The sequence below is a fragment of the Bos indicus x Bos taurus genome, chromosome 10 (assembly GCF_003369695.1).
Source record: "Bos indicus x Bos taurus breed Angus x Brahman F1 hybrid chromosome 10, Bos_hybrid_MaternalHap_v2.0, whole genome shotgun sequence".
NCBI lineage: Eukaryota > Metazoa > Chordata > Mammalia > Artiodactyla > Bovidae > Bos > Bos indicus x Bos taurus.
Window position 1 is genome coordinate 20,270,913 of NC_040085.1, and position 71,625 is coordinate 20,342,537.

At 41.3% G+C, this 71,625-nt stretch overlaps 3 protein-coding genes, 1 long non-coding RNA gene and 3 other non-coding genes across 8 annotated transcripts; all 7 read right to left on the reverse strand.

The window, feature by feature from the left end:
* Positions 1–5,372: 5,372 nt before the first annotated feature.
* On the reverse strand, positions 5,373–7,053 carry RNASE6 (ribonuclease A family member k6). Of its 2 annotated transcripts, none has more exons than XM_027553411.1 (2): positions 6,757–7,053; positions 5,373–6,166 (listed from the first exon to the last, which is right to left on the reverse strand). In XM_027553411.1, exon 2 carries the CDS (start codon positions 6,159–6,161, stop codon positions 5,697–5,699), a length of 465 nt encoding a protein of 154 aa, XP_027409212.1. In that variant the 5' UTR covers positions 6,162–6,166; positions 6,757–7,053; the 3' UTR covers positions 5,373–5,696. The 2 variants fall into 2 exon arrangements, with proteins under 2 accessions (XP_027409212.1, XP_027409213.1); XM_027553412.1 differs by having other exon boundaries at positions 6,691–7,025.
* A 12,460-nt stretch (positions 7,054–19,513) lies between these two features.
* Positions 19,514–22,119, reverse strand: LOC113899413. The gene is made up of 2 exons (XR_003512910.1): positions 21,947–22,119; positions 19,514–20,318 (listed from the first exon to the last, which is right to left on the reverse strand). It is a non-coding gene; the product is annotated as an uncharacterized LOC113899413 (long non-coding RNA).
* A 4,248-nt stretch (positions 22,120–26,367) lies between these two features.
* Positions 26,368–48,349, reverse strand: LOC113900005 (ribonuclease 4). The gene is made up of 2 exons (XM_027553413.1): positions 47,972–48,349; positions 26,368–27,621 (listed from the first exon to the last, which is right to left on the reverse strand). The coding sequence occupies exon 2, from the start codon at positions 27,602–27,604 to the stop codon at positions 27,161–27,163; it is 444 nt and encodes a 147-aa protein (XP_027409214.1). The 5' UTR covers positions 27,605–27,621; positions 47,972–48,349; the 3' UTR covers positions 26,368–27,160.
* On the reverse strand, positions 31,514–48,349 carry ANG (angiogenin). The gene is made up of 2 exons (XM_027553414.1): positions 47,972–48,349; positions 31,514–32,124 (listed from the first exon to the last, which is right to left on the reverse strand). Exon 2 carries the CDS (start codon positions 32,104–32,106, stop codon positions 31,660–31,662), a length of 447 nt encoding a protein of 148 aa, XP_027409215.1. The 5' UTR covers positions 32,107–32,124; positions 47,972–48,349; the 3' UTR covers positions 31,514–31,659.
* Positions 48,350–48,536: 187 nt separating this feature from the next.
* On the reverse strand, positions 48,537–48,608 carry TRNAP-UGG. Its single transcript has one exon. It is a non-coding gene; the product is annotated as a tRNA-Pro (tRNA).
* Positions 48,609–49,744: 1,136 nt separating this feature from the next.
* On the reverse strand, positions 49,745–49,834 carry TRNAY-GUA. Its single transcript is given in 2 exon segments — positions 49,745–49,780; positions 49,798–49,834. It is a non-coding gene; the product is annotated as a tRNA-Tyr (tRNA).
* A 1,463-nt stretch (positions 49,835–51,297) lies between these two features.
* TRNAT-UGU lies at positions 51,298–51,370 on the reverse strand. The gene has a single exon. It is a non-coding gene; the product is annotated as a tRNA-Thr (tRNA).
* Positions 51,371–71,625: the final 20,255 nt, after the last annotated feature.

Here is a 71,625-nt window from a genome sequence, read left to right on the forward strand (position 1 = left end):
GGGCACATCACGAGGCACGTGGAATCTTCCTTCTCTGACCAGGGATCAAACCCACACCATCTGCACTGGAAGCATGGAGTCTTAACCACTGGACTACCAGGGAAGTCCTATACTTGTCTAACTTTTTCCACTCCTAATTGGAATTTGTTTATGCATTTTAGCATCTTTTATTTATTTATTAGAAGCCCACCAGTGGGAATTCCCTGGGGTTTCGGTGGCTGGGACTCTATGCTTCCACAGGAGGGAAGAGAGGTTTGATCCCTGGTTGGGGAACTAAGATCCTATTGAAAGGTTGTTGTTGAATCACACGAAGACACCAGGACTCTTGGCCCCCAGAGGAGAAGAATTCAATCTGGAGCCAGAGACGAGGCTTGATCGCTCAGAGCTTTTGTGTAATAAAGTTTTATTAAAGTATAAAGGAGATAGACAAAGCTTCTGACATAGGCATCAGAAGTGGGCAGAAAGAGTACCCGCTTGCTAGTGTTAGCAATGAAGTTATACACTCTCCAATGAATCCAAAGAATGTCTGGAGGTTGTAAAGACCTCACCAGACCTACTCCCATAATTTACATTTTAAGGTAACAGAATTATCCAGAAGGTTTAATCCAGAGACTGTCCTCAGGCAGGATACATTATTGTTATATAATCCTAAGGAATGTAGAGAAGGAAAAAAAGGTTTGTCCTTTCTTCCTCCTTGAGAATTCCAGATCCCTCTCTCCTTGGGGACCCCTAGACTCCTTATCAACCTGCCTAGGAAATGACTCTAATTATGTGTGGCATGGCCAAAAAAAGAAAAAGAGAAACCCACTGGTGTCAGGCATTGTACTAGGAATTGTCAGGCAATGTACTAGGAGTTAAGGATCTAAAATTACAAATAACATTGCTTTTTCTTTTTTCCTACACAACGATGTGCTTTCATACCAATCAGATTAGCAAAAATGCTGGACTGTTACACTTTTATGTTTTGCCACAGACAAATAATTGAGCTACAAAGACTCATATACCATAGTTTCTGGTGAGAGAGTGAAATTAAATGACCAATGGTTCAGTTACTACATGTGTGTAACAAGTTATCCCCAAACTTGGTGACATAAAACAATCATTTCTTATGCTCCCAGTGATCCAACAGTTCAGATAGGACATAGTGGGAGCAGCTTGTCTCTGTTCCAATGTCTGAGGCTGCAGATGGAAGACTCAGAGGTTGGGAGCTGGAATCATCTGAAGGTTTATTCACCCATACGTTGGATGGTTCATGTTGGCTGATACCTTAGCTGGACCTGCTGACTGCATTATCTATACAAGGCCTCCACGTGGCACCATCTTCTTCATAGCATGATGATTGGATCCAAGTGTGGGTGTCCCACAACATAGAGAGAAAGTCAAACAGAAGCTGTATCACCTGTTATGACCTGGCTTTGGAAGTCATACAGTGTCATTCTCACCACATTCTGTTCATTAGAAGGGAGTTTCTAAGACTAAGCCATACTCAAGGAAAGAGAACATAGACCTTTCTGATAGAGACTAGTCAATATGACACTCTAAGAGGTGTATAGAGAATGAGATATATTGAGATGGACATCTTAGAAAAACACAAACTGCTCCAATCAGTTTGTGAACAAAGAAGAACAAAGAATATCTCTTATCACCCAGTTATATAAGGATTAGGTTGCAACCCACGGCAATTGCTCTCTGACAGGGCACCCTCTGGGGAACTGAGGATGAAAAACAGGATGAGATACTCTGTGCTCTGAATTAACAGGCCCCTGGATAGTTATCTCAGGAATAATGTCAATGACTCCTGATTCTTGCCCCTTCTCATACATAAAAATCACTAAAATCATTAATTTGAGATGTCTGTTCTTTGTGATTAACAGTAATCTTTTACCAAGATGTATGCTTGACTGTTTCCCTGGTGGCTCAGTGGTAAAAAATCCACCTGCAATCCTCCCTGTAGAAGAAAATGGCAAGCAATTCCAGTATTCTTGCCTGGAAAATTCCATGGAAGAGAAGCCCAGTGGGCTACAGTCCACAGGGTCACAAGAGTCAAACATGACTTAGGGATCAAACCACCACCACCACCGTGCTTGACTTTGTATATTCTCTAGCCAAAAAATTCATGTATAAACTGATTCTTCCCCTACCTCTTTGAAACAGTTCCTCAGAACTAACTGAGAGGCTGTCTCTCAGGCTCTAATCCTCAGTAAAACCATGAATACAACTTAAACTCTCAATTCTTATGCTGTGTGTCTTTCTTTCAGTTGACAAGTTTGAAGAAAATATGGCAATATTTGGCAAAATTAAAAATATATATGACTTGGAAATTCCACATCTAGATATACCTTGGTAAAAACTTTTGCACACAAAGAAATGTACAAAGATATCACTGCAACACTGCTTATTAGAATGGAAATTCGGGAGCATCCCAAAAATCCATCAACAGACGATTGATAAATAAATAATGGTTTATTAATACACAGAAAAAACATCAGTAATAAAAGATCAATAAGATGTATTTTAATACTGATGAATCTTAAAAAAAACACTGCTGAATGAACAAAAACAACTTGTATTACATGATAATATTTATATAAATTATCTTAAAATAGTACATGGAAACTATATTTTGTTTATGAATATATTATACTTGAGGTATAAGTATAAAAAATGGGACTGGAAACACCCTAAATTTATGATTTCATTTGAGAAGAGTTAAGAGGAATGAAATGGAGAGAGGAATAAAATGGACTCCAATGTTTTTATATATATTTTTTTAAATGGTAAGCAAATAAAAAGCAATATCTATTTGTGTGCTATATATTAGTATTTATCGACACTGTTTAATTTTTGAAAAGTAATTAATCACATTAAAAATGAAAGGAGGGCATGAGAGAGGGCAAGATATGATAAAATCTATCAAGAAGAGTGAGGAGCTCCAGAAGAATTCCCCTCCTCAACAGCATGTGCTCTCCCTTCCCATGAGGTTCTTGGGCCTTTCTTCTGACACCCACACACAGGCTTCCTCTGTGGGCTTGCCTCATGTGTAAGCATCACCTTTTCTGTTTCTATTAGCCCTATGTAGATAGTGTGCAAGGGATAGGATACCCATTCCAGTATTCTTGGGCTTCCCTGGTGGCTCAGTCAGTAAAGAAGCTGCCTGCAACGCAGGAGGCCTGGGTTTGATCCTTGGGTTGGGAAGATCCCCTGGAGGAGGGCATGGCAACCCACTTCAGTATTTTTGCCTGGAGAATCCCCATGGACAGAGGAACCTGGCAGGCTGCAGTCCATGGGGTCACAAAGAGTTGGATGTGACCAAGCACAGCACAGCACAGATAGTGTGGCATTTTCAAAACAACAACAAAAAACCCCCCAAAGCATTACAAATTAAAAAGAGTATTGAATTTATCAGTGAAACGGTTTTCAATTGTATTCTTCTCCACTGCGCCCCCAATGGAACTAGTTAAAATAGCTTTCTAAGTCAATAAGTAAAGCAGAAAGAGGGGCATACTGTTTTTATTGGCTCCACCTCCTGTAGTCAATATGAAATTTTAAAAGTACAATGTCATCTGACCTGATACTCAAATTCTGCTTCCATACCATGTGGGTAAGAGAGATACATGAATTGTCTACTTAGCTCATTTTCCCTGGGAACTGTGGCATCTCTAAGCCAGCACTAATGGTCCTGGAACCAGGCTTGGCCCTGGGATACCACTAGAGACATGGGCTCTAAAACCCCTCAGGGTTTCCTGTCTTTTGAGGCTCATATTTTTGTGGGGCTCCCATATGTTCATGTGTAACTAAAATTGTTTTCTTCTGCTAATCTGTCTTTTTATTACAGAGGGGTCTAGGCCAAGAACCTAGAAGGGTTTGTGGAAAACTATTTTTTCTCCCTTCCTCCTAAGACCTAAATTCTTAATCCCAGTCCTTCAGTTTCTAAATCAAATACCTATTCCAGGACACAGCTTCCCCTCAAACAAGGGTGTGGGCAAGTCAGACTCCCAGTGACAGACTAAATGCGCCCTCCCAGTAGGACCTCTGTCACAGTACTTCCTCGTCACAGTACTACTGACTCTGCCACCCACGCACCCTCTATCCCGGGGCATCCTGTACTGAAGGCTGTTAGAGCCTCCCTGGACTCTCTGCCTTCTAGCTGCCAGGAGCAGCACAGCACCGGCTGTGACTACCAGGAACGCCTCCAGACACCGCTTCCTCCTGCTCCATGACAGCCACGCCCTTCATGATGGGTGATTAGGAAATAAGACACACAAGTTGAAAACGAGGTACAGTGTCATTAGGGTGAACCATACGCACTTTCTCTTACCAAGCGTTGGAAGCGGAGGTACAAAGGGAAAGAAATCCTATGACACACGATATCATAGCAGGAACTGAGGCAAAAGATTGGGCACCCACCAGAGTGAGCAATGTGTCAGGAGCCAGAGTCTAAAGGGTATCGATGAGTCTGACCCCTCAAAGGGACAGCTGAATGAATGTCACAACTCCCTTAGGCTGATTAAACCTCTTGTTACAGTAAACAAAGATGTATATGATCAAAAAAAAAAAAAAAAAATCTGTTCCAAAACCCCAATGGGTAGAACAAAAATGTTTTTAGTTTCCCAGTGCTTCCCCTGCTCCGCACCCCGACTCCCTCCGTGATCAATACTTTCTCTTTGTTCATTCTAGTAGAGAATGGGAGACTTGACTCTAAGGTTACTGTGGATTATTATCACTATTATTTTTTTTATTATTATTTTTGGTTGAGCTGGGTCTTTATTGTTGCTCACTGGCTTTTTCTAGCTGCGGTGAGTGGTGGCTACTCCTTGTTGCGATTAGCGGGTTTCCGGTTGCAGGGGCTTCTCTGGTTTAGTGGCACAGGCTCTAGGCACAGGGGCTTCGGTAGTTGTGGTGCATGGGGTGAGTTGCTCTTCAGCGTGTGGAATCTTCTCGAACCAGAGATTGAACCTGTATCCTCTCTACCACCAGGGAAGTCCCCTTCAACTATTTATATTTAAAACATTATCTGATTAAATATAGAAATAAATAGTTAAGATCTAGGATGCCTCAGTTACCAGTGTTAGAACCTGTGTGTGAAATGCCATTAGCACTCTGTATCAGTGCCACCTCCAACAAACACAGACAAGTATTTCAGGGGAAATATGTAAAGCTATGAGCAGAGCTTGAAGGGATGGAGAATTTTCTTTCTCTTTAATCCCAGAAACACAAGGAAGAGGGACATGGCCGAGGCCCCAGTTGCTAAATAATCTCAAAGTTTGCCTAGGGCCAAAGTAGTTCTTGGAATGTTGGCAAATGCAGGCCTAGATAGCTCCAGGCTGGCAATGACTCGAAAGGGATCTCAAACATACTTATACACACACTCATTATAATGCAACCAAAAATGGTTTTATTGCTCTGAACACAATACAGCAAACGTTGGCCAAATTCCTAAGGTTAAAAATATGGAGGTCTGGACCCTCCTTTACCCTTTTATCTACTACCTTCCTTCAAAACACAGAGCTCCAAGGCAGAAAAGCATCTGACTTTTTTGTTGTTGTTCCAACTCTGATCTGGTATCCTCATTTTTTCCACTCTAATTTTTCCAATACTCTCCTTTTTCCTTCTATGGGAACCAGGAAAATCAATAAAAGACAAGAAAATCAGAGGAGATCATAAGAGAATTTGTGCTGAGCGAGAAGCAAAGTGATTTAAACAACCTTATCTAAGTGTACAGGAACCAAATGATAAGGGGGGTCGGTCTTCTGAGGGGGGTCACAGGCAACAATGAAGAACTTGTATTGGGCGTCGTCGTGGTAGCGGCAGTCAGGATACCTTCCCGCGATGAAATTGCACTGAGTCAGGTTGACGGGCTTTGGACTCTGGTGACAGTTGTGCCGGCCATTCTTACAGATGATGTTGGGCATATCACAGACGGCAGTCACATCCTGGAAGACGTTGTGCAAAAAGGTGTTTTCAGGTTTACAGTGCTGAGTGTAGTTATTGACACCACTCATTGCCTTGTTGCACTGGAGAAGCCTTGGCTGTATGTGCTGAATTTCAAACCAGCGAGCCTTGGTGAGACCTTTTGGCACAGCACAAAGTGGACGCACTGACCACCACATTCCCAGCAGCAATAAGAGGAGGGAAGAACGTCCCAGAAGATGTGGCCCCATCTTTTCTGTGCAAGGAGAGAGAAAATAGATCGTAGCAGTAGAAGCAATAAGAGAGAAATTATTGCTCATAACCATTCATATTTTCACTCTGCCTTTTAAGATTTCATAGCTCTTTTTTTTTTTTTAACCATCTCCTTTCTCACTTGAGTCTCACAATTTTGAAGAAACTAAAGCCCAGTGAGGAGGAATTTGAGGTAAGACAACCTTTACTCTGATTGGTATATCTTGTTCTTCTCTTCGACCTGCATTCCTTTGATGCTTGATGCTGCCCACGTCAGAAACCTTGTCTCTTCCCAGGACTTCCCTGGTGGTCCAGTAGCTAAGACTCTGAGCTCCCAATGCAGGGGGCCCAGCTTCAATTCTTGGTCTGGCAACTAGATCCCACATGCCACAGCTAAAGATCCAGCATGCCACAATGAAGATCAAAGATCCTGCATGCAGCAACTAAGACCCAACACAACCAAATAAATAAATAGTTTTTACAAAGGAAAAGAAACCTTGTCTCTTGCTTCCTGAAACATTTACCCACCTTCTATTTGACCTGGATCTCCCAGTTATCTTCACCGCCCACTCGCTCCCCAGCTGTGGGGCTTACCAGGTCTCCAGGATGGGGCTCCAGCAGCAGTACTTAGTCCCAAGACCAGAAGCTTTTGTCTGTTGTTCTCCTCCCAGGCATGCTAGGTCTGCCTGTGTGCGGAAGGGTTCTGAACCCTAAGAAAGAGAAACCTAGAGCTTGGAAGATGAATTTCTTGTGGACAGTATGGATGAAACACTTAGATTTTCAAACCTGCTGTTTAAAATAGTATCAATTACACTGTAGACACAGGGAGAGTAAGCTTATTTTAAAAATAATGAGACTCAAAACACAGTTTTGAGGAACTGATCACTTCCTGATATGAAATGGTGTTTCCTTCCTTACTTGAACTTCTTTTTTTTTTTTTTTTTAATGATTTCAGTTCTTTAGGAGAAAATATACATGAAAATCTGATGTAGTAACTGCCACATACTTGGTATGTGGATTTCAACAATAGACTTGAATGAACTATTCATTTATGTATGTTTTTTAGGCCAGCTACTGAGCTACTCTGATTCATGAGCTCGTGATAGAGATAGGTTAATGGACTAATACATAATATATTAATAAATATAAGTAGCACTTAACAGCTGTGATCAAGGTAATTGTCTGGAGACAGTAGAAAGGAAGTATTTTTGGAAGGCACAACACCTGCCCTGAGTTTTGAGGATTAATTAGAAGTTAGGTAAAGAAGATGGCAAGGGCATCCCAAAGAGGAAACTGTGAGAAGAGACCCATACATATGAAGCAGGGCGCATTTAGGGTATTTGCCTGATAAACCTTTTCGTACCTTTTTGTTGGGGCTGCAATATCTTTATTCAGAACCTATTGCCTCATAGACGACTCACATAAAAGTTTCCTACATGGACTCTTTGTTTATAGTCTCTTTTGCTTCCAATCCATTCTACACATTATTTCCAGATTAACATTTCTTGAACATAAATGTAACAGTGAAACACTCTTGCCCAATACTTTTAATGGCTCAAATAATCTTCAGGGTAAAATTTAGTCTGTTTATAGCAAAGTTACAGGATACAAGGTTAAAACACAAAAATTGATTGCTTTTTTATATACCAGCAATAAACAATTGGGATTTGAAATAAAGACACTAACATTTCCATTAACACCAAAGAAAAATGAAATACTTAGGTGTAAATCTAATAAAATATATGTACAAGATCAATATGAGGAAAATTATAAAACTCTGATGAAATAAATCAAAAGAGGATATAAATAAATGGAGAGATGTTCCATGTTCATATTGAAAGAAACCAGAACATGTCATCCCAAAATATGGCTCTTTGACATAAAAATTATTTTGTATTGAAGGCAATTAAGAATCATGAAGTGCAAAACAAGCTTCCCTCTTTCTGTCCAAAGGCAGAAAATAAATTTTCCTTTTACTGGAGAGAGACTGTCATCATCCCAGTGAGGACACCAGTAGAATCTGCAAATGAATCTCAAAAACTATCTGTTTAGTTACTTCTTCACCATTTACTACACATTTACTTCACCATTTACTAGTAGGGTGAAGGGGTATACCAACTCTGGTCTCTGGTATACTATCCAGAGACCAAACCCCTTTGTTTTGTCAATTCTTTACAGAGGTATTGTTTCTTTGTCTAAAGGGTATAAAAGCTTCCTGCTGTGTTCACTTACTTGGATTTTCATTTTCCTGTGAATGCTCCCATGAGCATGTGAATATTTAATAAAAATTGTATGCTTTTCTTCTATTGATCTTTGTCAGCTGAATTTTCAGACCCAGCCAAGGACCATAAGAGTGCTAAGGAAAACTTTCTTCCCGTACAATGACATTATGCACTTGTCAAAAATGTGTACAGCAAGAACAAATTCTAATGTAAATTGTGGACTTTAGTCAATGTATTTTTTAAAAAATAATTTTATTGATTTATTTGCTGCATCTGGTCTTAGTTGCATCACGTGAGCTATTTTGTTGTGCCTTACGGACTTTCTAGTTGTCACATGTGGGTTCACTGCACCCAGACTCGAGAGCACAGGCGCAGGGGTAGGCTTAGGTGCTCTGTGGTATGTGGGATCTCAGTTCCTGCACCGGGGATTGAACCTGGGTCCACTGCACGGCAAGGTGGATTCTAACACTGGGTCATCAAGGAAGTCCCAGTATTAATGTATTAATACTGACTCATCAGTTGTAACAAGCACTACAGTAAAACAAAATGTTAATAATAGGAAAATTGGGAACTGTGTGGTTAGGAGAAGAGAAAAGGAAGAAGAGGCATATGGGAACTCTTTGTACTTTCTACTCAATTTTTCTGTGAATCTAAAATTTTGTCCTGGGGACTTCCCTGGTGGTCCAGTGATGAAGAATCTGTTTTCCAATGCAGAGGACAAGAGTTCGATCTCTGATCTGGGAACTAAGATCCCACGTGCTGTGAGACAAATAAACCTGAGCACCAGACAACAGGAGAAGCCTGCCTAACACAACTAGAGAAGCTTACACACTGCAGTGAATACCCAGTACAGCCTAGATAAATAAATAAATATCTTTAAAAAATAAAATAAAATTGCTCTGAACCAACAAGTCCATTAATTTAAAAAAATGTTTTAAGATGTCTGTTTGCCTAGCACTCAAGTATCTTTTTCTACAGCCTATGTATTAGAATAGTCTCCCTTCTCCTTGAAGTTCCACAACTTGATTGTATTCGAAGTCTACTAAAGAGAAAAACAATATCAAGTTATCCATGTCCCTAGATAGGGGTCCCCTAATCCTGACCTCACATCAGAATTGCCTATAAATTTTTTTATAATGTCAAGATCCTAGGCCTACTGAATCAGAATTTGGGGGACTGAGGTCTTTGCATATCTATGTTTGATTAACTCCACAGTGATTCTTAGTAGAGAACCATTTTTCTTGGCTGACACTGATTTTCACCCAATGGCCAAGTTTTTAAGACTGGGCCTATGCTTGACTCCTGAGATAATGTTTCCACTTTGTCCTAATTCAGGCAGATGAATTCTTGTCTTGCTATAATAAGTAAGGTGCAAGACAGATGGGGGAATATAAGAATGGGGGAATATACCTCTCTTAACTCTCTTAAATTATCCCAAACCTTTGAAGTGTAGGAGAGAAAAAATATCTTTTCCTTCTACGCTTCTAAATTCTTGGCTGGGGTCCCTGTAACAAAAGACAGATTAGTAAGATAAAAGCATACAAATTTATTTAGTATAAGGAACATAGGAACACTTCTTAGGAAATGAAGACCCTAAGAAGTGATTAAACCTAAGCATTTTTATGCTAGGTTTGACAAAAAGTGGGAAGACATGGACAGATGTGAAAGAACAGAGGTACAAGCTAAGTGTAGTAAGAAAGGAGAAACTTTCAAGACCTATTCATCTAGATCAGAGATAAAGATTCTCTTTTCCCCTTAGGCATAGGGAGGGCTCCTCTCACATGAAGATCTCTTGATCTGCTTCAGAAGGTCAGAAAATCCTTCCTGCACTATCTTCCATCTCTCAAATTCCTTTAGCTTGAAATATTCCATAAGCTAATGCGTGCATGCTGAGTCATGTCTGACTCTTTGTGACCCTGTGAACTGTAGTCCACCAGGCTCCTCTGTCCATGGAATTTTCCAGGCAAGAATATTAGAGTGGGTGCCTTTTCCTTTTCCAGGGGATCTTCCCCACTTGGAAATAGAATCTGCGTCTACTACGTCTCCTTCAGTGGCAGGCATATTCTTTACCATTGCACACCTGGGAAGCCCTCAATATGCCAGGGTGCCATATTCAGTAGTAACATGTCCTGAATCCCATCAGATGCTCCCTGTGCAGGAAATGGACCCCAGTGATTGGCTGGGCCCTTGTGCCGGCCCTAAAATTCTAAAGCAAGTTCAGGGCATCTGATAGGGTCTCTATTATCTATGTTTTCTCCATACCCATGCCTCATTGAGAAGGGATTAGGTCTATGGCCTGTTATTTTGTATATTCTATTCTCTAGTCCTTTATTTGATTGCTGACTGCAAAAGTAACAGTCTCAAAGCCCTGTCCTGAAATAACAGATCAGTCTTCAATCTAATACTTATTATAACAATTATCAACCATATTCAGACCTCTTAGAATGCTCCTTCTTTCATGGTTGCTGATGTATTTCTGTGTCAGGCATCCAGCCAGTGATGGCCAGAACGATGAGTCAGAGGCTGATGCTAGGTGATGAGTTCCAAGTTCCTTTGTGAGGTTTAGTTTTATTGTTTCTGTGGAATTGAATTCCTGACACTGAAGACGGCCTTCAACTCTTAGCTCATTGGTCAATTTGGGTGTGTGATAGTTTATTCTTTGGCCTATTGCTGTATCAGACTATTTCTTGTGACTTCCTTCTTCTTTTCACATCAGTCATAATGATCTCCATACATTTTCTAAACAAGATGCTTGCTCCTTGGAAGGAAAGCTATGACAAACTTGGTATATTAAAAAGCAGAGATATCACTTTGCCCACAAAGGGCCATATAGTCAAAGCTATGGTTTTTCCAGTAGTTATAATATGGATGTGAAAGTGGACCGTAAAAAAGGCTGAGCACCAAAGAATGGAAGCTTTTGAGTTGTGGTGCTGGAGAAGACTCTTGGGAGTCCCTTGGACAGCAAGAAGATCAAACCAGTAAATTCTAAAGGAAATTAACCCTGAATATTCATTGGAAGGACTAATGATGAATCTGCAGCTCCAATACTTTGGCCACCTGATACAAAGGGCTGACTCATTAGAAAAGACCCTATTGCTGGGAAAGACTGAGGGCAGGAGGAGAAAGGGATGACAAAGGATGAGACAGTTGGATGGCATCACCAACTCAATGGACATGAACTTGGGCAAACTTGGGAGATATTGAAGGACAGGGAAGCCTGACACCCTGCAGTCCATGGTGTCTCAAAGAGTTGGATACAACTTAGCAACTGAATAACAACAATAACAGAAGAGAAAGCTGTCCAAGACTTGGAAATGGACAAAAGAGATTACTGGGAGTCTTTTCATTTAGTACCAGGATTTGTCTAGCAGACCCGCTGTGGATGAACAGACACTGTGAAGGTGTATACCTTTGATTTGCAGAACAGACATAAACTTTCATAAAATGGTAACAGTGCATCATTCCTGTTAATGCTGATGCAAATGAATTTTATCCAGCTAAGAATATACATTTCTGTAAACTAAAGTCACATTTGAACTGTTTATTTGGATGTTACTGACTTCCTTATTGCTGATGAATTTATTAAATTGGGTTTATTTATGAGCTTATTCAATGACATGAATTTATTATTTAGACTTTCTTGATAGCCACAATTTTAACTTTAAAAAAAATTCACACTTCACAGTTTTACAGGTGTTATTTCTTTTTCCTGGATCATCCTTTCCAACCTAGTCTGCTTGGTTGCTTACCCATCTTTGTAGACCATGCTCATATATCCTCTCCTCCAAACTTTCCTCTCTCCAGGCCCAGAACTCTTCCAGCTGTTAATTGTTCAGACCCTGTTAGCACTCACTGGATTCTATTTTCATTGTTAAATTATATTACAATTATACCAAAGTATAATTGAAGTGTAAATTCAGTTAGAAAACATCAGATTTGCTGTCTTGCTCTTCTGCTCTTTGCTCCAGGTCTTCAAAGCAGGGTGGCTTTTACTAACCACACATTTACTTAATAGCTTTCCCTCATTCCTTCTAATTGAGTTAGAATTTCTCTGTGAAGCAAATTGACTTCTAGCTTTGGACTTATAGCTACTCGTAAGGTTATGTGGGGGGAAACAAGAATACCTGCCTCCCATTTCTCAAATGGAAATTTAGGATTTTTGATGAGTGTCATAAGATACTTTATTGCTAGGATTCTTCAATATTTGAGGGGAGGATTTGAGGATTATAAAATGCAAAAAGTTCATGAAAGCAAAAAGGGATAGAAATTTTCTCAGAATGCAGAACAAAGTGTGAAGATGTCACAGCAAGCCATCTTTCCCTTTTCCCATCTCATACCTGCTCACCATCAGCAGTATGGATGTGAACTAGAGTGCTTTGTTGGATCAGAAATAAACTTTGTATAAGAGTGTTTATGGAGTTATTATAATTTTGATGTGTGTAATATCTTGTTAAAATATCTATCTTTGAACAAGACCATTGAATAATATCTTTGTCCCAGAAAATGCTGACTCCTAAAATATGGGCTATCCCATGTGACAGACAAAATCTGAAATTTTTCCAGTTAGAGTATCTTTAACATAAATTACTTTGGGACCACCAACCCTACTTTGTAAAATGAGTTTTGACTAGATTAATAGCATCTTTGATAATTATGTGCATATGTGTGGTAATTATATCCCAGCCACTAGACCAATGACTGTAAACTTCTCTGAGAATTTGATGAAAGCCATTGATTTGCTGTCCCCAAATGGAAACATACCAAGAAGAATCCATATAATTTCAGTGGGTTTGTTACTAGGAAGAGCCAATTTTTGCTCCATGTTGGATCTGCTTCTTCTATTTTAACCTTTGCTTTTTGCTGCTTTTGTTATTATAATCATGCTTAATGGTCTGCTCTTCTGCTTGACTATTCACAGAGAGACAATCTGACCCTGTCCACCTGTGACTGGCAGAAAAGAAATTAACACCTACCCACCCTGAAGCTGGCCATTCCCGGAAACATTTGTGAGACTTATGACCTTTTTACTTTACTTCCTCAGCTTCTCCACACCTCTCTGTTCTATTAAAAAACCAGATATCCCCCCAACAAGATGGTTCTTTTGAGACATTAGTTGGCCATCTTCTCCTCCAGCTTGCTTTCTGAATAAAGTTGTATTCCTTGCCTTAACACCTCATCTCTGATTCATTGGCCTATTGTGCAGCAAGCAGATAGACCTTGGACTTGGGAACATGGTTCACGGACTTCTTGAAGTCCCCAGGTTATAAGAAGCTGTTCTAGAGAACTTGACTCCCTTGACTGCATGGAAACTGGCTTTTTCACCTTCTACCATAATTGCTTAGCACAACATTTATCACATAGTAGGCATTCTATAAATGCTATTGAATAGATAAATACATGAATGAATGAATAAAATATGAGAAAAATTTTAACCATACAAAGCAGCATATGCTAAATGCCAAATGTGTGATGTAAATGAGTTAAGAGGAAGGGGTCATCATGGATTGGAGCCCAGCAGCTTCTCAGTGGCCATGAACGGAACTGGGACATAAACACAGGGCAGATTGTCACCAAGTGGCAAGAAGTGAGAACAAAGTTTCAGTGGATGGAATGTGCATGGCATATTCCTGGAACTGTAAGTGGCTACATATGACTACTACTAAGAGAACAAGTAAAGTGAGTGATATCAGATGAGCCTAGAAAGTGGGGCACAGGTCAGATTATGAAGATTGTGTGCTTGAAATTGAGCAAGACCTTGCAGAATCCTCCGGGTACAAAAGTCTTTCCGTTTCTTGTTTGCAGAACTTCCCCCTTTCCAAAGAGCAGATGCAGACAGTTACTAATTAGAGAAGTGGGGAAATGGAGAAACGAAAGAAAAGCAGTCAAGAAATAAGTCCCTGCACAGCAAGAGAAAGAGAACACTTTAATAGAGAAAAAAAAGGAAGTTGGAGGGCTATAATAAACAAAGAGTCCATGGCTTTTCATTGGCAGAATCCTTGCCAGGAAAGTCCTGGCTAGCCCTGCTAGGCTCTGCTCTGTTCACAGGGTGTGAGAGCTCCCTCTTCTGGTCTTCCAGTTCTATTTAATTGAGAATGTGTGTGTGTGTGCCTGCTAAGTCGCTTCAGTCGGGTCCAACTCCGTGCGATGCTATGGACCAACGCCTGCCAGGTTCCTCTGTCCATGGGATTCTCCAGGCAAAATACTGGAGTGGGTTGCCATGCCCTCCTGTATTGTTTACTAATTTTTTACAACTGTTAATAATTTCTTTAAAATTCATTTTCTTCCTATACTGCTTTGAACCATCATCATTTAACATTTTAATAAAAACAAATTTTAAAGAATTTTAAAAGTGAGGTATTCGTGAAAAATTATTGTAGGAGAGCTGAAAAGACAATCCTAAAATATGACTCTAGAATACACCAGTATTATCTAGAATACACCAGTTTATCTAGAATAAACCAGAATACACCAGTACATTTTAAAGCAGTATTTATCAAGTAAGAAAAACAATATGTTTCCCATATGTAAATTGATCATTGATGAAGAACTATTACCACCAGAAAACTGAATTCACCTCTTGGTGGATGTGAGGTGAGTGTAATCTCCTCGGTTCTATCTTGTCACAACAAAAATTTGTAGCCACGGACATTAAAGCCCTCAGCATGTCACAGCTCTCAGACAGACCATGTTACAGCTCTCAGCTCTCAGATAGACTGTGTTACAGCTCTCAGCCCTCGGACAGACCGTGTTATAGCTTTCGGACAGATCAGTGTTACCGCTCTGTGTTTTATTTAGAAAATAAAAGGAAAATATATCCTTGAGGCTTTAGGGCATACCGACCCAAAAGACGCGGAGAGCGAGCCCCAGCCCTTTGGCTCCTCTTTTTATCTGTTTTTTCCTCCCCTTGGGCGTGCCCTATGTAAAGTGGGCTAGCCAGGATGCTGTTTGTTCTACCTGAGGTCCTCAGTCCCATCCTTGGACTTTCCTTTGTTCTATTTTCACGGGCTTTTCTGTTCCTTGTATTTTAGCCTCCGCCATTCTGGACTCCTGTTTCCTATTCTAACTACCTAACATGGATGTCAAGCCAAAAGACACAATCAAGGCAAAGATCAGGAGCAGGAAAGATTTATTACTTGCAGCAAGGAGCCTGGTGGACTACAGTCCATAGGGTCGTAAAGAGTTGGACACGACTGAAGCAACTTAGCACGCACACAGCAAGTTAGGAACACACCAGAGATTTTTCCCAAAGCAGTCTCCACAAACAGCATAAAAGGGGAAGTTTTAAGCTAAGGGTACTTGCATATTACTAAGCGGCTTGAGCAGAGAATTTGGTGTAGAACTGGGGAACTGTTGATAGAGTCCAAGCTTTAGTTGACTGAAGTCAGGACGGTCAACAGCATCTTTCTGTCCTGCATCTGGAACTCAAAAGACTTTATCAGATTGTTATGTATGTCCTTTGAAGAGGAACTGAGACACTGTTTTATTGCTGAACAATTATTTCTTGATTGCTTTCCCTTTGTTCCCTTACTTCCCTTAAGATCTTGTGGCCAAGTCTAGACTACAAAATGCCTATGGCTAAAATGGTTTCTCTTCTGTTAAGAAAGCCCTTCCTGGTTCTCTTTCTCTGGGGACTCCCTATCCTATCTGCTTTTAGAACTATTGTTAATACTAATCTCTTGTCAGTTTGGTTGGTAAAGTTCTTTATCTCCCAGGGTTCTGCTCATTCCCAAGTAGGCTGAAAACACTGCAAAGCTGAGGAGCTCTTTGGAACATGATGACCAATCTAGATTCACTGGCCACTCATTGAGGCCCGAGTTCTAGGAAGGTGTTGCTGAGAGGAAAATTTGTTTCCTTTTTCCCTTGGAACTTAACTGGTACAATAATTATATTATATGAGATATTGACAGGAGAACAAATAAATGTTTAATAACACGTATAATAGCAGAGACCCGGAAAGCTCAGTAACTCACCAAAATGGCTGATGCCATCACCTTAAACACCATCTTTAGTTAAAAATGAAAGGAGATGTTGAGGTTGAGGAATCTATGGAAGATGATCAAGAAAAACACAGTAAACAAGGATAAGGTTGTTTTGCAGATTTACTATTGCCTTCTCCATCGGTAAGTTTCTAGAGTATGAGTCGCCACCACCCACCTTCCTGGTACAGCAGGAAGACACTCTTACAAATGGAGATTTCCCTTTTACCTGTAATTGTCTCTTGTGTGCATTCTAAGTTGCTTCAGTTGTGTCTGACTCTCTGCAACCCTATGGACCATAGTCCACCAGGCTCCTCTGTCCGTGGGATTCTCCAGGCTAAAATACTGGAGTGGGTTACTATGCCCTCCTCCAGGGGACCTTCCTGACCCAGGTATTGAACCCATGTCTCTTCTGTTTCCTTCATTGGCAGGCGGGTCCTTTACCACTAGCTCCACCTAGGAAGCCCAAATGTCTCCTACAAAAGAGTTAAAAAAATAACTTCTATTTGGTTTTCAGAATGTCTCTCATATCTGCTGATTCTTAAAAAATAACCAGGCTAAAATGATCCCTATGCCAAAGAGGCATATTTCAGGGTGGAAAATTCTGCTTCCTTACAGCATGCAAACTAATTTAAAATATCAGCTAATTTAAAATTTTTATATTATTGTTGTTCTGTCACTCAGTCATGTCCAACTCTTTGTGACCCCATGGACTGCAGCACTCCAGGCTTCCCTGTCCTTCACCATCTCCCAGAACTTGTTCAAACTCATGTCCGTTGAGTCAGTGATGCCATCCAACTATCTCGTCCTCTGTCATCCCCTTCTCCTCCTGCCTTCAATCTTTCTCAGCATCAGGGTCTTTCCTAATGAGATGTCTCTTCACATCAGGTGGCCAAAGTATTGGAGCTTCACCTGCAGCATCAGTCCCTCTAATGAATATTTAGAGTTGATTTCCTTTAGAATTGACTGGTTTGAACTTCTTGTAGTCCAAGGGACTTTCAAGAGTTTTCTCCAACACCACAGTTCAAAAGTATCAATTCTTCAGCATTCAGCCTTCTTTGTGGTTCAATTCTCACATTCATATGTGCCTACTAGAAAAACTATAGCTTTAACTAGACAGACCTTTGCCAGCAAAGTAATGTCTCTGCTTTTTATTATGCTGTCTAGGTTTGTCAAGGTATAAAAATGTTTATACCTTGGTCTTTTTCTAGTTGTTTCAAAGTTTGAGTCATTTGTTGATGCTGGAGACTGAATAATAGTGTTTAGTATTTCTCCTTCACATACCTGCCCTGGGCATAATTATATGACATGAACATTTCTCTTACCCTTTGTCTCTATCCCCTATTTAGCAAACAGAACTACTGTGGACATTACTTACTTCTGTCTTCAACATTTCCTTCTCCCATATACTTCCTCTTTCCTTCAACAGAGTGTAAGTCTTAAGCCTCACTCTTGAACAGAATTTCATTTTAAAGTCCTCTAAGGGTCAGGAAGCAATAGTTAGAACTGGACATGGAACAACAGACTGGTTCCAAATAGGAAAAGGAGTCCGTCGAGGCTGTATATTGTCACCCTGCTTATTTAACTTATATGCAGAGTACATCATGAGAAACGCTGGACTGGAAGAAACACAAGCTGGAATCAAGATTGTCGGGAGAAATATCAATAACCTCAGATATGCAAATGACACCACCCTTATGGCAGAAAGTGAAGAGGAACTCAAAAGCCTCTTGATGAAGGTGAAAGTGGAGAGTGAAAAAGTTGGCTTAAAGCTCAGCATTCAGAAAACGAAGATCATGGCATCTGGTCCCATCACTTCATGGGAAATAGTTGGGGAAACAGTGGAAACAGTGTCAGACTTTATTGTTTTGGGCTCCAAAATCACTGCAGATGGTGACTGCAGCCATGAAATTAAAAGACGCTTATTCCTTGGAAGGAAAGTTATGACCAACCTAGATAGCATATTCAAAAGCAGAGACATTACTTTGCCAACAAAGGTCTGTCTAGTCAAGGCTATGGTTTTTCCTGTGGTCATGTATGGATGTGAGAGTTGGACTGTGAAGAAGGCTGAGCACCGAAGAATGGATGCTTTTGAACTGTGGTGTTGGAGAAGACTCTTGAGAGTCCCTTGGACTGCAAGGAGATCCAACCAGTCCATTGTGAAGGAGATCAGCCCTGGGATTTCTTTGGAAGGAATGATGCTGAAGCTGAAAGGCCACCTCACATGAAGAGTCGACTCATTGGAAAAGACTCTGATGCTGGGAGGGATTGGGGGCAGGAGGAGAAGGGGACAACAAAGGATGAGATGGCATCACTGAGTCGATGGATGTGAGTCTGAGTGAACTCTGGGAGTTGGTGATGGACAGGGAGGCCTATCGTGCTGCAATTCATGGGGTTGCAAAGACTCCGACACGAGTCAGCGACTGAACTGAACTGAACCTTACAATGGCAACCCACTCCAGTGTTATTGCCTGGGGAATCCCAGGGACGGGGGAGCTTGGTGGGCTGCCATCTATGGGGTCGCACAGAGTGGGACACGGCTTAGCGACTTAGCAGCAGCAGCAGCAGCAGCAGCAGCAACCTTACCTTATATTTCTGCCAAGTGAACATGATTATTAGCAGATAAACTGATTTATGTTCATATCTTCTACTTGATATTTTATTCATCAGGAAACATATGACCTTAACTCATCTAAAATGCAGTACCCTCCTTACAGATACTTTTAATGAAACCTAGAGAGAGCAGACAATTGCTGGGCATTTGTCATGTTTGTTTTCTCAAAGTTAAAATACCAAGTCAAAGGATGAGGAAGGAATAAAATCATTGTTGACTGAGCACCTGCTATGTGCCAGGAACATGCTAAATATTTTATACCTAATCAGCTTTGGCCACACCCACCAATCTGGGTGGAACTCAACATGTCCCCACCATCAAAGCCTACGTCACATCTTATCCCCTGCTTAGTGCATAAATAGTTATACATTCATCACACACAGAAACCTATTACACACAGGAGACAGACACATGTAACATACTTTAAACCTATAAACAGTACAAATCACATTTAAGCATAAGCTATATAACACACACTTAAAACACCTGTACTAATCACACAACACATACTCTGTATACATACATACATGCCATACACATTGGAATGATATAATTTATTTAGGGATGGGAAGATCATTCAGTTTGCAAAGGTATAAGGAGAATCCATATCAGGAAAATTCCTAGGATAGTAAAAAAAGAGATGCCATATGTGCAGAATCTTAAAAAAAAAAAAAAAAAAAAAAAAACAGAAGAAAATCAGATAAATGAGAGGGGAAGGGTATTCCAGTCAGAGAAGCAACATGGGCAGTTATGAGAGCAAGAAACCACGTGAAAAATGCTAAGTAGTTGAAAAACGTTGGTACATAAACATAAGGGCTCTTGATGTAGGCGGGGCCACCACTTGGGAGCACTGAACACTGAAAGCTGTGGCTGTGGGTGGACTTTCTAGTTGCTGATATCTTCTAATAACCGCATGTCCTCTATGCCATCAACAAACCCATTCCTGCTGCAATGGAATTCAATGTAGCTGTAGCTCTTGTAATCTTTGTAATTGCCTCTGCTGTTCTTCCGGATGCACTTGAGTACCTCGAAGGGATATGTGGCCCATATATATACATTTCTGTGGCGGTCTCCCCAGTTCCTCATGCATATATGTACAATTTTGTGCCATAAGGTATAGATGAAGATGTGATAGTTCTTATTTTTTGGAATGCCTCTTTCCCTCATCAGATCATTGCATTTGTACTTGCTAAATTCCCAATTTGTGCTCAGGTGGTGCTGTTTCATAAATTCCCTCCAGGAAAGGTTCTGGCTGTGTACAAGGAACCCACATAGAGGAAACAGCAGAGCCAACAGAGAGCCTAGGGTCTTTAGAGTGGATGCCATTTCAGTCACCAGGACCACCTGTGGATCCACAGGGACGAGAGAAGAAAGCATTATCTCAACACTGCCCTAAGAGCTGAGCTCCACCTTAAAATTCCTTTCTCTGTCAGTGTAGGCACCTGGACCCAATTTTACCATTTGGTTTCCAGGCTGGAAGATAAGTCTCATTAGATAATAAAGTTTACAAGAAATGAAAATATGCTACAGCCTGTCTGAGACAAGAGCAAAGTTGTAAAAAACTAATGAAGTTTATTTTGACAGTTCCAAATACCTCTTGTCTGCCCTCTCTTCTACCTGAATTAAGGAACTTATTTCCCTTTAGCTAACTGTTTTGCATCCAGATCAATTCATAAAGGAGTGTATATCCTTAAAAAATGGGATTTTAAGCTTTATGTTTGTGAATTGCAAAAGGTTGTCACCTTTAAAGGGTATGCAGGAGTTGAATAGAGATTTGGGAGATATTTTCTCAGCAGGAGGCTTTGGTTCCCTGAAATCCTAGGCTGCAGCTACAGTGACTCTGAAAGATGTTGCTTCCCAGGATCTTGTCTTCCTTATGACACTTCCCCAAAGCCTGTGAAACAGGCTATCACTTCTGACTACACACACCCCTTCTCAGAAGCCATTTCCCTAATTATTGTCATTATAAATGATCTTGATCTGTTGTTAAGAACGTCATCACAATGAGCTCCAATTTTGAACTATTGTTTCTAATCAATCAGGTACCAAGATTGAAACTGCCCACACAAGAGCTACTGTGTTCAAAATTAGGACAGAGAGTTGCTTGAAAAAGTCTCCCCTTTAAACTAGCTCTCTGCCCTCATTTACCATGAGGACTACATCTGGCCCTGTGGAATGTCTATCCTAGTTCTCAACTCTGAGCATGATGCCCCAAAATGGGCCTAATCATCCGTCCCTCACACTTGTGAGAGTCTTATGAGATATATGCATTGAGAGCATTTGTGAGAATGTCAAGTGCTACATCAAACACAGCATAAGGGATAGGTGCCTTCTCTTTTGTGATACCCTATCCCTGGCTCAGAAGGCCTAAATAGGTTGAGAAGACCAGGATTCAAGCTGCTTCAGTGTATAGTTGGCCCTCTGTATCCACCTGTTCTGCACCCAGGGATTCAACAAACCACAACCATAAATTAAAAATATATATATATAAAAAATCCAGAAAGTTCTAAAAAGTAACACTTGAATTTGCTTTGTGCTGTCAGCTAATTCCATAGCATTTATATTGTACTTACAGCTATTTACATAAAATTTAAATTGTATTAGGTATTATAAGTAATGTAGAGATGATTCAGATATATAGATTAAATGCAAATGCTATGCCATTTTATATAAGGGACTTGATGCCTGGATCTTGGTATCCTGGGCATGGGGGTCCTGGACCAATACTCCATAGATATCAAGGGACAATGATATTATGCTTAGGAAGATTGAGGAGGAAGCCGGAGGGGTAGAAGAGTGGGGAGAGGCTCTAAGAATTGTATCAATGCGATTCATACAGAATTGAATTCAGGTCATTGGTACTTACAAGTTGGATCACTGTCTGTTCTTAATCCCACCATCTTAATTTCCCCGTCCAGCAGGGCCTTTCCCTCCAAGCATCCTCAGTACCAGCCCTTCTAACCATAACTCACCCTATTTAGATGCAACACTCCTGTCACTGGTCGAAGTGGGGATCAGTTTATGGATCTGAAGAGCAGAGTGTGTCTTTCCCCTTTCGTTAGAGCCAAGAAATCTCAAAAGTGAAGGAAAGATGGAAGGAATAGCAGTGGGAGGTACAGCACTCCAATTACTTGGCAGTAGTTGTGGGGAGGGGGGTAAGACAGACTTACTATGAGAACCAGTTCCTGTATTTTCTCATCTAGAACACTTGGGTTCACTCTGAGAATAGCCTGGAGCAAAGGAGTCAAACTTCAAAGACTGACCTGTGGGCATTAAGAAATTATAAGGCCCTGGATAACCCCAGAGGGGGGTTTCAGGAGACAACCAGAGATTTGGCTCCTAAACTGGTTTCCCAACAAAATTCTAGGAGAAATTCCCTAGATGGTTACGATCCAGGGGAATTTAAGTGAGGGAAACTGCACCTGAAATTGTAAACTTCTGGACTTTCATTGAGAATTGAAAAGTATCTAGTCAAAGGCACATTTTGCAGATAAAGTGAGATCCTCAAATGTGTTTTCTATTAACATTTTTCTTCAAGGGCTGTTTCTAGCTAAGTCTCCTGGGCTGAATTTCTCACTGGGCCACCTTGTTATCAGAGTATCACGAAGTGTAGCAGAATATACCACCCAAAGTATGCCTCTGAGGGGAGTAACATTTGCCTCCCCAGAATATGTCTCTTTGGCAGGTGGATTATTTTGAGCTGAAAACAATCAAGGTCCAAAAGATTTTGAAAGAACATTTGACCTTCTCCCTAACTACCTAAAAGAGTTATGGACAAAGAATATCACCTGCCATTCCAGGAAACAAAGGATGGTGAGGCCATCAAGCCAGCAGTCATTGCAGTAGTTGAATTCAGGATGGAGATAAACAGGATACAGGCCTAGATAGGTAAGGTGTATATCAGGGAAAGATTTTGGTGAGTCTAGACTCTTGCATCTTTCTGTACAAGGAAAAGTGCTAAATTTGTTAAACTTGAGTTGCCTGGTTTTTCTTTAATTGACAGTAATCTCTTGATGTTCCAACTATTTGTGGCTTTTTTGGGGGAAAGTTCCTATATATCCTGGTTCTTCCCTTACTTCTGCAAAACAGTCCCTCAGAGCTGAGAGGCTGTCTCCCAAGCTTAAGTCCTCAGTAAGTCCACTGAACAAAACATAATTCTCAACTTTTAGATTGTGAATTTTTTTTCAGTCAACAGAATGTAGATAGAAGACTTATTTCAGGAAGAGAGCTATCACCATGGATAATTATAGTATAACATGAACTGGATGTGTAGACAGGGAGGTCTGTTAAATTTTTTTCTCTGTTCCCATGATCTCTGCAAGGTTTAACAAATATTTGTTGACCAAATGTTTGCTCCTTTCAAATTCTGCTGAATTGCTCCCTTCCCTTTGTAGTCCCCAAATACTATCCCCAACTTTTGCTTCTAGCTAAAAATGTTATTTGAAGTAGCAGCTTGGTCCATTTATCAAGTTTTAATCAGCTTTCCTGGGTATCTCCTATGCATATGGGAAATATCCATGTTGTTAAGCTTCTGTTTGTTTTTTGTTAAAAAAAATTAATAAATAGAAATCTCATTTAAATGGAGTCAGGAGACCAGAAGGGGAAGCTTTCACACTCTACAAGGATAGCAGAGCCAGTGGGAAGAAGAAAGATTGCCTCTTCTGGCTCAGATCTTAAGAGACTGTTGCAATTCAGCCAATGAAAAGTCACATGCTCTTTGCTTACTGTAGCCCTCTCAACTTCTTTTTCTCCTCTATAAAAGAGTTCTCCTCTCCATTTTTGCTGAGGATTTGCATGTGGCTTACCATGGTTGCCTCCCCAAAATTACAATTCTTTGCTGATCCCAAATAAACTTTTTTTTTTTTTTTTTTTTGCTGGAAAAAAGCCTGGTGGTCTGATTGTCTTAGGGCAACACTTACCTTTGTTAATTTATTTTTTATGACAGAGGGGAACACAGACAGAACCTAGAAGGTAGAAGAAAAATTATTTTTCTTGTCCTAGAGTTAGAATATTTAGTTATATCCAGAATATTTAGTTATATCTTATCTTCAAAACTTGTTAGTAGCAATGCCATCTTCTTTCTTCTCTCTTTTTGGCCATGCGGGTTGACTTCAGTTCAGTTCAGTTGTTCAGTTGTGTCTGACTCTTTGCGACCCCATGGAATGTAGCACACCAGGCTTTCCTGTCCATCAACAACTCCCAGAGTTTACTCAAACTCATGTCCATTGAGTTGGTGATGCCATCCAACCATCTCATCCTCTGTCTTCCCCTGCTCCTCCTGCCTTCAATCTTCCCCAGCATCAGGGTCTTTTCAAATGAGTCAGTTCTTCACATCAGGTGGCCAAAGTATTGGAGTTTCAGCTTCAGCATCAGTCCTTCCAATGAATATTCAGGACTGATTTCTTCTAGGATGGACTGGTTGGATCACCTTGTGGTCCAAGGGACTCTCAAGAGTCTTCTCCAACACCACAGTTCAAAAGCATCAATTCTTCAGTGCTCAGCTTTCTTTATAGTCCAACTCTCACATCCATACATGACTACTAGAAAAACCATAGCTTTGACTAGACAGACCTTTGTTTCCAAAGTAATATCTCTGCTTTTTAATATGCTGTCTAGGTTGGTCATAACTTTTCTTCCAAGGAGGGTTGACTTGCAGGATCCCAATTCCTCCACCAGGGATCTAACCCATACTCCCTGCAATGAAAGCTCAGAATTCCAACCACCGGACCACCTGGGAATCCCCTTGTTTCTTCTCTTCAAATGGGAAATAAGTCATCAGAGTTAGATGGGGACATGTTGGTATTTACAGAAACTCTGGTGCAATTTAAGCCCTAGCTCATTATTCCCCTGAATAATGGGGAATTGGGCACCAATAGACTGGAGAGGGGTTGTCTCAGGGAACATTGTAAATCCAACTACTCTCTAGTTCTTTGGGTGAATGAAGAGGGGGAGTAAAAAGGCAAGAATTCTGGGCACCTGGGTATGGAGGACTTGAGAGATGATTCTAAGAAAAGATAAAATGGCCATCATGTTCCCATACATTTCAAGAGATCCCAGCAAGTTAGTGGTATCCACTGATGACCTAAATCAAGCAGTGGCTCAAGGAGTGTAGGAGCTGGAGGGAGACACTACTAGGGCTCATATGTGATGCTGCAAACCGCAAAAGACCCATTTTATGTCTTCTAATAGCTCTTTTTCTGGGAAAAATCCCAAGTTAAATTGTTCTAAGAAGTCAAATGAGGGGCAGTAGTTTCTCTTCCGGAGAAGGCAATGGCAACCCACTCCAGTACTCTTGCCTGGAAAATATCATTGACAGAGGAGCCTGGTGGGCTGCAGTCCATGGGGTCGCTAAGAGTCCGATGCGACTGAGTGACTTCACTTTCACTTTTCACTTTCATGCATTGGAGAAGGAAATGGCAACCCACTCCAGTGTTCTTGCCTGGAGAGTCCCAGGGACGGTGGAGCTGCTGGGCTGCCGTCTATGGGATCGCCCAAGTCGGACTGACGCGACTTAGCCGCAAAAGCAGCAGTTTCTCTTCAGTTTTCACGTGCTTCACTACCGTTAACTCAAAATAAAGTGAATGAAAGTGAAGTCACTTAGTCGTGTCCGACTCTTTGCGACCTCATGGACTGTAGCCTACCAGGCTCCTCAGTCCATGGGATTTTCCAGGCACGAGTACTGGAGTGGGTTGCCATTTCCTTCTCCGGGGGATCTTCCTGACCCAGGGATTGAACCCAGGTCTCCTGCATTGCAGGCAGACGCTTTACAGTCTGAGCCACTGGGGAAGCTCAAAACAATCCACATGGCAAAGTAGCACGTCTTATGAAGGACTCTTCTGAACCCCTAATTTTTTTAACAGGGGGGCAATCTAGCAGTGTAAACATAAAATGTGCTAACAGGGTAAATCCTATGGGTTCACACCACACACACACACACGAATACATGAAAGGGTAACCACGTGAAGTGGTAAATATGTTAATTTGATTATAGTGATTATCTCAGGATATATATGTAAACCAAATCAAGTTGTACATCTGAAATATAAACAATATATGTCAGCTACAATTCAAATGCTTTCAGTTCAGTCCTTTCACACATACACATACACTCTCCTTCTTTAGTAGCTAATGTCTTTATACATCTCTGTTCCCCAATTTGCTTCTAAATATTCAAAGGGAGAATGCATGAGAATTATCTTAAGAGGAATCATTCCCTCTGAAGCAGATGAAACAAAGCTTTGTGTGTCGTGGTCACTAATATGATGGGCTTTAGTCTTGACCAGAGTTTATGAAGATATTAAAGCATGTGCATGTTTATAAACTAGAGAAGAATTAAAAGAGGATAGGAGGAAAAAATAATCTCACACACAAGAACAAAGTCTTCTTAAATACCTGGAATTGAAATGATCTTATTTTCTTTATTATAAGGAACATATGAAAAATCTTTCAGTCAGGAAGAGTGAAGGAGTCTTAATGATCTAGCACATGTTAATACTCTGACTTACTAGGGTGACTCAAAAGTTTGGGAAGGGGAAAAGAAAATTCCTTGTATCATTTCTTGATCTTATTAGATCCAAATACAGCTAGTTTGCCACATAATACAGATAGAGCTCTCATGTTGCGAGTATATATTTCCAACTTGTTAATGCTTCTCCCAAGAGCTGACTTTTAGGAATAACAAAAGCCATGTATTAAAACTTTCAAAACTCCTTGTGCTGAAGTGGGGAAAGCACTGAATGAGTAGCCTGTTAAACTAGACTTTTGTCTTAGCTTTTCTACTAACTTTTCAGTCTTAGCAAATCCCTTCACTTTGAGCTTTTGTATACTGTAACACTAGGACCAGCATCCCAAGGGTGCCATGGTATTAGAATGAGATAGCTTAGATGAAAGGACCTTGAAATTCTTGAAATTCTATGTAATGACTAAATTCCAGATGATAAGATCAAAGATAGCAAAGCTGACCAATATTATAAAAGAAAGCATATTACAGAAGAGCCCAGATTCATTATAAGTTTGTGTCTCATCTTTCTCTGTCATGCAATGTGTTTAACAGAATGGGTTATATAAAGAAGAAAAAAACAAAGAATCAGGGGAGTCGGCCTGGGACAGCTCAAATGCTTACTCATTACTATTTAAGGAGTAAGTTAAGGGCCAGCTGCTGGGCCATAACCCCTGTTGAGTGGTATCTACTTGTCAAAGTGCACAGGCACTTCCGGGTTACCCTCACAGGCAATGACAACACGTCTGGTGCTGGCCTTGGCCCGGTATCTGCAGTTGGGAGCCCTGGAGCTTCCTGTCTCCCTGCAGTCTGTGACCCTCACTACACCCTCATGGCAGTTCATCTGGCCATTCTTGCACTGAATGTTGGTGGTGCTGCAGATACTACGGATGTTCCAAAGATCTTCATGAATGAAAGTGTTGAAGCGCTTGCACTGATGTGAAGTCATCTTCCGTCTTTGCATCATCAAATTGCAGTAGCTGTCATTGCCTCCTGTCTCATCAGGGTCCACATGTTGCCTCAGGAATCGTTGGTACATGCGATCCTGGCCATAGGAGGGCTGTACCAGCCCTAGCCCCAGCAGGGTCAGCAGCAAGAGCAGAAGAAAGGCCTGGGTCCTCTGGAGAGCCATCACTGCCTTGGAGATGCCTAGAGAAGACCAAGGGGCAAGAAAAATCATCCCAGGTTCAATAGGAAGTGAGCAACCCAAAGCAGCAAGGAGAAATTTTGGAGCAACAGACAGGGCCTTTTTCTACACCTGCAGTTTAAGATTTAGGCCCAGCTGAGTTCCTAGTTTGATACATATGGTTACTACTGTCCTTTGTTTTCAAAGATGCTGCTTCATGATGGTGGATCACACTGTGTGTGATTATAACGCTGATGAGGGATTTGCATCTTATTCCACCTACAGCCTATCCTTAACAATAACGATCAGGATTAAACATAACTATCATTCGTTTAAATGCCACCTTCTCTGTTCACAACCACGTTTTGCCTGTGCACAGAAAGACCCAAAGCTCTGTGTCACATTGCTGTGTCTGCTGCTGCAGATATGCGATACGGAGTTAGGAGAGGGAAGTGAAGGAGTTGTGGGAAGCAGGGTGGCAGGAAGAAATGATGCTCAATTTACTCCTCACCCCAGGACCACTGGATGCAACTTCTGAAGATACACTTAGCACTTGGGTAAGAGCTTCATCACCACAATGTACTTTGCGTTGTCTGTCCCAAAACTAAGTGTGCACAATTCTGTCTCCTTTCTCTCATTCTGCTTCTTTGTGACCAACAACATGGTTTAGCAACATGACTAGCTACAGAGAAGATTTTACTTTTCAAACAAGAGCATGGATGGCCTCAGTCACAGTAACCAACTGATTTAGTAAGACAAAGAAAAACACTATGAACAGAGTTCAATGTAGACATCCATGGGTGCCTCTCAAAGTTCCACCTACAACAGAAAATTAAATGATCTCCAAATCCTTCCAACACATACTTTTTGGTTAGAGCTTGCCCCAAAGGCTTTCTCCACTGAACACGATGATCTCAGTAAGAACTTCTTTTGATACGGTGGTCCCAAGGACCTAGTTCTGCCACACTAACTGTATGGCCTTGGGAAAATTACTTAACCTCTCTCAGTATATTTCTCAAAAGTAAAATAAGCATAAAGGTAATACCTACCTCTAGGAATGTTGTGAAGAAATGATAAAATCAATGTAAAGTGCTTATCATAATGCCTAGCCTATGCTAAGTGTTCAGTAGGGGTCGGCAATGATTATTTTTAGCATTTCCATTTTTTCTTGGTTTCCTTTATTCTCTTCATTCTGCTAAAATGACAACTATACTTAATTGCACATGTTATAGACACCCTCCCTCTTATACTGTAGAGAACCTATATTCCCAAGACATTAGAAGGCTTTTTTTGCAGCTGAAATATCTCAGCTACTAGGATTTATGCTGTGTACCTACACGAATGTTTCCTCTTCAAAGTGCATGGAATTTTCTTCCTTGCCTGTCGCTCTTTTTCTAAGGACTTGACTATTTTGAGTTCTTTTTCTCTTATCCTTGCAAAGTCAGCAAAACATACTGGAATAGGATTTCAATTTCACAAATGATTGACCTAAGATAAAATGACTTGCCTGTGATTAATACTTCATTCTAAATAGCTTTTTGGTTGTGAGAGAACAGGAGATCAAGAGCAAAAAATACTAGGAAGGGCTGGCTACTCAGCTGCTAGCTCCATCAGCAAGTGGAGAAGCAACTTGTCTCATTGCCACATGATTTCCTGGGAAAGTGTCATTTGTTCTAACACCAGGGCTGAGTATGTGATAATAATGCTCTAAGCTGATGCTTGGAGATGTGAGGTTTCAAAAAAATTTTTTTCATTTATTTAGCTGTAGTTGTGGTGCAGTTCCGGTACTGAGCAGTACCACTGCTCAGTAGCTGTGGTGTGTGGGCTTAGATGCTCTGGGCCACGTGGGATCTTAGTTACCTGATCAAGGATCAAATCCCCATCCGCTTCATTGCAAGGTGAATCTATTAACCACTGGACCACCAGGGAAGTCCCTGGAGATGTGAGTTTTCACAACTATGATGTGATCAATATAGTAATGGTCCAAGCCTTTGACCTTCCCCATCGAGACCATAGGATTTCCCTGGTGGCTCAGTGGTAAAGAATCTGTCTATAATGCAGGAGATGCTGGTTCAATGCCTGGGTGGGGACGAGCCCCCTGGAGAAGGAAATGGCTATGCATTCCAAAATTCTTCCAGAATTCATAGGATTCTCTGGAAATCATATGGACAGAGGAGCCTGGAAGGCTACAGTCCATGGGGCTGCAGAAAAGTCGAACACCACTTAGCGACTAAACAACAACAGTCAAGACCATAAGAGGGCAAGAGTCTGTTTGGAAGCCCCCTTTACCTCAACAGATGGTACTGGTTGGAGAACCCGAGAAAGAGTTCTAGTAGTCTACTACTACTACTACTACTAAGTCTCTTCAGTCGTGTCCGACTCTGTGACCCCATAGACGGCAGCCCACCAGGCTCCCCTATACCTGAGATTCTCCAGACAAGAACACTGGAGTGGGTTGCCATTTCCTTCTTCAGTGCATGAAAGTGAAAAGTGAAAGTGAAGTCGCTTAGTCGTGTCCAACTCTTAGTGAGCCCATGGACTGCAGCCCACCAGGCTCCTCCGTCTTCTCCAGGCAAGAGTACAAGAGTGGGTTGCCATTGCCTTTGCCAGTAGTCTACTAAGCACTGGAAATTTCTTGCTTCCTAAGGGCTTTTTTTACTTTATAATAGTAAGACAAATTTTCCAAAAGAGTTTTGGAAAATTCTTCTTCCTACTTTGGAGAGAAATGACAATGTTTTCAATTTTGAAATAGATGAAACTTTGACCTACTCTTCCATCCCTTCCTCCATAAATTGAATACTTTCTGTGAGGCTGGGCTCTGTGTGATACCAGGACACCAGCCTCTAACCCAGGTATTGAGGAAACAGGACTTTTGGTCCATCTCAGGACATGTAGGCATCAGGGGAGGCCACCATGGGGAATACTGTGACCATGATAGTCATTCATAAGATGGCAAAAATAATGATGCATAATTGTAGTTTATTAACTACACTCTAAATAAGATATCCAGGTCTCTGTTGATTAAATTAGGTAACACCAAATTCATAGATTAATTAGCATATTTTACAAAGACTGTCTGTTAACTTAGGCTTTTATTTACTTGAAGTGAAGTGAAGTAAGTGGCTCAGTTGTGTCTGACTCTTTGCGACCTCATGGACTGTAGCCTACCAGGCTTTTCTGTCCATGGGATTTTCCAGGCAAGAGTACTGGAGTGGGTTGCCATTTCCTTCTTGAAACCATATCAAATTGAAGAATAAAGGATAAGCTTGGAATTTTTCTAATACCTCCCCAAGACCTCAGAGTTGCCAGGCATCAGTTGATAAAGGAAAAGATTAAAGAGAAAATAAGGTAGTAATCAATTTTTTGATCTTTATATGAAATAACCATGAGAATATCCTGGGAGTGTTCCATTCAAAGCACTATCAAATTTCTTCCTGCTTAAGGGAAGAGGTGGCTACCCTGAATGGATTTTGTTATTTATGCAGGATTTCAAATGTGTTCATGTGTGTGTGTGAGAGAGAGAAGGAAAGAAAATGTAATTAATCTATTGGTATTTAGTCCCAAAGGGCTTCCCAGGTGATGCAGTGTAAAGAATCTGCCTGCCAATGCAGAAGACACAAGAGATGTGGGTTTGATTCCTGGATTGGGAAGATCCCCTGGAGGAGGAAATGGCACTGGAAAATTCCATGGACAAAGGAGACTGGTGGGCTACAGTTCACAGGATCCCAAAGAGTGGGATATGACTGGATGACTAACACACACACCCCTTCACAGAAAGGTAAAGTGCACCCCCTGAATGCCTGAAAAGGAACTGACTGATAAGGAAAGAGGCATTGCTCTACCATCCAACCCTCTCAGGTGAACAGAGAAAATGCAGAAAGATCAATAGACCAAGAATCAGTGAGAAGACTTTGATTCTTACTGATTTGAGAGACTTTTTATTTATGAAGCATATTGTAAAGCAGAAAAGATCAGCAGCTCATTTTCTGGATTCTGATCAATGAATGTTGCTGCAGTGTAAGGGGAAAATGCAAGGAAGGAAGAGCAGAGCCAGCTCTGGGCTAGTGGCGTGGAGTGATAAAGGACTCATCAAAGTGGACGGGCAAGCCATTTTCACAGCCGACAACAATGACTCTGGAGTCTTCTGTGGCTCCGTACCGGCATGGAGGCCGGGAGGAACCTCCTTTATGCTTGCAGATGGTGATCTGGAATTCAGACTTGCTTATTCTGAGATCGCCTCTGTAAGGCTGTCCATTTCTGTCCTCACAGATGGCCTTAATGTCATTCTTGTTGCCATGAATAAAGGTGTTGCGGTCTTTGCAAGGTCTGGTCAGGCGTCGATTTTTCATCATGTTAAAACAATATTCGTCATTCCGGCCCTTTGGTTTGGCATCGTAGTGCTGGGTCAGGAAGTGTATGTATCTGTAGTCATCTTGAGCCGGGGCCACTGGGGTCAGACCCAGACCCAGTATGAAGACCAAAAACAGGGGGCTCAGGACCATGACCATCTCTTCCAACAAAGGCTCCTGCCAAGGGCAAAAAGAGATGCAGTAGGGCACAGAACAGCATTGCCAAACTAGGCTAAAAGGATACGGATTTGTTTTTATGATGGGGTGCCATGAATCAGGTATCCTCTGTCACTAGGTATATCTTTTTTTTTTCCTTTCTTCAGTAGTCTCATCTGTCTTGTCAATCAATTTCTTTGGAAAGTCAATTTAAAATTAGCTGAACACAACTTCCAAATGCAAACACTGTTTCCTATCCCTGAAGATCAGTGAAAATTTACATTTCTAACATTAAAAAATCCATTCACACTCTTTAATTCATTTATTAACTGGGTACCAGACACCATGCTAGGTCCTAGAACACAAAGACCATAAGACATACCAAGTGCCTCCCTAATACAGGGTGCAGCACCCACGGGGAGATCAGCCACAGGGAAGGGATCAGAGCACCAATATACAAAAGTGAGACAATAAGATATACGCTGAGAGCTATGAAGATGAGGGACTTTCAGGAAACTTGAACCCAGGGAAGGGCGATCAGAGAGGATTGTTGAAGATGGATTCCAGGGCAATCAACCCATCAGTTGATTGTGAGGAGACCAGTGAAAGTTTCACCAGGAGGTGAATGGAAGCAGAAGTATAAGAACTAATTCCCCAAGGAGTATGTGTTTCATGGCCAAATGTGGAATTATTACTATTTAGAAAGAACAGCGGAGAAGGCAATGGCACCCCACTCCAGTACTCTTGCCTGGAAAATCCATGGACAGTGGAGCCTGGTAGGCTGCAGTCCATGGGGTCGCTAAGAGTCGAACACAACTGAACGACTTCCCTTTCACTTTTCTCTTTCATGCATTGGAGAAGGAAATGGCAACCCACTCCAGTATTCTTGCCTGGAGAATCCCAGGGATGGGGGAGCCTGGTGGGCTGCCGTCTATGGGGTCACACAGAGTCAGACACGACTGAAGTGACTTTGCAATAGCAATAGCAGAAAGAACAGGGACAAGTGTGGAAGAATCTGTGTCATACTTGGGAGTGGGTCTGGGGTCAGCTCTTACAGAGAACTGGAGGAAGAGGAATTCAGGCTTCCTCTTGAGAGCTTCTTGCACTGGGAACAGTTTGGATTATTCTCAGAGAATATTTTCCAGTTTCCCTGAAGGCCTAGGTGGACAGTTACATAACAGGCAAGTGGTATTATCGTGTGCTTAAACAAATAAACAACAAAACACTTAAGACCTTTTCATTCAATAAAAGGCTTTATAATTTGCTGTATTGATTTCTTAACATCTTCCTCAAAAGAAGAGACAGCTGCCATCATCACTCAGGAGCAGTCAACTAAAACTGTAAAGCTCACGCATCTCAGGAATGGTGTGTCACAGACACTCAGCACAGCCAGAGAGTAAATACTGTGCTTCTTGCTGGGACATGATTTTAACTCAATGATAGATAATTAAAAATAGAATTAGACAGGCATAATTTATAACAGAATAGAAAACAAGTTTCTTATGAGCCACTAAGATTTTATTTCTTCTGAAAGTTGAGAACTGGAGCATTGCAAGATGCCTATTGTTTGTAGCAGGTAGTTTCTGACTATACCATCAGTTCTTTGGAGGAAAATTGAAAGGATAGGGCCTTTTTAAAAAAAACCACCATGGTCCTACTTCACATTTTACAAAGATATGTGAATGTCCTCGTGTCTAACAATAAAAAGAACTTTCCAGTGTTAATTGCAAACTGATTTGTATAACTTGGTTTTTCAAATTGTTTTCCAATGAGTAACTCATCCAATTTATAATTGGCTATGTTTTCTCATCAGTCATCACACATGCTGAGAAATTCTTAGACTAGGATAAAAATCTGATCTTCAATTTATTTTTAAATGTGCTATAATCTTTATGAATCCTAAACTTAAACAGAAGTGGTATAGTGTCATGGATATTAAATTATTAATTTTTATACTGTGCTTTTCTTGTTGTAAGTCAATAAACATATTTTCATATTAAGTATTTTTGTAGCCCTTAAAGAGGCCACGAGTTGTAGCACTAAACCTGTAGTGATGCTAAACAATCCTGGGAGTACAACTGTGAGTCTAGAAAGACAAAAGGATTTGGGATTCTGTTGCTTACATGGGAAGGCATGTCATAGGGTGAGCTTTCTAATCAGCCTCTGACATTGATCTGCCTTGTCTGTTTTATTGCTGTTCAGTCACTCAGTCGTGTCCAACTCTTTGCAACTCCATAGTCTGTAGCATGCCAGGCTTCCCTGTCCTTTACATCTCCTGGAGCTTGCTCAAATTCATGGCCATTGAGTTGGTGATGCTATCCAACTGTCTCGTCTTCTGTTGTCTCCTTCTCCTCCTGCCTTCAATCTCCTTGCAGTCCAAGGGACTCTCAAGAGTCTTCTCCAACACTACAGTTCAAAAGCATCAATTCACTGGCTCAGCATTCTTTATGGTCCCAAGCTCACATCCATACATGACTGCTGGAAAAACCATAGCTTTGACTATACAGACCTTTTTCAGCAATGTGATATCTCTGCTTTTTAATATGCTATCTAGGTTTGTCATAGCTTTTCTCCCAAGCAGCAAGTGTGTTTTAATTTCATGACTGCAGTCACCATGCACAGTGATTTTGAGCCCAAGTAAATAAAATCTGTCACTGTTTCCATTTTTTCTCCATCTATTTGCCATGAACTTATGGGACCAGATGCCATCCTAGTTTTTTGAATGTTGAGTTTTAAGCCAGCTTTTTCACTCTCCTTTTTCACCTTCATCAAGAGGTGTTTTAGTTCCTCTTTGCTTTCTGCCATTAAAGTGGTATCATGTGCATATCTGAGGTTGTTGATATTTCTCCCAGCAATCTTGATTCCAGCTTGTGCTTCCTCCAGCCCCGCATTTCACCTGATGCACTCTGCATATAAGTTAAATAAGCAGAGTGTCAATATACAGCCTTGACATACTCCTTTCCCAATTTTGAACCAGTCCATTATTCCATGTCTGGTTCTGACTGTTGCTTCTTGATCTGCATACACGTTTCTCAGGAGGCAGGTAAGGTGGTCTAGTATTCCCATCTCTTTCAGAATTTTCCAGGTTGTTGAGATGCACACAGTCAAAGGCTTTAGTGTAGTCAATGAAGCAGAAATAGATGTTTTTTCTGGAATTTCCTTGCTTTTTCTATGATCCAGTGGATGCTGACAATTTGATCTCTGGTTTCTCTGCCTTTTCTAAATCCAGCTTGTACATCTGGAAGTCCTCAATTCATGTACTGTTGAAGGCTAGCTTGAAAGATTTTGAGCATTACCTTGTTAGCATGTGAAATGAGCCCAATTGTACAGTAGTTTGAACATTCTTTGGAACTGCCCTTCTTTGACATTGGAATGAAAACTGACCTTTTCCTGTCCTGTGGCCACTGCTGAGTTTTCCAAATTTGCTGGCATAATGTGTGCAGTACTTTAACAACGTCATCTTTGAGGATTTGAAGTAGCTCAGCTGGAATTCCATCACCTCCGCTAGCTTTGTTCATAGTGATGCTTCCTAAGGCCCACTTGACTTCACACTCTAGGATGTTTGGCTCTAGGTGAGTGCTCACTCCATCGTGGTTATCTGGGTCATGAAGACCTTTTTCTGTATAGTTCTTCTGTATATTCTTGCCACCTCTTATTAATCTCTTCTGCTTTTGTTAGGTCCATACCATTTCTGTCCTTTATTGAGCCCATCTTTGCATGAAATGTTCCCTTGGTATCTCTAATTTTCTTGAAGAGATCTCTAGTCTTTCCCATTCTACTATTTTCCTCTATTCCTTTGCATTGTTCAGTCAGGAAGGCTTTCTTATCTCTCCTTGCTATTCTTTGGAGACCTGCATTCAGATGGGTATATCTTTCCTTTTCTCCTTAGCCTTTCGTTTTTCTTCTTTTCTCAGCAATTTGTAAGGCCTCCTCAGACAACCATTTTGCCTTCTTGCATTTCTTTTTCTTTGGGATGGTTTTGGTCATTATGTCCTCTAAAATTATGTCTCTGAAAGATAAATTTAACATCCCAACCTTCACAGAAAGGAAAAGTCTGCCCCCTGTTACCTGAGATGGAAATGACTGATAAGGAAAAAGGCATTGCTGTCCCATCCAACCCTCTCAGGGGGAAACTGAATAGAGAAAATGGGGGAAGATCAATAGACCAGGGATCATTGAGGAGACTGATTCGTGCTGATTTCAGAGAATTTTTATTTATGAAGCATATTGTAAAGCATAAAAGAAAAGATCAGCAGCTCATGTTCTGAGTTCCTAGCAATGCATGTTGCCATAATGCGAGGGGGAAATGCAAGGAAGGAAGAGCAGAGCCAGCTCTGGACTATGGTCTTGGAGGGATAAAGTTCTCCTCAAGGTGGATGGGAAAGCCATCTCGACAGCGAATAACAATGACCCTGTTTGCTCTGAAGGCTCTATACCGGCATGGAGGCCGGGGGGACCCTCCTCTATGCCTGCAGGTGGTGACCTGGAAGGGAGACCTGCTTCTTCTAAGACCGTTTCTGTAAGGTTCTCCATTCCTATCATCACAGACGGCCCTGATGTCATCACTGTTGCCATGAATAAAGGTGTTGGTGTCTTTGCAGGGTCTAGTCATGTTTCGTCTCTCCATCATGGTATTACAGTATCTGTCATCATGGCCTGTTGGGCTAGGATCATAGTGCTTCCTTAGAAATCCCCTGTACACATCATTTTGGGCCAGGGTTTGTGGGGTCAGGCCCAGATCCAGCATGAAAACCAAAAACAGGGGGCTCAAGACCATGACCATGTCTTCCAACAAAGGCTCCTGCAAAGGGCAAAAGGAGATTAAGTAGTGGACAGAACAGCATGGCCAAATTAGGCTAAAAGGGCAAGGGCTTTTCTCTCTGACAAGGTATCATGAGTCAGGTATCCTTCATCACTACTTAGTGATATTCTTTTCCTTTTCTCGTTAGTTTCATCTGTTTTGTCTATTGATTCCTTTAAAAAATCAATGTAAAAGTCTTCTGAACACAACTCCAGCCCCAGCTGAACTTTCCTATCCCTGAGGATCACTGAAAATATACCTTTCTATCAGTTGTAACATTACAAAATCCATTCACACTCTTTAATTCAGTTATTAGCTAATTTAATAACAAACACTATGTAAGTCCCTACTGGATACCAGGCACCATGCTAGGTCCTGGAAGACAAAGACCATTAAGACACACCAAGTGCCTCTGTAACATGGGATGTGGCATCCATGGGGAGGGGATGGGAGCACCAGTTTACTGAGATCAGACAGTAAGATGCTGAAAGCTATGAAGAAGAGGACTTCTTTGGAACCTTGAATCCCAGGGAAGGGGCGATCAGAGGATTGTTAAAGACAGATCCCAGGCATTCAAATCCATCAGTTGACTGTGAGGAGAGCAGTTGCACCCTGAGGTGCTGAGGTGAAGGGAAGCAGACCTAATTCCCCAAGAAATAGGTGGTTCATGGCCAAAGGTGGAATTATTATATAAACTACCATACAGTTGTGCTCATTTCACATTCTAGCAAGTTATGCTCAAAATCTTTCAAGCTAGGCTTCAGCAGTATGTGATCCTAGAACTTTCAGATGTACAAGCTGGGTTTCAAAAAGCAGATGAACCAGAGATCATAACACTCTAATGACAGAAAGTGAAGAGGAACTAAAGAGCCTCTTATCAAACATGACAAAGCTAGCTTAAAACTCAATGTTAAAAAGACTAAGATCACGGCATCTGGTCTCATCACTCTAAGGCAAATAGAAGGGGGAAACGTGGAAGTAAGTGATAGATTTTAATTTTCTTGAACTCCCAAATCACTGCAGACGGTGACTGCAGCCATGAACTTAAAAGACACTTGCTTCATCCTCTAGCTCTTACAGAGGACTGGAGGAGGAGGAACTCAGGCTTATTCTTAGGAGCTTCTTGCACTGGGAACAAACAGGATGATTCTCAGAGGATATTTTTTCAGTTTCCCTGAATACATACCTACGCTGATACACAACAGGCAAATGGTATTACCATGTGGTAAAACAAGCAAACAAAATACCTTAGATCTCTTCATCAAATCAAAGGCTTTATAATTTCCTGTATTGATTTCTTAATATCATCTTCAAAAGAAAAAGGCTGCTATCTCCTCTCAAGAGCAGTCAACTCAAACTATAAAACTCAAACATTTTAGGAATGGTGTGTCACAGACACTCAACACACCCAGAGAGCAAATACTGTGTTTCATCCTGGGGCACAATTTTAAGTCCGTGACAGATAATTAAAAATAGAACTAAATATACATAGAATATAATAAAATAGATAACAAATTTCCTACAAGTCACTAAGATTTTATGTCTTCTGAAACTTGAGAACTGAAAGATATTTGTTGTTTGTAGCAGGTAGTTTCTGCTCTACCTTCAGTTCTTTGGAAAAAAATGTGACAAACAGGGCCTTTTTATAAACCACCATAGTCTACTCTACATCTCACCAAATATATGTGAATGCCCTCACATCCAACAATAAAAATAACTTTCCACTGTAAATTGGAAACCGATTTTTATAAATTTTGTTTTTCAAATTGTTTTCCCATGAGTAACTCATTCATTTTATTATTGGCTATGATTTCTTGGCAATTATCACACATGCTGAGAAATTCTTAAATGGGACAAAGATTTGACCTTCAATTTATTTTTAACTGTACTATAATCTTTATGAACTCTAAATTTAAAAATAAATGGTATAGAGTCATGGATATTAAATTATTTTTATATTGTGCTTTTCTTATGTGTAAATCAATAAACATATTTTGCTGTTAAATATTTTTATAGCCCTTGAAGAGACCACCAATTATAACACCAAACCTGTAGTGATGCTAAACAGTCCTGGGAGCACAACTGTGACTCTAGAAAGACAAAAGGATTCAGGATTCCGATGCTTACATAGGAAGGCACGTGAGCCTACACAGGAAGGTTGATCGAAATGATCTCTCTTTCTAATCAGCATCTGGCATTGATCTACCTTGTCTGTTTTATCTTATCTATAGACAAATTTGGTATACTACCAAAGAATTACCAAATTATACCCTAAGATTCTTTGGTCATTCCTCAATACTGAAAGAAAGAAATAGCCTCTGAAATGGTTTCCATTAGGCACATAAGAGTATCATTTGTAATAGAAACAGCAAAAGTATTTTGCGGAGGTTAACGAGAATCCCATGGACGGAGGGGCCTGGAAGGCTACAGTCCATGGGGTCGCTAAGAGTCGGATAGGACTGAGCGACTTCACTTTCACTTTTCACTTTCATGCACTGGAGAAGGAAGTGGCAACCCACTCCAGTGGTCTTGCCTGGAGACTCCCAGGGACAGGGGAGCCTGTTGGGCTGCTGTCTATGGGGTCGCACAGAGTCGGACACGACTGCCGTGACTTGGCAGCAGCAGCAACAAGAAAGTGGTAGACGACTGGGAGAGTCACGCCTAAAAGAGTAACAAGCCGTCCTACGGGGCTACTGCTCCGCCACAGCCGCTGGGCTGCCATGCTCCCCGTGCACTGAGCTCTTTACCTTTACGTGGTGTTTCAGTCTCCTGGGTGTGTTTTCTTTTCCTACTTTTTTGGAAGACACTTTTCTTGAACTGTGATCAGTTAAGTCTCCTGCTCTGCAATGCACAAATATTGCCTTTTAACGTCAAAAGGAGTTGTAGAATGGCAGGCTGTCAAGGGTGGAAGTATCCTTAATGGTCACACTGTGAACAGAGGGCAAAATCTGAGTTCACAAATTTAGTAGAACCTGAGCTGATAGTACCCCAAAGAGTCATTAGGTGGCAGTGGTGGATAGGAATGTTGTCTCCCTTGCTTGGCGGTAACAGTGGGTCCTTGTAGGCAGAATCAGTATTGTACAGGGAATATTGCTGATCACAGAAGAGGGTGTGAGCTGGCAGGCCTGGCCACAGTCTCTGTCCAAACACTCTATGCCTTAGATATTAAGACCAAGGACACCTCACTAGATACGAGTGTCAAAACAAAAGTCACAAAGCTCAGGATATCACAAATAAAGATTTAGCTGTCATCAGGTTTCATGCCTGCCATTCCCAAACCATTATTCATGGGATCTTAAGCAAACAATTACCTATTTACTTATAAATGTTTCTTGCATCCCCATTCAGTCACTCAGTCGTTACCGACTCTCTGTGACCGCATGGACTGCAGCCCACCAGGATCTTCTGCCACAGCATTATTCTGGCAAGAATACTGGAGTAGGTTGCCATGCCCTCCTCCAGGATAAGTGTTTCCTACTGGCGCATAATCTACAACAGGGCAGAGAGCATATTATTCACCTTGAATCATACTACATGCCTCACAGCACACCCGAAATATATATTTTTTTAAATGACTGATTACATTTTCCTCTCCAAACCTAAATTTGCTTATCTATAAAATGAGAGTTGCTCACTGTAAAAGTCTGAAATTCCATGGTTCTCATTAAGGCATCAGGGAACGTTTCTAGTTTCATAGCAAATGTCCAGTGACCATGGAATTGTAAAGATAAGTTTGTATGGATTTAGTTGCTGGCACAGCCACCAGCTGAAAGAAAGAGATGATAGGATGATGTGAGCCCAGTCTCACTGGTATGCATCTTCCCTTAAGGCTCAGGGTGTAAGCCCAGCCCTCTTCACCTCTAGTTAAGGCGCTGACCCTACGTCAGGCCTTGGCACCCTAAAAAGGTAGTTGTTTGTTGGAAGGTTGAAGGCCTTCATGTTCCAGTCTGGGGAGGTAAAGAAATATCTTTATTTCTGGTTTACAAAATTTGCAAAATTCATCCTGAAACAACTCAGCTGAAGTTTGCTTAGACTTATTGTAATTTTGACTCCCTGAGACATCCAGAAACCAAACCCCAACAAACACACTATGGCCACCTCTGTCTAACATCTGCTCCCCGACTTCACACATTGTTTTCAGTTCTCACATGTTTGCAATTCTAAACTTCTGGAAACGAGAGGTAAAATGGAATTGGGAAAAAACAAATAAGAGACAGAATGTTTGTGGTACAGAAGTGAATCTGCCTAGGCAAATGGTACAGAGCCTCACATTTGGTCAAGGATAGTTAGACTCCTTTACACAGATCCTTCAGGACCCAAGCACATAATTGGCAGTGGAATTTATTTCAAATATACTTTACATTTTTATCCTGTGTCTCAAACTAATCCCGTGGTCTTTATAAAAAGTAACATTCTTGTCCTCTCCAACAGACAGCATTTTGTATTCAAGGGAGCCATCAAACTTCATGTACCAGAGAATTACCCCAACCTTTGATGATGAGTAATTACGGTCAGTGCACCTTCTTTTGATCTTGGGGTGTGTTCCACTTTGCTTTCAAAGAGCACCCAAAACTTTCTTTCTTCCTTTTTTGCTGTACCACACAGCTTGTGGAATCCTGGTTCCCTGACAAGGAATTGAACCCATGCCTTTGGCAGTGAAAACATGGCATAGTCCTGCTTGGATTGCTAGGGAAATCCTCCAAAAGTTTCTTAAAGAAGTTAGCAGGGAAGTTTACAAGTAAACAGAGATTGGACTTCCCTGGTGATGCAGTGGCCAAAGCCCGACACTCCCATGCCTGGGGCCGGGGCTTGATCCCAGGTCAGGGGACTAGATCCCTCATGCCACAACTAGGAGTGTCAGTGCCACAACCAAAGATCCTGTGTGCTGCCGCAAGGACTGACGATCCCTGTGCCACAGCTAACACCTGGTGCAGCCAATAAACAAATAGATATTTAAGAAAAAGAAAACGAAGAGCTAAAAATACACTTTCTGTTTCTTTTCTTGTTCAGCGTCATACAAAACCTATATTTCGGAGGTAGGGGTGAGATGGGGCTCCAGATACCCTTCAGCAAACAGCTTTCCCCAGGCTTTGGGGATTTTATCACAATTTAGAAATCTGTCCTAGCCCTCCACTTGCTCCCTGCTGCTGCTAAGTCGCTTCAGTCAGAGACGGTAGCCCAACAGGCTCCCCCGTCCCTGGGATTCTCCAGGCAAGAACACTGGAGTGGGTTGCCATTTCCTTCTCCAATGCGTGAAAGTGAAAAGTGAAAACGAAGTCACTCAGTCGAGTCGGACCCTCAGCGACCTCATGGACTGCAGCCCACAAGGCTCCTCCACCCATGGGATTTTCCAGGCAAGAGTACTGGAGTGGGGTGCCATTGCCTTCTCCGCCACTTGCTCCCAGTGGCACTAATTTGCCTTTATCTACATATAGGATATCCCCCGAAGAAATCTGTTTTCATTTTAAACTTTGGAATCTAATTCATTTTCTTCTGAATTCGTGAGATTGGGCCCAGAGGCTTTAAAATACGGGAAAATAGTTTCATTAAAATGGATGGATGGCTATAGTATATAAACAAAAAACAGACAAGTAAAACAATGGATTACCCAGATGGAAGAATCTTACAAAAATCTGGAAGTTTCCCTCCAACTGCAGAGGGGTTCCAGCTATTTGTTCCTGGAGATGGGTTCCAGCCAAGTGAATCTGGAGGTCCCTCCTGGTTCTGATCACACAGTGATCAGATGAACAGGGTGAAGAGACCAGATCTGAAAATTCCCAACCCTGACAGTGACACACAAACCAAGGACACTGCTCTTGAACAAACAATGAGAGTCATTCACCTCTTCCCTGGGCATGATTTGGTCAACTATTAACCCATATTTGGATTAGAGATTTGTTCTAGGAGGCAAAGTTTGATAAATGTGGCCTTTTGTTCCCAAGTTGGCTTTTTCTGACATCCCTGGTTCTTACTCCTGCCCAAGACAGGATTGAGGTTTTATTGTTCCCATGCAATATCTGGATCCCAGAGATGTTGTTTCTTGGGCCAGTTCCAAGAACTTCCTTGTAGAAGCCTGCAGAGAAGATGGGGTTCCCCAGGAGGGTGCTGCTCCACTGTACTTTCTGTTTATCCACAGAATTTGGTCTCATGAACAGGTGCTAAGTAGGTTTTATAGAACCGGGAAAGCACTTCCAGAGAAGGTTATGTGATAGCTGTTAGCACCCTGCACCTGACCTCAACCTCCCATCTGTTAACCTTCAGAAATATCCTTATCATATTCTTGGGTTTCTCTTTCCTTTCATCTTTACCTGTCCACAAATGACTGTGAGTGTCTAATCTTCTGCTGTAAAATTGAATAACTCCACCATCAATGCAAGAGAAGGCAATGGCAACCCACTCCAGTACTCTTGCCTGGAAAATCTGGGCAGAGGAGCCTGGTAGGCTGCAGTCCATGGGGTTGTGAAGAGTCGGACATGACTGAGCGACTTCACTTTCACTTTTCATTTTCATGCACTGGAGAAGGAAATGGCAACCCACTCCAGTGGTCTTGCCTGGAGAATCCCATGGACAGAGGAGCCTAGCAGGCTACAGTCCATAGGGTCGCACAGAGTTGGATGCAACTTAGTAGCAGCAGCAATCTGTCCATAGAACTGACAATGCCAAAAGCAAGTTGGTGAATAATGAATGATTACTTTTATTCTAATTGTTTTTCTTTTCACCTTGATACAATGAGGTGATGAAAATAGGAAACAAGATTTTGAAATAAAAAGAAAATTTTACTATTTCATTAAAATGCATCTAAATGCTTACTAATATGCCAGCAAATTTGGAAAACTCAGCAGTGGCCACTGGACTGGAAAAGGTCAGTTTTCATTCCAATCCCAAAGAAAGGCAATGCCAAAGAATGTTCAAACTACTGCACAATTGCACTCATCTCACAGGCTAGTAAAGTAATGCTCAAAATTCTCCAAGCCAGGCTTCAACAGTAGGTGAACCGTGAACTTCCAGATGTTCAAGCTGGATTTGGAAAAGGCAGAGGAACCAGACATTGAATTGCCAACATCCGCTGGATCATCGAAAAAGAAAGAGAGTTTCAGAAAAACATTTACTTCTTCTTTGTTGACTATGCCAAAGCCTTTGACTGTGTGGATCACAACAAACTGTGGAAAATTCTTAAAGAGATGGGAATACCAGACCACCTGACCTGCCTCCTGAGAAATCTGTTTGCAGGTCAAGAAGCAAGTTAGAACTGGACATGGAACAACAGACTGGTTCCAAATCAGGAAAGGAGTATGTCAAGGCTGTATATTGTCACCCTGCTTATTTAACTTCTATGCAGGGTACATCATGTGAAATGCCAGGCTTGATGAAGCACAAGCTGAAATCAAGATTACTGGGTGAGTATACCTGTGGCGGATTCATTTCGATATTTGGCAAAACTAATACAATATTGTTAAGTTTAAAAATAAAATAAAATTAAAAAAAATTCTTTGAGTTTACAATCACAAAATGTTGACAGTTTTACATTATGTACATATACTGCTTTATTAATATGGCCATTAAATTATTACGGAGAAAAATGCAAAAAAAAAAAGATTACTGGGAGAAATATCAATAACCTCAGATATGCAGAAGACACCACCTAATGGCAGAAAATGAAGAGGAACTAAAGAGTCTCTTAATGAAAGTGAAAGAGGAGAGTGAAAAAGTTGGCTTAAAACTCAACATTCAGAAAACTAAGATCATGGCATCCAGTCCCATCACTTCATGGCAAATAGGTGGGGAAACAATGGAAGCAGTAAGAGACTTTATTTTCTTGGGCTCCAAAATCACTGCAGATGGTGACTGCAGCCGTAAAATTAAAAGACGCTTGCTCCTTGGACGAAAAGCTATGACCAACCTAGATAGCATATTAAAAAGTGGAGACATTACTTTGCTGACAAAGGTCCATCTAGTCAAAGCTATGGTTTTTCCAGTAGTCATGTATGGATGTGAGAGTTGGACTATAAAGAAAGTTGAGTGCCAAAGAATTGATCCTTTTGAACTGTAGTGTTGGAGAAGATTCTTGAGGGTTCCTTGGGCTGCAAGGACATCAAACCAGTCCATCCTAAAGGAAATCAGTCCTGAATATCCTTTGGAAGGACCGATGCTGAAGCTGAAACTCCAATACTTTGGCCACCTGATGGGAAGAACTGACTCATTTGAAAAGACCCTGAATCTGGGAAAGATTGAAGGCAGGAGGAGAAGGGGATGACAGAGGATGAGATGGTTGGATGGCTTCACAGACAGGATGGATATGAGTTTGAGTAAGCTTCAGGAATTGGTGATGGACAGGGAAGCCTGGTGTGCTGCAGTCCATGGGGTCTCAAAGAGTCGGACACAACTGAGCAACTGAACTGAAATGCTTACTCAAAATGCCTACAATGAGAAGCTACAGTTAACCTTCCATATCCACAGGTTCCCCATCCTCAGATTCAACCAACTATGGACCGAAAATATTTGAAAAAAAATTCTAGAAAGTTCTAAAAAGCAAAATTTTAAATTCACTGTGTCCCAGCAACTGTTTACATAGTATTTACATTGTATTAAGTATTATAAGTAATCTAGAGATCATTTAAAGTATAGGGAGGATGTGTGTAGATTATTTATTAGTACAAATACTATGTCATTTTATATAAGGGGCTTGAGCATCAGGTTTAGGTCCCTTGGCAAGTCCTGGAACTAATTCCTGTTGAATAGTGAAGGACTACCCATAATCTATGATTAATGAATGCTATATCTTTTTGTCAGTAACTTCAACAGATGGGAAGTGCCATGGTGGATCAGACCGAAAAGCGTCTGCCTGCAATGTGGGAGAGCCGGTTCGATCCCTGTGTTGGCAAGATTTCCCTGGAGAAGGAAATGGCAATCCACTCCAGTACTCTTGCCTGGAAAATCCCATGGATGGGGGAGCCTGGTAGGCTACAGTTCATGGGGTCACAAAGAGTCGGACACGACTAAGTGACTTCACTTACCTTACCTTCAATAGATGGGAAACAATTGCACTGCCAATTGAAAAAAATGCTCATATATTTAAAAAATGTTCTGACAGCTTGAACTTAAAGCCATCCCCTTTATTTTGAAATGTCTTTCACTCTCTCCTTCAAACCAATAGTTTCCCTGCACAAAGACACAGGAAGCACGGGTTCTCCTTCTATGGACTTAGTGCTAGTGTACTTTGCCCTTTATACAGAGTACATATGTTTAGTTCTGTCCTCAAGGGTAATTATAAAAGTAGGTGATGGAGGGAAGAGATTAATCTATAAATTTCTTCATAACAAAAAATTTTAGGTCTCTAAGTGTGAAACTTATCTAGTAACAGAAGTCAATGGTTAAAGGAGGATGAAGCCCACATGGAAATAAGGATTACCCTTCTACCTCCAGGAAGCAGAAAACACTATTGAGTTCGAATGGGGACAAAGTCCTACTGGCCTACCTATATTTCCAAATAAAAACAAACATTAAACATTCAGTTTTCAACAGACTCTGGATTTTGTGCCCATTTGCTCTTTCGCAATTGGAGAAGGAAATGGCAACCCACTCCAGTATTCTTGCCTGGAGAATCCCAGGGACGGGGAAGCCTGGTGGGCTGCCGTCTATGGAGTCGCACAGAGTCAGACACGACTGAAGCGTCTTAGCAGCAGCAGCAGCTCTTGCCCAGGTATTTCAATGTGTTCTGAGAATAGCTGACCAGAGACTGTTTGCTCAAATAGGGATTCAAAAGAGGGTTTTCACCAGCCTGCTGTGGTCCACTTTCTCAACCATCTAATTTATGAATCATGCTGGCAAATGCTTCTAACAGTAACTGGGTAAACCTCTTAGCTTTGACTGCTTATACACTCACATCTGCTCTTTTAACAATAGCCAGAGCCATTCCTCTTTTTCTAGAATGATTTTCCCAAGCCAAACTAATTTGGCTCAAAAGAGGATGTTGAGGGTGGGGAGGAAAGTTATGGAAAGTTATGGAAAGTTACCAGGAAAAGCACAATAAACAAAAGTAGGGTTGTTATGCAACTTAAGTCTTTGGCTTCTCCACTTGGCAAGAGTTTGTAGAGATTTGGTCATCATCTTCTTCCCGGTACAGCAAGGGAGACGTTCTTACAAATGGAGGTTTCCCTTATAAATGTAAATGTTTCTTGTTACAAAAAGGTAACTCCTACTAGGTTTTCAGGATTTTCTCCTTGTCTACTGTTTTTTAGAAAACAACCAAGTTAAAATAATATGCCAAAGAGACTTTTTGGGGTAGCAAATTCTGCTCCCCTACAGCTCACTTGAGATTTCCCCAGGCCCCCAAATTCTGTTGAAAATCGCTTTTACTGTCCTTCCTAAGTAAGCCTGTGTCGTTATCATTTGGTGTGCTGTCACAGAATAAGAAAGTTGAGGATCCCAAGGTTCCACTAAGAAAGTTTAGAGAAGAGGTTGTTGGCAAAGTGCCTCAAAGAATTTCACAATTCAGGCTGAAGACGGGTTAAGGGGGAGAAGACAGAGGAGAAAAGGAAAACACGAGTTCCCAAATGTCAGTTATGGTTGCAAAAACTTGACAAGTTAGGGTTCGTAAATCTGGCGATCATCCTGTTTTCCTAAGGAAGTGTAGCCCTCGGATTTCCCTTCCGTTCACCAATTCTGCGGTCACGCTTACAGCCTATGTTCTAGGCAACAGGCATTTCATGCTGGCAGCTCTACTCAGCTACAGAAAAGAAGCAGCGGAGTAGGAATGTGGGCTGGAAGACCGCATGGCAACCCCACTCTAGTATTCTTGCCTGGAGAATCCCAGTCCGAGGAGTGGGGTGGGTCACAGTCCGTGGGGTCGCAAAGAGTCGGACACGACGGAGAGACTGTACACAGGAATGTGGGATCCCTAACTGTAGAACATTCCTTCCCATTCCTCAGCCCCTCCAGTCCGCAAACGCCTCCCTACAGAACTCCATTCTGTCTCTGCTAAAAAGGGACTCCCTCGCCCAAACTCCCGGATAAAGCTACCGAAAAAGGAGTAGAGGAGGAGATGAATGAGCGGGAGTGTGAACCTACCTCGGCCTCGGAACAAATCTGCAGAAATGGGCAAAACGGTGGAAACAGAAGTTTTTCTCACCCGCTTCTTCTTCCCTGTAACGACGACGTCGAGTCGGGAGAAGATGCACAGAGGTGGAGAAGGGTCGGGGTGCGAGGCTTTTTGTAGTTGGGACAGCACCCCACTTCTCCTAGGAGGCGCCTCCCGCCAGGACCCGCCTCCAAAGCAGGCGTCAGAGCAACCCTCCTTCTAGGCGGAACGGGTGGGTTTCTGCCTGGGCTGAGCTTGAGCTTGGAGGTCCGAGTCCGACGCTCACTGGCCAAGAGGACACGGAGCTGAGGGGGCCTGCAGACTACAGGACCGTGGCCCCCGCTCCAGGGAGCACGGCTGCCTCTCCCATGCGTCTGCTGGCGAGAGTCCTGTAAGCCAGGCAATTTGACCCCGCACACATAACAGCTCCAGCTACCACATGTTCGATCAGTGTACATCTTTTGTAAAATAGTTCGGAACGCGGGAAAATTTGCACAGAACAGAGCTTTTTTCAGCAATAGCAAAGTTGGGGTGGAGAAGGGGAAAAAAGGAATTGGGCTCGTCCGGGATTTGAACCCGGGACCTCTCGCACCCAAAGCGAGAATCATACCCCTAGACCAACGAGCCACAGTAAAAGTAACGCGCAGAGATTGTCTCTGAATCTTACTTCTCCGCCAGCAATTGGCTGCCTGATTACTCTGAACTTCTATTTTCTGTGTAGAAGTTTACCTTTGATTTTGCTTAGCTGTTCTTTATGAAGTATCATGTCTGACTCTGCCCTCACTTATCCTCCTCCATCCGCGTCCTGGACCCCTCCAGACGCCAGATGGGGTGAGGAGAGGCAGCTTTTCAAGACGTTAGTCCCCGTGTTTGAGCTCCAACAAGCCCCTCCCTGAGGAGTCTCTTTGAGTTCCAGACTGGAGGGAACCTGGAGAGAACCGAGTTGCAACCCGAGGGCCCGAGCCGGGGTCGATAGCAAGACTGTAGGGTCCTGAACACCAGGACAGATGCCCAGGATGTGTAGCTGTCCGGCTGCTACTACTTCGCGAGAGTGTAAAATCCTAGGGGCAGGAATGACGGGCATCAAAATACGGGTAGCCAGTATTTTGATCTATTGGAGGTGAACCAGTCTGGGGCGTGTTCGTAAAGATCAGACTCCCGAAGTTTCCTTGAATGGGAATCAAATGTTCCATTTCCCCACCTTTGCTTAAGTTGTTTCCACAGTTTGAAATTCTCTTTCCCAGTCACATCCCAATTTACGTCAAAGCCTATTCCTCCTTCCTGCTCCAGCTCAAAAAAATTTTTTTCGGTTGTTGTTGGAACTAAAAATCTGTTAACAGCTGACTAAATTAAAAGGATCTCCTCACGGAATGGATTTGTGCGTGTAGAGTGAATGACGGTCTCAGGGGGTTGTCCCACAAATTAGAGCTCTAAGGACCGCAGAATATAATATATATTCAGTACCAACGAGTGGTGTTGGATCTTCAACTTTTGAACCTCAGGCGGCAACCTAAATTCAGTTAGACCATCAAACTCAGAAGTTCTTCAGATGGTTGGAAGAGTTGGTGCTCACTTCCCCTCTTCTGAAAACCGTGCCCAACAGGACCGTTTTCAAGATAACAAAACCATCTTTGCAACGGGGTAAGGTCTGTAGAAAAATACCCTAGAACACTTACAACGTAGTGAGAAATTGAGAGTGAGGGCTCACGAAATTGAGAGAGAGGGCTCACCAACTAGTTGCAACCCCCAAAATACTCGTTTCTTCCTTCGAGCCGGAATCGAACCAGCGACCTAAGGATGTCCACACTTGGAATTACTACAGTCCTCCGCTCTACCAGCTGAGCTATCGAAGGAAGCACGAACATTGAATACTTAGAATTTTGTATTGAGAACATTGATAAACAGAGGTTCTGGCACAATAGCCTACTAGTTGCCAGTGTGTAAATTCCACGTAGCCGACCAGTTTAGGAGAAAGTCCTTCATCCACACTTCTACGGACAACCCCTCTAGAGCTGGATTCTCCTGCTTCAGAGAGGGGCTTTCAAGCAGGCCTAACCTGTGAGCATTTCACTGCCGTACCTAGAGCCTGTGAATCTCGAGGCCGCCCCAAGCCGTGGCGATCTCCTGGCCTGTTGTCTTCACTTAGCGCGCTGCCCCGGGCCTCCTGGCCTGATGGTGTGTGTCTAAAGTGGGAGCAGACACCCGGGCATTGGAAAACTAAGGGCTGAGGTAGTGTAACACACAATTCTGATCGCGCAACTGCGAGCCAAGAAGGGCGGGCCTTAGAGCTCCGGCCTGGGCCTCCCTTTTCCTCAATTCCCATGCTCGCCTCCATAATCCAGGAGCGTTTGCACAAGCGAGCTGCTTCTCCCTTCCGTTTACACGTCCACAGACTAGCAGAGGTAGAGGCTGTGACGTATAATACATAGCTAAGCCCAATGTTACTATGAGAATTGACTCTTGGAGAAACTATTTTAAGGTTTTCAAAGAGGTAGCCACAGATTCTTTGAGTCAATAATAAATTTAGTGACACGAGTCTCGACCCTAATTTTCCCGCTGAGATATTGAAGTGTTCGAAAACCCACTGAAACATGGAACCTTGTCGGACAGCCTATATTCTCCCAAACGCTTAATCGGGACAGCGGACGCTGGGGAGAGGACTTGGTTCTGGACTCCAGACCTGCTCAGAGCGGGTGAAAGGGTTCGATCCTCAACCGCCCTTGTGTCCCGCCGCGGCACGGGCCGCCCCCACCGCTCTTGCTGTGGTCCCGCAAAGCCAGGGCGTCCTCGGAGCCTGGCAGCACTTGCCGCAGTTTGTAACAGACTGCCACAATCAGGGCGGCAAAGCAGCCCGTGCCCCCTACTGCTGCTGCTGCTGCTGCTAAGCCGTTTCAGTCGTGTCCGACTCTGTGCGACCCCAGAGACGGCAGCCCACCAGGCTCCGCCGTCCCTGGGATTCTCCAGGCAAGAACACTGGAGTGGGTTGCCATTTCCCTCTCCAATGCATGAAAGTGAAAAGTGAAAGTGAAGTCGCTCAGTCGTGTCTGACTCTAGCGACCCCATAGACTGCAGCCTACCAGGCTCCTCCGTCCATGGGATTTTCCAGGCAAAAGTACAGGAGTGGGGTGCCATTGCCTTCTCCGTACCCCCTACTATTGGAACCTAAAAGTAAGTGTTCTGCTCGGGTGTTTATTTGGGACATCTGGAAACTGGCGGGAAATTATAATTAGCGGAATTTCCGCTGGAGTTGAAGTTACGCGAGAGAGGCGGGTAGCTGGTGAAGTAGATTTTAAAAAGAGTCAAAGAATTGCCCAGTAGGCCCCAGCGAGATTTGAACTCGCGACCCCTGGTTTACAAGACCAGTGCTCTAACCCCTGAGCTATAGGGCCTTGCAAGTGACCGACATCCCTTGCTCTCTAAAACAGCTTTTATGCTGGACCTTTATTAAGGTGCCTGTGTGTACTGGGCAAAAAAACCTGGACGTCGTTTCAATCTGTTGTTGCTCAGCCGCTCAGTCGTGTCCGATTCTTTGCAACCCCATAGACTGCAGTAGGCCAGGCTTTCCTGTCCATTATCTCCCTGAGTTCACCCAAACTCATGTCCTTTGAGTCGGTGATGCCATCCAACCATCTCTCCCCTTCTCCTCCTGCCCTCAATCTTTCCCAGCATCAGGGTCTTTTCCAGTGAATTGGCTCTTTGTATCTGGTGGCCAAAGTATTGGAGCTTCAACTTCAGCATCAGTCCTTCCAATGAATATTCAGGTTGATTCAGGATTGACTGATTTGATCTCCTTAGAGTCCAAGGGACTCTCAAGAGTTCGAAAGCATCAATTCTTCAGTGCTCAGCCTTCCTTATGATCCAACTCTCACACTCTTGCATGAATACTGGAAAAACCATACTTTGCTTATCTGTTCCTTTGCCAGCAAAGTGATCTCTCTGCTTTTTAATACGCTGTCTAGGTTTGTCAGAGCTTTTCTTCCAAGGATCAAGAGTCTTTTAATTTCATGGCTGTAGTCACCGTCCATGGTGATTTTGGAGCCCAAGAAAATAGTCTCTCACTGTTTCCATTGTCTCCCCACTTATTTGCCATGAAGTGATGGGACCAGATACCATAATCTTAGTTTTCAGAATGTTGAGTTTTAAGCCAGCTTTTTCACTCTCCTTTTTCACCTTCATCAAGTGCTCTTTACTTCCTCTTCACTTTCTGCAATTAGGGTGGTGTCATCTGCATATCTGAGGTTGTTATTTCTCCTGGAAATCTTGATTCCAGCTTGTGCTTTAGCCAGTCCGGCATTTCGCGTGATGTACTCTGCATAGAAGTTAAATAAGCAGGGTGACAATATACATACTCTTGACGTACTCTTTTCCCAATTTGGAAACAGTCCCTTGTTCCATGTATAGTTCTAACTGTTGCTTCTTGACCTGCATACAGGTTTCTCAGGAGGCAGGTAAGATCCCCATCTCTTTTAAGAATTTTCCACAGTTTGTTGTGATCCACACAGTCAAAGGCTTTAGCGTAGTCAAAGGAGCAGAAATAGATATTTTTCTGGAATTCTTTTGTTTTTTCTATGATTCAGTGAATGTTGGCAATTTGATCTCTGGTTCCTCTGCCTTTTCTAAATTCAGCTGGTACATCTGAAAGTTCTCAGTTGAAGCCTAGCTTGAAGGATTTTGAGCATTACCTTACTAGCATGTAAAATGAGTGCAACTGTGCAGTAGTTTGAACATTCTTTGGCGTTGCCCTTCTTTGGTACTGGAGTGTAAACTGACCTTTTCTTGTCCTGTGGCCACTGCTGACTTTTCCAAATTTGCTGACATATTGGATACAGCATTTTAACAGCATCATATTCTAGGATTTGAAATAGCTCAGCTGAAATTCCATCCCCTCCACTAGCTTTGTTTGTAGTGATGCTTCCTAAAGGCCCACTTAACTTCCCACTCCGGGATGTCTGGCTCTAGATGAGTGATCACACCATCGTGGTTATCTGGGTCATGAAGATCTTTTTTGTATAGTTTTTATCTGTATTCTTGCCACTTCTTCTTAATCTCTTCTGCTTCTGTTAGGTCCACACCACTTCTGTCCTTTTTTGTGCCCATCTTTGCATGAAATGTTCTCTTGGTATCTCTAATTTTCTTGAAGAGATCTCTAGTCTTTCCCATTCTATTGTTTCTCTCTATTTCTTTGCATTTTCACCTAGGAAGGCTTTCTTATCTCTCCTTACTATTCTTTGGAAATTTGCATTCAGATAGATATATCTTTCCTTTTCACCTTTGCCTTTCACTTCTCTTCTTTTCTCAGCTATATGTAAGGCCTCCTCAGACAGCCATTTTGCCTTTTTGCTTTTCTTTTTCTTGGGGATGATTTTGATCACCGCCCCCGGTACAATGTTACAAACCTCTGTCCATAGTTCTTCAGGAACTGTGTCTATAAGATCTAATCCCTTGAATCTATTTGTCACTTCCACTGTATAATCATAAGGGATTTTATTTAGGTCACTATTGGAACTCTGTAGTCTCTTGCTGGGGACAGTGCAATATGGGGTCAGTGACAGGAACTACCACTAGATTAAGAATGTAGAAATTTGCCCAATCCAACATAGTCTAATGTAGTGAAAGTTTTCTACCCTCCACCCTCTGCAGATTGTGAAAATCAAGAAGGGAAATTCTACATAGAGGAAATTGTTGACCACAGATCTCTCAGATTAAATTTCGACATCCACATTTGGTTTTCTGTTTGACTAAGGACTTGCACCAAGGGGCAACCACCTGCCCCAAGGTCATTACATTAGTGATTTCTCCACAGCTCAAGTCTTAGTGCCAGAATAGGCATTCATTAATTCATTCATCCCTTTATTGGATAAACACTGAACTCCAGTTCTGTGCTAGGCGAAATGAGACATCTAGATTTGGTCTTTACTTTGAAGCCAGTGGATAGTCTTATGGTATAAAAGAATGTTAGCTTTCATGAAAGAGAACAATGAGAAGTAGCTGTGTCAAGTGTGAGAGAGTGGTAACAGTGCTAGGGTTCACAGACCTGCAGAGTGAGCCATCACAGAGGCAGGCCTTCAGGAGGGGATGGAACTTGAACTGCACTTTAAGGGCAAATTAAGACTTACACAAGTTTGGAGACAGAGTGATCCTTGGTAGAGAAAAAAATTATGAGCAAAGTTGGAGAGAAAGACCTTGGCATTTAAAGTGCCAAGGCAGAACACTGGCTGGGGCAGATGCCAGCCCTTGTGGAAGTGAGGTATCATAAAATAGGTTAGCAGGAGACTTAGAAAATTCTGGAATGAAGTTATACCCCTTTAAAAATTGAACAGGGAAATTCACAAGGCATGAATATGAACATTGGTTTGAAGGGGAGAGAGAGAAACCAAAGTCAAGGGAACACCAGAGACTGGCCATGGTACATATTGTCAAACATGAAATGTAGGAGAATAATAGTTATGGGATTAGAAAGGAAGGAATAAATGAGAGAGATACAGGAAAGGGAGAGTCTGCTGAAGCTAGATATGAATGAAGAAATAAGAGACAATAAAGAGGAAAGAAGGGTGATTCTCAAATATCATACTTTGAAGAAACAAAATGATACTGAAAAAAGAAAATCTAAAGGAGAGATGGGTATCTGGAGAAGGCAGAGGGGTGAAGAAATGTTAAAATTTAGGCAGGCTGGATTTGAAGTGTAGATGGAGGATATAGGAATTTATGACAGCTAGGGTACTCTTGTGTCTGGAGTTCTGTAGATTAAGTCAAGGCTAGATCAAATTACAGAGGTCATTCATTGAGTCAGAGCCTGTAAGAATTATGTGCTCTTGAAGGAAAAGAGTACAAAGAGAAAACAGCAAACACCTGAAAATAAGCTTTCTGAATAGCCCCGTTTCAGGCCTTTGTCTGGAGAAGGCAATGGCACCCCACTCCAGTACTCTTGCCTGGAAAATCCCATGGACAGAGGAGCCTGGTAGGCTGCAGTCCATGGGATCTCTGAGGGTCGGACACGACTGAGCGACTTCACTTTCACTTTTCACTTTCCTACATTGGAGAAGGAAATGGCAACCCATTCCAGTGTTCTTGCCTGGAGAATCCCAGGGACGGGGGAGCCTGGTGGGTTGCCGTCTATGGGGTCGTACAGAGTCGGACACGACTGAAGTGACTTAGCAGCAGCAGCAGGCCTTTGTCATATGAGTGTGTCCAACATTTTTTTTTTTCATTCAACATTTTAAAAACATTTTCCTTACTTTTTTGTAATTTCAATATTATTAGTAAGATTGTCCTAGAAAACTTGCTTTCCCACCTGGCAGCTGAGAATGAGGATGTGACCTAGCTCCACCAATCAGATGCATCCAGAGAAGATTTCAGTTTAGAGGTGTAAATAATCTTCTTTACTCCTCTAATCCAGGAGTTAATAATTCCACAGGGAAATCCCGTATATGTCCAGTGATGAAGGTGTCAGGTTCTTGGGTTTGGGATTTCTTAAATCTATAGATCATTGCCTTTCTTCCATCTGGAAAATTCTCATCCATTATCTTTTTAAGTTTTTTTTTTTTTTTCTCTACTTTTCTTTCTCCATTCATGAAACGAATTATATATTAAACCTTCACACCCTGTCCTTCATCTCTTAACCTCTCTTTCATATTTATTGTCTTTTTGTCTCCATACTCATAATCAACTACTGCTGTATTTAACCAGCTGTTAAATCTACCCACTGAGTCAACCGTAATTATAAATTGTAATTTTCAATTTTAGACGTTTTGCTTCTTTTTCAAAACAACTAAGCCAAATTCTATAATTTCATATTATTTGCAGATACCTGCCAGCTTTTTAAAAGTCTCTTTAAACATAGCAATTATATTGTTTTAATATCTATAATAATCTGTATTATGCTATCTGTTGCTTTAGTTGATTCTTACTCATGTCGAATTGTTTCCTGTGTAACTGTTCATCTTTGAATGTATACTGCTCAATATCTTTGCAAAATTATAAGCAGTGAATTTTTGAGGTCAAGATGAAAGTTTCTTCCTGGAACAAAAAAAATTACATGGCTTTTGTTTCTCATATGTAACTGAACCATTATCAGCCCAAAAGGACTCTAAAAAGAGTTCATGGTCAGACATTCCTTCGGCCTCCAAGATGATGTAAGGCCAAACTGCAAATCAGAGAAAAAGAATACCTGTAGTCCTAGCTTCGCAGTAAAAGTTGAAAGCTCTTCTTTTTATTTTCCCTTTCTAAGCTCAGCTGATTTCTGCTGAGCTCCACAACAATTACTGTAAGTGAAAGGTTAACTTCTTATTCGTTCTTATCTTGTGGGCATAACTCTCTGGGGTCCCAACTTAATATTTGGAAGAATATCTTAGAATTTCTACTTTTGGTGGGTGCTGAACCTTGGCATCTGCCCTTCCTTTTTCTCCCACCCAAAGGTACTGCCAAAACTATAACCCAATTTTGCAGTAATTAGCAAATGTCTTTGGAGAAGGCAATGGCACCCCACTCTAGTACTCTTGCCTGGAAAATCCCGTGGACAGAGGAGCCTGGTAGGCTGCAGTCCAGGGGGTCGCTAAGAGTCGGACATGACTGAGCAACTTCACTCTCACTTTTCACTTTCATGCATTGGAGAAGGAAATGGCAAGCCACTCCAGTATTCTTGCCTGGAGAATCCCAGGAACGGGGGAGCCTGGTGGGCTGCCGTCTATGGGGTCCCACAGAATCGGACACAACTGAAGTGACTTAGCAGCAGCAGCAAATGCCTTAAGAGCTACAAAGATTAATGCTTTCCTAACCTCTCAGATTTCATCTTTTCCTTAGATTCTGGCCTATTTGTTTCTTGTTATCATATTAGTACTTTGATGCTTTTACAAAGATTTGGTAAAATCTTATCCAATATTTTTATCATTTTTCCTCAAGGAGGTTGGTCCAATTTAATTAGCCCACAATTACCAGAAAGGAGATTAGAGTGGTAGGAGCTATAACATCAATCATATTCTACCACATGGACTGAGAAGCAGAGAATGCATTACTCTAGAAAGGGCCTAAGGGAGAGAAAGCACAAAAAAGAGAGCAGTGATAGTAAAAAAGGAAGCCTTGTGTACCTTCCAAGTCCCTAGTTATGACTCACTCCAGAGGCCTCACTGTATTCCCTCTTAGAATCTATGAGACTTCCCTGAATTTTTACAGCAATTCTCCCTTCTATTTAAGGAAAAATTATTTTCAACTTAAAATAACACTGACGGAGAAGGCAATGGCACCCCACTCCAGTACTCTTGCCTGGAAAATCCCATGGACGGAGGAGCCAGGTAGGCTGCAGTCCATGGGGTTACTAAGAGTCGGTCACGACTGAGTGACTTCACTTTCACTTTTCACTTTCATGCACTGGAGAAGGAAATGGCAACCCACTCCAGTGTTCTTGCCTGGAGAATCCCAGGGATGGAACCTGGTGGGCTGCTGTCTATGGGGTCGCGCAGAGCTGGATACGACTGAAGCGACTTAGTTGGACCAAATAACACTGAAGGTATTAATACATGTTTCTACATTATAACTTTTATCTTCTAATATTTGGATCAATATTTATCAAATGGCAGTTATACGTTGGCCACATATACAGATCTCTGCTCCAGTCAGCTTGGTCTACTTATAATTCCCCAAATATAACTCACACCTTTTCCAGTTGTGATCATTTGTTAATTATTTCTTCAACTAGAATGATTTTCCATTTCTCCATACCTGTCAAACACTACTTATCCTGGAAAGATGATCTCAATGTTCTAATTCACAGTATCTTTGCTTTTTTACCAAGTAGATTTCCTCTCGTTTCCCCTCTGAAACCTATGAACCTTTTTCATCTTTGCTATTCCTTCTTCTTCACTCTCTCTCTCAGGATTTTGAACAGGACACATGTAATGGAGGTGTTCCCTAGCACCCAGAAGTAAGCATCCAGAGTGCCATTACTCATTCAACTACACTCAATCAGTTATGAAATTATCAGACTGTTCTGTCTTTCCCGAATTTCTTCATCTTATATGATATATTGTTGAAAGAATGCACCCTTTTATTTTTTTAATCTTCCAGAGTTACTTCTAAATTCTGTTTTCCTATCTATGTCTATGTCCACCTTTTGGAAATGCTACAAAAGATACAAAGAAAGAACTGAAAGAGATGGAAAAGAAAAAGGGAAGGAGATTCTATTACACTTAATTATAAAGTGCTTTATCTTGTTTTTAGAATTCAGTGTGTTAGCATACCATCAGCAGTTTTAGTACACTATCAGCAGTATGTGAACCGAGAACTTTCAGACGTACAAGCTGGATTTAGAAAAGGCAGAGGAACCAGAAATCAAATTGCTAACATAAGCTGTATCACAGAAAAAGCAGGGGAATTCCCCCCCCCCCCCCGAAAAAACCATGTACTTCTGCTTCATTGACTACTCTATAGCCTTTGACTGTGTGGATCACAACAAAATGTGGAATATTCTTAATGATATGAGCATACCAGACCACCTGATCTGCCTTCTGAAAAACCTGTACACAAGTCAAGAGGCAACTGTTAGAACTGGACATGGAACAACAGACTGGTTCCAAACTGGGAAAGGAGTATGTCAAGGCTGTATATTGTCATCCTGTTTATTTAACTTATATGCAGAGTACATGGGGAGAAACACTGGGCTGGAAGAAGCACAAGCTGGAATCAAGATTGCCAGGAGAAATATCAATAACCTCAGATATGCAGATGACACCACCCTAATGGCAGAAAGCGAAGAGGAAGTAAAGAGCCTTGATGAATGTGAAAAAGGAGAATGAAAAGGCTGGCTTAAAACTCAACATTCAAAAAATGAAGGTCATAGCATCTGATCCTATTACTTCATGGCAGATAGATGGGGAAAATGTGGAAACAGTGTCAGATTTCATTTTCTTGGTCTCCAAAATCAATGTGGATGGTGACTGCAGCCATGAAATTAAAAGACATTTGCTTTAAGAAAAGCTATGACAAACTTAGACAGTGTATTAAAAAGAGAGACATACTTTGCCAACAAAGGTCTGTACAGTGAAAGCTATGGTTTTTCCAGTAGTCATGTATGGATGTGAGAGTTGGACCATAAAGAAGGCTGATCACCAAAGAAATGATGCTTTCAAACTGGTGCTAGAGAAGACTCTGAAGAGTCCTTTGGACTACAAGGAAATCAAACCAGTCAATCCTAAAGAAATGAACCCTGAATAATCATTGGAAGGGCTGGTGCTGAAGCTGAAGCTCCAATATTTTGACCACTCATTGGAAAAGACCTTGATGCTGGGAAAGATTGAGAGCAGGAGGAGAAGGGGGCAACAGAGGATGAGATGGTTGTATGGCAACACTGACTCAATGGATATGGGTTTGTGCAAACTCAGGGAGAGAGTGAAGGACAGGGAAGCCTGGTGTGTTGTAGTTCGTGGGGTCGCAAAGAGTCAGACAAGACTTAACGACTGAACAACAACAACAAGCAGTTTTATGCACTGTATTCTCAGCTCCTTGAGGGGAAGGTTGTATGGGTTTCCAAAATACCTAACAAAGTGACCAGCACACAGTGGTATTAATAAATACTTGAAATGGAGGGCAAACTACTACACAGATATGTTCAGGGAGTAAAGGATATTATTGCCCCCAGAAATCTGGAACCCAATAGATTCTTTTAGTTTCCTCTTCCTGAAATTATTGGTAAAACAAGCACTGGAAATCTCTAAGAGACTTCTAGCTCTTATCTAATTTAAATTCCAGGATACTAGTCTGAATTCAGGGCCAGTTCTCATTTTATATGGTCACTAAATGGTGTACCTAACACTAACAGAGATGAATGCCCCACCCACCCAACACACACAGAGTATCCTTACAGAAAAGAGAAGAAGTTACCTAAAAATAAACATATGGTTACCTATTGAGACTGAGAATATATAAGATAATGTTTATAACAAAAAGGGTGAAATCCGTTTAATGTGGCATGTACATTTAGCCCTACTGGGGCAGATTTCCTTTGAAAAATGTCTGACCTCCTTTCTCAGTCTAATTCATAATTTCAGACCCTCAAGCAGACACACTTTTCAGTGAGAGAAGCCCCACCTAAAAAACTTATTTGCCTAACAGGGCAACCTTTGTTTCCTACACATTTGTTCAGTGGAAAGTACGTCTTCCTGAGGGTTTGGCATCACACATTAGGACTGTGAAGGAAAGTCAGGCATTTCTCATAGGAAATTTGCCCTAGTAGGGTTGAATACCAGAGAAGGCAATGGCACCCCACTCTAGTACTCTTGCCTGGAAAACCCCATGGATGGAGGAGCCTGGTGGGCTGCCGTCTATGGGGTCGCACAGAGTCGGACACGACTAAAGTAACTTAGCTGCAGCAGCAGCAGGGTTGAATACATACGTTAGGAAAACAAGGAACACTTTCAATCTCATTTTATGGAGCCAGTATCATGCAGATACCAACAACAGACAAAGATAGTACAAGAAAGGAAAATTACAGGCCACTATCAATGCAAAATGCTAGCAAATTGAATTTAACAGTATATTAAAAGGATCATCACAATGACCAGGTAGGATTTATCTCTGGGATGCAGAGATGATTCAACATGTGTGAATCAATCAACGTGATAAACTATATTAACAGGAAAAGAAGAAAGCCACATGACCACCTCTGTGCTATGCTTAGTCGCTGTCTGACTCTTGCAACCCCATAGACTGTAGCCTACCAGGCTCCTCTGTCCATGGGATTCTCCAGGCAAGAATACTGGAGTGGGTTGCCATTTCCTCCTCCAGTCCAACTGTTTAGGACACTATAGACTGTAGCCCTCCAGGCTGCTCTGTTCATGGAATTTTCTAGGCAGTAATTGGAGTGGGTCGCCATTCCCTTCTCCATGACCATCTCTAGATGCAAAAAAAGCATTTGTCAAAATTCAACATCCATTCATGATAAAAAAAAAATACTCTTACTAAAATAGGTATAGAAAGGACTTATCTCGACACAACAAAGGTCATATATGAAAATTCCACAGCTAACAAACCATAATTAATGGGGGAAACCTGAAATCTTTCCCTCAGAGATCTGATACAAGGCAAGAATGCCCACTCTCACCACTTCTATTTAACACAGTACAGGAAGTCCTAGTCAGAGCAATTAGACAAGAAAAAGAAATAAAAAGCATCCAAATTGGAAAGAAGTAAAATCATCTCTGTATAGAGATGACATGGTTATATATGCAAAAAATCCAAACTACTGAGCAACAACCAAAAAAACCTGTTAGAACTAATAAGTGAACTCAGTATAGTTTCAGGATATAAAGTCAACATGCAAAAATCAGTTGCATTTCTGTACACAATAACTATGCAAATAGGAAATTAAGAAAACAATCCCATTCACAACAGCAATAACAACAACAAAATACTTAAGAATAAACTAAAGAGGTGAGAGCTTGAACTTTCTGACCTGTATCAAACTCAAGGACATCACTAGTCAATTTCAAAACAACATTTGATAGCAAGTTCTTGCTACAAGCTTGTAGTTTCAAAGTGTTCCCACCCATTTCACAACTGCGTTATCATTTCAAACCCCAATCAATCCTTATGAAATAAGCACCCTTACTTCTTCTAATCCTTGACAAACAACTTATGTTTTTTTGCCTTTGTAAGCTTTCCTCATTTTGTAATCCAATGGAACACAATTCAAGTGTTTCCTTGAATTTGTGCCTCCTGGGCTGCTCTCTTAACAAACCCTCAAAAAAGCATTTTTTTTTTTTTTTTTTGGTCTCAATCAGGTCTCTGTTCCTAGAATTCTTGGTTAACAAGGAATAAGATACAAAGAAAAGATAAAGAGGGATCTTATTGTAGGATAATACAAATGTTTTAAACTTTGATTATAATGGTGGTTGTACAACTTGATAAATTTACTAAAATAGTCATTGAATTGTACACGTACAAGGATGAATTTAGGTATATAAATCATATCTCAATAGTTATTTTTAAAAAGTATTGATGGGAATAATAGAAAGAAAATAGCAATCAGGAGACTTAATCTCCTCTATTTCAGAAATTACATTTAACATAAGTGAAATAAACACTGTTCTTAAAATCAAAAATTGCTAGATTTAGTAAAATTAGATCTAACTCTACGCTATTTATAGAAAACATTTTAAATATAAATACATGTGTTAACAGAAATAATCAATAAACAACAGAAATAGAAAAGAGTTTGATCTGTGCCAAACCAAAGACTATAACCCAGGAGACACAGATTCAATAAGCTCTTGAACTGTGTTGCAGTGGCTTACAAATGGGAGAAGCTTACATAGGCAAAAACTTCAAAGTTATGTAAGTTGTTTGTCAAGGTTTAGGATTGGATCTGGCAAGAAATAAAGGTGTTTGTTAAACAAGGATTGCTGCTGCTACTGCTAAGTCACCTCAGTCATGTCCGACTCTGTGCGACCCCATAGACGGCAGCCCAGCAGGCTCCCCCATCCCTGGGATTCTCCAGGCAAGAACACTGGAGTGGGTTGCCATTTCCTTCTCCAATGCATGAAAGTGAAAAGTGAAAGTGAAGTCGCTCAGTTGTGTCTGACTCTCAGAGACCCCATGGACTGCAGCCTACCAGGCTCCTCTGTCCATGGGATTTTCCAGACAAGAGTACTGGAGTGGGGTGCCATTGCCTTCTCTGTCAAACACTACTGGCCAACCACTAATCTTTCAACTATGTTCACAAAAGAAAAGGAAAAGGATCTTTTCCAAACACAAATAACATATATTTTATAGGAACATCCCAAGTTACTTAAACCAGACTTGTTAAAAGCCCTGTTTACCCTTCTCCCACTATTCCATCTTTTCTCCCATTCTCCTGTCCAAGAACTCCTCTATCCAAGACTGGACAGTAAATGGTGTTTTCCCCAGCTTCTCACATGCCTAATATAGGAATCTCTCTCTCTCTTTTTTTTTTATCTTTGGCTCACATTTTAATCTTAGGTACAACACTATTTCCCTCTTCCTACTCCTCTTTTCATATTCCAGTTTTTGTCCAGTTATAGAAAACCTCCTCTTCCTTCTCTCTTGTTAAAAATAGTAAAGCTCTAATCACAGCTTTTAAGCAAAGTGTAGAAAACATCACACATGCCAAATCCCACTCATAATTCAAGAAAACCATGAAGGGAGCACAGTTGTAAACTAAGGAAGAGTTTGTTATCAGAACATAAGATCTCTGCGGGCAAGGATTTTGTCTATTTTGTTGGGCCTCCTGCCTGGAAAGTAGAAATTGGCATCCCACTCCATTATTCTTGCCTGGAAACCTCCATGGACAGAGCAGTCTGGCAGGCTGCAGTCCCCGGGGTCGCACAGTCAGACAACATTGAGCACTGAGCACACACACAGGAGCAGGGCAGCCTACAGACTAAATACTATTAAGTTCTACCGATTTTTTTACTTCTCACTGGGTTGGTAACCTAAAGTAAGCAAAAGTAACAGGAAGCTCCTCATATCTAAATTTTATCTCCCTTACATTCTATCTTTTTAGAGTCGCTTTGAGTTTATTTCCTCTTTGTAAGAGACCAAGAAGGGCCACCTGTGTTCAACAGATAACGCCAGTTTGTTAACTCAAGTACTGTTTTAATCTGAAGAAGGAAAAACTCTTTGCCAAGACAAGTTTAAGCATGTATGAGTTATATGAACACTCTTAGATTCTCCTACTCATAAGAATATCTATTAACCATGCCTTTTCAAGGTTAGGAGTACACTTATACATACCTACATCAAGAAAATGCCATTATACTTAAGAATCAGTAACATTACTCTCAAGCTTTCAAAAGTGCTTTGAAATCCTTCAGAATATCACAAATTTATCAAACCTACTTCTCAGGTATGTACTACTTATCAAACAAAATCTATACACCTGGCTTTTTTCTTATATAACAAATTCAGTTATACCTAATGACATAACCAAGTTTGTTTTTCATGTTTTGCATACAAATGCACTTTTCATTTACAACCTATTTTGAAGTGAAGGTCATTCTACAGAGATTAAAAACAGAGCCATACAGACACAGGCCTGACCCTTCCTAAATGACTACTAGTAATTGGCCCCATCTCTCAAAGTGAGACAAGTTCCTTAACATTAAATAGAAGCCTTCCAATGTTTCTCTCTCCTCTAAACCTCAGACCATGTTTTAATAGATCTTTTGTTCAAAAGGATGCAAAGCACATATTCCAACTAGTATTATGTCTCTAAACTTTAAGATCTTTAATTTTCAAGAAATCAATTTAAAGCCAATAAACATAATCTTGATATTTCAACATACTCCAAAAGAAAACTCTGAATCCATTTTCACATAAGTTTACCATTACACTTATTAAGTCATAAAAGCTTTAAATTGGCAAACTATGCTTTAAATGTTACAAACCAATTAAATGTTTAATTATAAGAAGTTGAATGCTACACTTGACTGTTAAACTACTGGGTTCCAAAGTTAAATAAGTTATTATGAAGTGTACATATGTTACGGTATAGAAGGTGTGGTCAGAAGCTAGCTGCAGAAAAAGAAAAAAAAAAAAAAAACTTGAGAAACTCTGTATCATGAGTTAACCATAATTCAGAGCAAAATGTTTATGTCTGTTATTAAGGGTAGAAATAAAACACTGAAAACTTGAAAAAAAAAAAAGGTATAAGCAACCATATGTACTTATTTCCTAGGTTGCTAGATGATATTAAAAACTAAATCTCAAAATCATCATAAAGTCTGATAAATGAAACTACAGTAGACAGACTACACTTTTGAAAGTTTTGTAATTTTAGCAAGAATTCAGTGAGGACTTATTTTTATAACACTGATTCGACTACTTGATCAAATCATTCTAAATGGAGGTGGTTTGGGGACAAACCAGAGTAAACGCTGAAAAGTGTAACTCAAGTCAAATATACACAAGGAGGTTAAATCACCTTAGAAATATTTCACTTGAAAAAAGATTCCAAAATGGCTAATCAGAGATATTAGCATACTTAAATTAGTTTAAAACACTGAAAGTTATTTTATTTTAAATCAATGTTTTGATGTAAAGAAGTATCACCACCTAAAACAAGAATAAAATAAAATGGATAGTGAATTCCATGTATCTTTTTCTTCACCTATGAGGATGAGATGGCGGGATGACATCACTGGCTCGATGGACGTGAGTCTGAGTGAACTCTGGGAGTTGGTGATGGACAGGGAGGCCTGGCGTGCTGCGATTCATGGGGTCGAAAAGAGTCGGACACAACTGAGTGACTGATCTGAATCTGATCTGATACTTGTGAGGTCAGCTGCTAGAAGCTGATGACAAGCTTGGTCATTCTATAAATTTTATGACAATCAAAGCAAAAACTATGAAAATCAATACTTTCCAATCTACAATATTTTACCTTGACTGTTGAGTTTGAGTACAGGACAGCAAGATGGACGGTAATCTAGATTACACTTCTGGGGTTTTCTCAATTTCCAGGAATCTTATCTCAAATCCCCAATTAATCAATCTTCCTAATTCACAATTCTGATAGAATATATGATACATTCTAAAATAAAACTTTAAAGTTGCTAAAATAAATTCAGTATTTAGTTTCAATCCAAATTCTGAAATTAGCTCACTAAGGAAAAATTAAAAGAATCAGTTACAGTGTGAAAAAATCATTGAAAATCCATATTCCCCAAAATCCTCTTACTGCTCCCTGTAATTTTAAACCAAGTATTACTTGAAATTTTTGTAATTTGAAAAACTTGTAACTCTTAGAACTCTGAAACTGTCAGTTTTTTTGTCAACTAATTTCTTCTTAAAATCAGTGAACTATGAAAGTCATATTTCACAAAAAAGTAAAATTCTATGAGTTTAATTTTAATAAATTAATTTTATTCATGCTATTAATATCTTAGGAAGGACTATTGTAGAGTTAGAATCATACTATTTTATTACTTTCTACATTAGATGTCAAAAAATATTTCTAAATGATTACACATAGTATACAAATATTCATATAATGTAGACAAAATGTGTAACTAACACCAATGAGTGTGTGTGTCTCTGTGTTAAGGGAGAACATTCACTCCCAGTATCATGTGTAGTAAATATTTACCAATCCACCTACAAGGACATGTTTGCAATTCTTCCATTACGGGCTGATTGCTGCTAGCAGATGCTATTTTGAGAACAGCTGGTGTAGTCTTTGAGTCCCATACAGTTAAAACAAGCAAACAACAACAACAATAAAATTCAAATTCTTAGATTCAGGAACACGCCTGAAATCATATCCACAATGGCCACCCAGCTCCATTTTGAGTGCCTAAACCACAGTTACCCCATTTTGACTTAAAAGTCTATTCTTTTCTTTAATGGTTAAAGCAGATGTACAACCCATGTTTGACAGGTCATAAGATAGACTGTTCTAGTTAGCATAAAGTTCAAGCCAAATTGTGTATAAGCTAGAATAATGTGCCTATACCTCAATATATGAAAATTATTTCCATCATATAGATATGTTAAAAGTAAAAAATGGAAAAGACATACTATGAAAATTTTTTTAAAAAGTTGATGTAGCTACCTCAGTATCAGATAACAGATTCTTTACGGTGAGAAATACTATATGAGATATTGAGGAATATTTTATTATTAAAGGGTCAATTCTATACAAAGCACAACATTCCTTTTGGTACCTTTTGGTACATTCATACAATGAACTATTATTTAGCACTAAGACCTATAGGCATGAGCTATCAAGTCATGAAAAGACCTGGCAGAAATATTATGAACTGAATGCCTATGTTTCCCCCAAATTCATGTTGAAACACTAACCTCCAGTGTAATGGTATTTGGAGATGGGTCTTTTGGGGGTACATAGGGTTAGATGACATCATGAAGATGGAACCCTCATGCTGGGATTAGTGCCCTTCTTAGAAGAGATGCCAAAAAGCTAACTTTCTTTCTCACTCTGTACCATGTGAGGACAAAATGCTTGACTGCAAGCCAGGAAGATAGCTTGCATCAGAATCCAACCATCCTAGCACTCTAGACTTCTAGCCTCCATAACTGTGAGTAAATAAAATTCTGTTGTTCAAGTCACCCAATCTATGGTATGTTGTATGGCAGCCTGAGCTAAGACAAAACACTCAAATGCATTTTACTAAGTGAAAGAAGGCCACAGCACCCCACTCCAGTACTCTTGCCTGGAAAATCCCATGGACGGAGGAGCCTGGTAGGCTGCAGTCCATGGGGTAGCGAAGAGTCGCACACGACTGAGCGACTTCTGATTCACTTTCATGCACTGGAGAAGGCAGTGGCAACCCACTCCAGTGTTCTTGCCTGGAGAATCCCAGGGTGGTGGAGCCTGGTGGGCTGTCGTCTCTGGGGTCGCACAGAGTCGGACACGACTGAAGCGACTTAGCAGCAGCAGCAGCAGCAAGTGAAAGAAGCCCATCTTAAAGGCTACATATTATATGATTCCAACTACATGACGTTCTGAGAAAAAGGCAAAACTATGGACACAACAAAATGATCATTGGTTGCTAAGGGTTGTGGGGAGAGAGGGATGAATAGTCAGAGGACAGAAGACTTTTAGGGCAGTGAAACTGTTCTATTTGATATGGTGGATATATGCCATACATCTGTCAGAAACCATAGAATTTATAACACCAAGAGTGATCCCTAATGTAGAGTTTGGGGGAGAAAGGCTCCATGCAAATGTGTATGGCTGAGTCCCGTCATTGTTCACCTGAAACCATCACAACATTGCTAATCTACTATACCCAATACAAAATAAAGAATTAAAAAAATAGAGTGACCCCAAATGTAAACCATGGCTGGGGGTGACAATGATGTATCAGTGTGATTCATTGCTTGTAACAAATGTACCATCCTACACCACCCTAGTGTAGAATGTTGATGGTGGAGAAGGCTGTGCATGTAGGGGCAGGAGGTATATGGGAACTCTATGTACTTTTTACTCACTTTTGCTGTGGACTTAAAACTTCCCTAAAAATAAATTCTGTTTAAGCTCTCCCACAATAATCTTGAATTTCTATGTATCTAATAACACATCTTCAGAGGTAAGAAACAAAAGTGGACAGAACTGAGAGAAGAAATAGAAATAGAGAAACACACAATCATGACTGGATATTTGAACAAATCTCTCTCAGTAAGAGTTAAACAAGTGGACAAAATATTCAGTGAGATCATTGAAGATTTTATGAGCACAGTAACCAATATGTGGTATTGAGAGGTGACTGGATAGAGTCCTAAAAAAGAAATTTTGAATAAAGTTTACTATGCATATGTCAACTAAAAATTGCCATTTGCCTTCTGCCTCTACAAGGATTAAGTCACTAGCTGCTGCAGTCACTGACCTTCAACACATCCTGAAAGGAGCTCAGGGTGGAGAACAGGAATGAGGCACTCTGTGCTCTAGGAAAAACTGGCAGAACAGGGTATTCAGGTAGTTATTTTCAGGAGAAGATTTTATGAGCTCAAATTCTTGGATCTTCTCACATTTGGAAAAGCACTAAAATCATTAACAGAAACATTTTCTCCTTGTGATTAGCAGTAGGCCTCTGCCAAAATGTGTGCTTGACTGAGCATATCCCCCTTCACTCAAATCATAGAGAATACTGACTTCCCCTATCCCCTGGTGAAGGGAATGGCAACCCACTCCAGTATTCTTGCCTGGAGAACCCCATGGGCAGAGAAGACTGGCGGGTTATAGTCCATGGGATCACAAAGAGTCAGACACAACTGAGAGACTCTACACACCTCACACTTCCCTCCCTCTTCAGAGCAGATAGTTCCTCAGAGCTATCTGAGACACTTTGCTGAGCTATAGTCTCCCTAGATAAAACTTAACTCACAACTCCCACGTTGTACATTTTTTCAGTCCACACAAACTTCAATCACTCTGCTGACAGAATGGAGGACTGTAGGATTCGTGTCCTGGAAGACATTCTTAGGTCTCCATGATTCAAAGCAGAACACAGGTATTTTGCACACCACTGACAAGGGTGTGCACGCCACCTTGTTGAAGCCTGTAAAACTGACGTAATAAAAAATACATTTGGACTTAGAAGATCAAGGTAGTTGAGATTCCCTGCTCTTGGACCAAGATCTTGCAGGTTCATTGTTCATGGACTTCAGACTTTCTAGATTTCAAATCTCGGAGGTTCTTCCACAGATGAGAAAGATCCCTGGTATTGAGTTTCCAGGATGATCTCATTTGATTAATTTGAACATGTGAAGAGCTGTCCATGTGGCCCATTTCTCCTAGTTTTGCCTGTGTACTCACCTGTCATGCCCAGCAAAACAAATACACTTGGCCAGAGACCTCAGAAGATAGCACAATCTGATTTCATTTTTGTGTAGTTCATCTGAGATCTCCAGTGTTTCTAGTCCTGGGCATCCTTGGGTTCACAGTCTATTCATGTCTTACGGGTCATAAAGTGGTCGGTACTGTTCCTTAGTATTGGAAAGACCTTTTCCTTGTCCTTAACAGTTGTCTTTACTATTTTGCCAAGGTTTTCTGCTTTTCCCTCTCATTTATATCTAAGACTTCTCAATCCCCCCCCGCCCCCCCGCCACCATACTGAGCACATATTTCTTCCCTGCACATTGCTTTCAAGACATCTACATATCTTTATATCTAAGGCTTCTCATTTTTTCCCCCACTGCCACCACACTGAGCACACATCTCTTCCCCGCACATTGCTTTTGAGACATCTACAGATCTTTATATCTAAGGCTTCTCATTTTTTTCCCCCACTGCCACCACACTGAGCACACACCTCTTCCCTGCACATTGCTTTAGAGACATATACAGATCTTTATATCTAAGGCTTCTCATTTTTCCCCCACTGCCACCACACTGAGCACCATCTCTTCCCTGCACACTGTTTTCAAGACATCTGCAGATCTTTAACTCCTTTAGTTCACCTTCCTCATTTCTGCTGGAATTCAAAAATTCTACAAAACTGATCTCTGCTGCAATCAATGGTTCTCAAAGCATGGTCCCTGGATCAGTAGCATTTGCATCACCTAAAAACCTGTTAGAAATATAAATTCTTGGGCTCTTGGTCTTCTAAATCAGAAATTCCAAGAGCTGAGTCCAACAATTTATCTTTTTAATAAGCCCTCAGGTGACTGTGATGCCTGCTACATTTGAGAGTCAGTGCTCGAGATGCCCCTCTCCAGTGATGTCTCTCTCCACAGCAGCAGGGAGCTCTGGCCCCAATATGCCTACCTCTTTAACCCTTGAAAATGCATTGTGGTTCATTGACAGAGATCCCACAGAGGATCTGAGTTAGCAGTCTTCCTCCAATCCCTGCTCCCTTCACTTTTACGTTAAAACTTACGGGATTTCAAGAAGAGATCTCTGTCTCTATGCCCAAATTTCCCCTTCGTATAAGGACACCAGCCATATTGGATTAATGCCCACACTAATAACTTCATTTTAACTTGGTTACTTCTGTAAATATCTTGTTTCCAAATAAGGTCACATATTGGGGCACTGGGGATTAGGACTTCTATATAACCTTTTGGAGGGACAAAATTCCACCTACAACAAAGACCACAGAATTTTACAGGAGGCTCTGGGAAAATCCCCTTTATATGTCCAGGGAACCCCCAACACTACCATAGGATTAATTTTCTTTTCTCTTGGGGGAAATTAAGAGACAGTGACAAGTGTCTGTTCTTAAGGAAGTGAGCCAGGTCTGGGTGCTTCTTCCCTAACATAGACTGTATATTTGCAAGAGAGAGGGAGGCACAGAACATGAACATATATAACCTCCCCATTTAAAGCTCTTGGTGGAAATGTGCTCCCCAAATAGCTTATTTAATGGTATTAAATGGAGGGTGTGATCCGATGTCATCAAGGAGCCACAATTTCTACTTTCTTAGAAGGCAGAAAATCGGTCCAAACATCCCCCAATCCCACCACCCAGCCTTTTGCTGTCACCTATTCCCCGACCCCACCACCACCTCCAAGTCTAGGCAGTAATTGTGAAATAATTCTGCTACAGCCACACACTAGCGAAAGAGATAGCAGCATCTGGCCGTTCTGTTATTTCCAATTTGTTGTGAGGAAAAAGCAAGAGTTCCTTTCCGCATAGGGAACACGGAGACTCAAGTGTGTGGACTCTAAACAGATGCTCAAACGTTTGGAAAACTGATGTGTGTGGCTACTCTTCTGTGTGTCAAGAGGAGTGACAGTGTAATGCTAATTTTCTCTCTTTCCGACTCGGTTCTCAGGCTCCTCTCCGTAGGCCTGCAGGCTCGGGGTTCCGGGTAGGATGAGGTGCGGGAGCACGCAGAGTACCAGCCTGGGCTCAGAATCCTGCCTCAGTCCTTGGAGAAGGGCTTCTCTGGCTTCTCCTTCCGCAGTCGCCAGTGGTAATAACCGCTGCATGGCTACAACTGCGCAGGGGAGACAGGACCTCTCTGGGAGACGCAGAAATATATGTTCCAAAGAAAGGGACTGAAGGCTCCCTGGAAGCAGGAACCGATCCCACCTAAAAGACAGCCTTCTCTTGCAACAGGCTGAGTTGGGAAGATTCTGCTTGGGCTGACACTAGGCAGCGGGCATTGATTGGCGTCGGCTTTTTGGGCTCTCGGCCACTAAGAGCAAAGGGAACTATGGGTTTGTTTC

Bases quoted from the DNA above. Each gene is read 5' to 3' on its own strand.
- LOC113900005 (XM_027553413.1), bottom strand. From the start codon at position 27,604: ATGGCTCTCCAGAGGACCCAGGCCTTTCTTCTGCTCTTGCTGCTGACC.
- ANG (XM_027553414.1), bottom strand. From the start codon at position 32,106: ATGGTCATGGTCCTGAGCCCCCTGTTTTTGGTCTTCATACTGGGTCTG.
- RNASE6 (XM_027553411.1), bottom strand. From the start codon at position 6,161: ATGGGGCCACATCTTCTGGGACGTTCTTCCCTCCTCTTATTGCTGCTG.